The 60948-nt window shown below is 37.4% G+C and overlaps 1 protein-coding gene across 2 annotated transcripts; it reads right to left on the reverse strand.

Annotated features, from left to right (window-relative positions):
* Positions 1-8797: 8797 nt before the first annotated feature.
* Positions 8798-60528, reverse strand: HSD17B4 (hydroxysteroid 17-beta dehydrogenase 4). Of its 2 annotated transcripts, none has more exons than XM_015849994.2 (24): positions 58031-58052; positions 57780-57833; positions 54575-54682; positions 54006-54065; positions 53028-53049; positions 52880-52926; positions 52113-52197; positions 49921-50108; positions 48392-48483; positions 47772-47796; positions 46918-47046; positions 41706-41812; positions 40519-40752; positions 40074-40125; positions 39570-39641; positions 37994-38097; positions 35091-35156; positions 26221-26290; positions 23692-23798; positions 23284-23370; positions 20738-20815; positions 18687-18825; positions 10429-10556; positions 8798-9217 (listed from the first exon to the last, which is right to left on the reverse strand). In XM_015849994.2, the coding sequence occupies exons 1-24, from the start codon at positions 58050-58052 to the stop codon at positions 9128-9130; spliced, it is 2166 nt and encodes a 721-aa protein (XP_015705480.2). In that variant the 3' UTR covers positions 8798-9127. The 2 variants fall into 2 exon arrangements, with proteins under 2 accessions (XP_015705480.2, XP_015705479.1); XM_015849993.2 differs by lacking the exon at positions 58031-58052 and adding an exon at positions 60366-60528 and having other exon boundaries at positions 8851-9217.
* Between the last annotated feature and the right edge of the window lie 420 nt (positions 60529-60948).

The raw sequence follows: 60948 nt of genomic DNA on the forward strand, positions 1-60948 counted from the left end.
TTTGAGATCTAATCTATTTATGTTATTAATGATTTATGAGGCTTTCCCTCAGATTCCATTCATTCTGCTGTCGAAGATTTGTTTTAAAATTCATCCTTTTGTGATATATATCTATGCATGATTTTAAAGACGTATTTATGCTGAGACTGCAACCAGCGTATTGTGGAAATATTTGTTATTAATGCATCAAAGAAGATCACAACTCAGAAGAAACAATATGAAGACACTGAAACCTGTAACTGTATATGTATGTTTTATTATCAGAAAGTAAACAGTGTTCAAAAATCTCTGATGTTTGCAACTTTATAGAACTTATTATACAGCTTACAGTATATAAAAGACTGAAAAATGTATACAGTTCTGATTTGGGTATTTTTAGACTGCATCTCTCTCCATCAGGAACTAGAAAATGGAAATGGAAAAGAAGCTCAAAATTGTTTGCTCACTGTGTAAAGTGGAGACTATATAAGCAATACCAGCAGGAAAATATCACCTGGCTAAGTGCTATCAAATGAAATTGGACAGCAATGTCTAGCCATGTGTTTCAATTAAGATGAAATTTAGCATAATTACATATAGAAGTACTGCAGAAAGATGTAAGTATTTGAACATGACAACGAAAGCACTCCATGTTTCTGGTCATTCTGGCAGAATGGAATTAATAATCACCCACAAACCTGCAAGAAGCACTGCTACAGCACTGCTAATAATTTCAGTCTCCATTCTGGATGGATTTTTAATTACAGAAAATATTTCAAGGAACTCTCAGAGCCTACTCTTCTTTCTCTCTGAAATGATTGATTAGCATCATTCCACTTGTTTTAATATTGCTGATGATCAATAGAAGTAATTATGCTTATAATACACAGAGAAACAAAAGATTTGATGAAAGTTTAAAACTTCAGTTATTCCTCCAGCTAAACAGGTCCAAGACTAAGTCACTATCTATACCAACGATTTACCCCACTGACCAGTCCTACTGTTCTTAACCAGTTTCCATGCTAATTAAGCAGGCTACCTTGGGTTTCTGGCTTTTTGTTCTCCATCACAAAACACTGAGCACACACAGTACAGGTAGGCAAGAACACAGTTATATGCCTGTTATCATGACTTTGTTTTCATTACCTGGCCGTAAAGAACACCACAAAAGAAATACTGATCTTCATGTTGTAAGTTAAGTGGGAATTAATGTTTACACAAGCTTTTGTGTAGGTACCCTTAAGTATTGCAGATACATACTTTTGTCTAGGACGGGTTGAACATCCTTGAAACTGCTGAAAGTGTTTCAGTAAAAGAGCTCCTAATCATGATTAGGCTACTAATCTTGTCCTTAAAGATGAAAACTGCCTACAAACAAATAAGCTAGACATATATCTAATCAGTATAACTAGATTAATCAGAAGAAAGGAAGATTAGCCACATCTTTAACACAACTGTCCTCATTATGATACTAAAAATCACCCAGGCCCATCTGGAGATGAGTTTCAAGAAGTAGGGTGTGTACAAAATTAATATAGCGTGTAATTACTTACATTCTACATAACGATACTTGATAATAACTTAGAATTTCAAACTGTATGTACATCTGAGTATTTCTTAATGACCACAGAGATAGTAATAGGTTCAAAAGTACATTGTTTCTTAGACTTGGAGAGTGATGCTACAGATTCTGTGGGCAGATCTGGTCAATGTTAATAGCACTGAGTTTATTAAATACTGGTAGCATCCACAGGCAACTTTCTACGGTCAGGATTTTGCTGAATGCTACTTACTTTACAGAGCTGTTTGTCAGCCGAGAAGTTTTAAATTGGTAAGCACAGTTTGCATGACGGTGACTTCAGCTATGTGACACAGTATTTATCTTGCTTTGAGAAAAAAACTTGAAAGAAGGTGAAAACACACTGAGAAGTTGTGAATTTTAGATTTATTGCTAAAGAGCTTTGGAAGCTAACAGTGAAACCCCACAAACCACCTGTTTGTCCCAAACAGACCAGCAAGAGTTGAAGGAAGAAGACAGAGCTCCAGTGCAGAGAATGTGGCTGAAGAGAGCTCTATGGTTCTGTAGAACACATCTTAGAGGCAGCCATGAGGACATCAAATTATATTCCAGAGCTACAGGAAGGTAAAATTCCATTTGTCACAAAGTAGCTGGAAAAAATATACAAATATATTAATAAAAGTGGCAAGGATTTTAAGTAATGTGCATACTTGCTAGAAATACAAGCAAGCATTAGGAACTTCAGATGAGTTTTTCAGATTTTTAAAGACCCTCATCAGGAAGGCCAGTGGTGTCCTGGCTTGCAACAGAAATGGCCAGGAGGACCAGGGATGTGGCTATCTATCTATCTGCTAGTACTTGGCAATGGTGAGACTGAATCCTGAGTACTGTGTTCAGTTTTGAGCCCCTCTTAACAAGATGGGCATCGACTTGATCAAGTGTGTGCAGGCAAGAACAACAGACCTGATGATGGGATGAGAAAACATGAGTTACCTGGAGTGGCTGAGGGGCTATTTAGTCTGGAGAAAGGGAAGGAAGACCTCATCACTCTGTACAGTGGAAAGAAGGTCACAGTAAGTAGGGGGTCAGTCTATTTTGTCAGGTGGCAAGTGGTAGTGTGCAAAGGAAGGGCATCAGGTTGTGCCTTGGGAGGGAAAAAGAAAGTTTAACAGTGGCCAAGGCCAAAAAAACATAAATGCTAAGGTAATTTGCAGTACACCATTTGTTCTTAAAATCAAAGATAGCTTGTCTTTAACAACAAAATTTCCTCGGCTGTTCCATGTAAGACAGCTACTCCCTGTGAAAAAGACATCCCGCAGCAGAAGTATAGAATGCTATAATCCCATAAGTACATCTCTTCTGAAACTAATAAACTCTAAGAGGGGGAAAAAAAGGGGATGAAATTAACCAGCATGTAACAAGTAAATTTACTAGGAACATTGTATTAGCCAACATGCAAAAATAAAAGCCAGAAATGGATCTGTTTTCCTATTAACTTTAAGCAAAATGCAGAACAAGAACACGCTGAGCTAATCTAGCCCTAGTAATTACAGCACTTGAATCAGAAATGTGATTGGCATTACCAGAGCATAACAGGGTGATGGTAGGACACATGGTAAGTCTGTACCTCGGGTGGGAGGGGAGACACAAATATTCACTACCTACAGATCCCTGAGGATTTCACTGAGACTGACAGTGGGGGGAAACACAACTTACTGCAAATCCAGGATCTTCATTAAATCTGTGCGTCAGTGTTCAGAGTCATATTGAGGCAGTCTCCTGGTTCCCATATCAGTACAGGATTAAATCAAAGAGCAGAAGTGAGAAGCAAGAATCAGCACAGCTGCTTTTCGGAGTGATGTTTTAGCAGTCCATTATCAACTGTGTGCAAAGTCATCAGTGCCAACATAATGTTTTGTGGTCTGGTTTCACTTGTTCATCATAAAACAGCTGTAAGGCCTTTGTTGGATTGAAGCAGTGATGATGTTGTTAAGGTATGGCCTGGTTAGAATTGAAAAGATGATAATGCAAAGTGACTTTTGGCTGTTGTCTGTCAAACACCTTGCAACCCTGACAGAGTGCCACGTGAAATATACATGTTAAAACATTTGAAGATCAGAGAATAGAAAAGGGTGTTTACAGCCATATCCCAGAACACTACAAAGTCTGGCAGGAAAAGTCTTAGGTTTTGTAGACCTTTGTTAAAAGGCTTCTCCAAAGATGATGTGTTCTGTGCTGCACAAGCTTTCAAAGACTAGTTTAGTACAACTGGCAATTAGGTTTACACAGACGGTCATAAATTACAACAGGACACTGTCCTTTGATCTTACACTGTCAAACAGGTACTCAGGTACTTCTTTAAAAGAACTCTTGACTTCTCAGAAGTGGTTTCACCAGTTAAAAAAAAAAAAAAAAGAAATACAAGGATGCCATTCTGACTCTAACTCGGTATTTCTTTACAAAGCAGCCTATTATAACAATTAAAAACACTGGCCTCAAATTGAGGCTGACTATGAAAAGTGACTCCACCACCTCCCTGGGCAGCGTGCATCAAGCTGGAAGTTGCAGAAGTCTTGTAAATAAACACCTAAAAAAAACCCCAAGCCCACCAACTTTGGGTAAATGACCTGAAGTGATTTTACTTCAGATGTGAGCAAAATCATCTATCATCAGAATTCTAATCCAAACTGGAGTTTAGTCAGTGTTGAGCGCTATTGGCCTTACAGCTGCCTTATAGGTATTCGCTTAACTCAGTCTCTGGTGTGAGTCACAGAGCACAGCAAGAAAATATTCCCTACTATCCTTATTATTTAGATTATTTTTTTTTTTTTCCTCAGAAAATGAAAAATAGCAAGAAAAGTTTGCTTGTTTGTTTGGGTTTCTGTTTTTGTTTTTTGTTTTTTTTAAATTTATTTTCTAAATGTATATCTTTCCATACCGTGCTTAGTGACAAATGTGAAAAGCAACCCTGAAATACACTAGAAATACATTCTAAATATGCTTTGGGAGAGGAAGGGTATATTTTCTCTGATATAATACACAAGCAGCCTCATTTTATCTTTATTAAAAGAAGCATCTAAAAAAACCCACATTTATTACATTCAATCAAAGTCTGCTACCCTTTTATCATCTTTTTCTAACAGGATTATGATGCTCTCAGCATCACAGCTATTACAACCCCTGATAAGGTTACAGCAGATATACAGAACTGCATCGTCTGTTGTTCATAAAAATTAGGCTGAGTTTCACACGACAAGAATCAGAACAGGGCAGAACTCAGGCTGGTTTTGACCAGAAAAGAAAGAGACATATGGGAGCTAAAGCTAAGGGAATCAGGCAGCTTCTTGAAAAGGTCAGGCAGCTCCGTGAGTCACATGTGCTTCATCTTAAAGGACAGACCAGCACAACGGAAGAGCAACAACAACAAAAAAATCCCTGTAAGAAGAATGTGGTCAGATGTGCTCTGAGACTTAATCCAGCCATGTTGATTGACGCCAATAGCAATTCAGGTTCTATTTTCTATAGGGAACGTGCTGTGCTTATAACATTGGTACTAGACTGCAGCATCATTCTAATGCATTCTTTTTTTATCCCTCCCCTCTAATCCTGTATGTGCAGGCAATCATTTGAGTAAAATAAGACAGATATTAACTGACTGTCTCCTGAACTCTTACTGTAATTTGAGAGTTTTTTGAATGGGCCTTGGATAGGAACAAAATATTACAGACCTACTTCTTTTTTAACTCAGTGAACAGAAATACTGCCATCCCAACAGCAAGGCTTTTCTGGTAGAACCATGTCTGTCCGGACTCAAGACTCAGTGGGATTTAGGTGAAATCTGGGTGTAACAGAAGATCACTCCTTCACATTCCAAATTCTTGATTAACTACAGACATGCCTACGCACACCTATGCAAGAAGTCACTTACATACAACCACAGCTACATCCATAGTCTGCTACATTTCTCCTGACCTCAGATCATCTGATGTCTGATGCTTTCCATTTCACTCTTCTGGAGATACAGCTGAAAGCAGCCCTGTGGAGAAGGACTTGGCAATCCTGGTGGATGAGAAGCTGTACATAAGCCAGCAGTGTGCGGCTGCAGCCCGAAGGCCAGCTGTATTTTGAGCTGCATTAAGAAAGGGGTGGTCAGCAGGGAGAGGGAGGTGATTGTCCCCCTCTACTCAGCTCTTGTGAGGCCCCATCTGCAGTGCTGCATCCAGGCCTGGGGCCTCCAGTACAGGAAGCACCATAATATCTCATGGTTACTCTGGAACGATGGACAGCTATTTTTACAAGCAGTTCAGTCCGACTGATGAACACAGATTGCTCTTAAGAGCATAATGCTCAGGTGTAAGGAGGGAATAAACATCTGAAAGGGCTACAGGACATGGAATTCAAGTTTATATGAAATTCCTCAAGCTCACCTTTCCCATGCCTCATTTTACTTATCTTAATGTTCTCTGATTATGAATGTACTCATCAACATTTAAAGAGCTGTTGCCTGTAATTATAGATGACACCTGCAGAAGGTATTGAACTCCACTGCATTAAACAGGTTAAGAACAATTGTGGCGACTGGAAAGCATAAAATTCAGCACAAACTTATTTGAAGTAGATAACAGTCAGAAAGAATATAACTTTACTCATTTGTGCTCGCTGGTCTCTTGCTTCAATCAGTGGCCTCATAAACAAGTGAAGAGGACACACATCTGTCGATCTGCAATTTAAGGTTTGAATGATGAACATAATTGCAAGCCAGCTGGAAGACTGTAATGAACATGTGGAGAGGAAAAAGAGGAATAATAAAAAAATGGGCCATAATTAAAAAGCACAGCAATTCATGTAGCCAGATTTTGCTTTAACACAAGTATTCCTGGAAGACAAACAACTGAATTCTTACCTGGAATGCCTATAATCCAGATTTCACATGGATGCCCAGACAGACCGTTATTTACATGCACATAGAATGTATCAAAACATGGTAGAACATATGTTATGATGAACAGCCTTGCTCTTCTCTGTAATAAACAGAGTGTATGCACCATTAAATTTTTTACAGCTAAGGTGCATATAAAGGCCTCACTATCTTCTAGACAACATTGCTTTATCATAGTACCACAGAATGGCCTGAGTTGTAAAGGGACTGCAATGATTACTTGGTTTCAGCCCCGCTGCTATGTGCAGGGTCACCAACCACCAGACCAGGCTGCCCAGAGCCACATCCAGCCTGGCCTTGAATGCCTGCAGGGATGGAGCATCCACAGCCTCCTTGGGCAACCTGTTCCAGTGTGTCAGCATCCACTTAGAGAGTTGGGACATTTGGGAAACAAGAGGGGCTTTGCAATCCAAGGTAGCAGCATTTTTTAGTTGTGAAAAAAAGCATTTAAAACAACAGCTGCCCTGAGCACACGCACCAAGAAAGTGATGAAGTGACTAGCTCTCTCACATCTCTGTGCCTTGTGTGGAAATGGATACAACAGCATATGGTACTGCAGCCTGCAAATGATGAGGGAGACCCTAAGAACTGCTACAGATGAAAGATCTGGAAAGGTTTGAAACACAAGCTCGAAAATCAGAATGATGCCATCCCAAATGAAAGCAACTGAAAACCTTTGAAACAGCAGCCTATTGAACTGTCTGTCATTTCCCTGAATATATCCTTTTAAATGTATTTCTTTATTTGTTTCTGACTGTTTCTGTCACCTACAGAAAACATCTCATTACGAAATATAGCTGCTTTCCTGGACACGTAGCTATTTCCTCATTAATTCTTTAAACACATTTTTAGGACATGTATTTACACAGGAAAGGTATACATAGAAAATCACTTCTCATTTATGTGGCGTGCACAGATAACAGAGCTGCAACAAATTGGTTTTTCTAATACATTTTTCTTTAGAAAAATAAAAATGTTTGTCATAAGAGGCACCTTCCTGTACGTGTCACAAAGCTGCTTCATAAGGGGGAGCTCTGCAGTACAGACAATGATTAGAATCAACATAAATGTACTCATCGGCTTTGGATGGGCCCTTTGAGGCAGCAAATGTCACCTCACTTGTTGTGTTTCCCATCTACTGATGGTGCAGTTTATGAGAGAGACTCCAGCTGACGTGTGTCAGTTTAATACTTCTCTATCTGAAATAAAGCATAGGTCTTAACTTAGGCAAGAAGAAATAATTTTGTGGAGAACTGAATCCACTGTTAGAGTTGTAACATCTGTCCTCAAAACGTCCATTCATTTACAGTCTCAACAGGCTCTTTGACAGCTACAGCCCACTCAGACAGCTGGGCTGGTGTCACATCTCCTAGTTCAGGCTTGAAAATATTTATCTTCCATTTCCAGGTGTTCACATAACAAGTATACACAAGCATGCTTTCTTCAGGAAAACATGTGGACACAGATATCCCAGCTCTGCCCATACGAGTGAACATAATTGCTATCATCATGATACCAACCTTTATGAGCATACACTTACATTATTATATATTATTATATATTACATATTATTATAATATATTACGCCGTGTAATACCTCTCAGATTAAAATGTCCTTCAGCATCTCCACGGTCCATCTTTGTTGGACTCTCTTGAGTATGTCCATGCCTCTTCTGCACTGTGGAACTAAACATGGATTATACTGGTGGTAAATACAGACATGAAAGTGAGAAACACATGCCATGAGGAGTTCAGACACTTTAACAATAGCTGTGCCAGTTGCCTCTTGCCATTTCATATGCCTAAGTGCTATACTCACGTTTCCAACCAGTTACATACCTTTGCATCCCAGTGTTCCATATTAAGAGAAACTGTTAGCCAGTATGAAAGAATTAATGAACAGATAAAGCTTTTTTCTTCTAAACAGCCTTCTGTAACACTCAAGCAATTCCTTTTGATAAAATTGTGCATGTAGAGATTATCACGTTTTCCAAAAAACAGAAAGCCTTCAGTTTGAAAAGCCCTAACTGAAATAATGAGGGAGCTATGTGAAAAAGCCTCACTGAATGTCCATGTAATTTACAAAAGTTAGGAGTGATCTCACATATAGGAGTATATTGGAGTAATACATCAAATACAGGATTGTCTAAAAAAGGTGGGCACAGGTGAAGATTAAGTGCTTTCTCCTGTACAGAAAAAAAACCCACAACACCACAGTGCAAACACATACAACGGACTTCCATTGTTTAGTGGGACCATGAGAAATTAAGACAAAAAACTTTTAAATAACAAGCCAGCTAGATTCATGGGAATCAGGATGTCAAAAGTAATACTAATGAAGACAAGCAGACACACAGAAGTTATCAAAGAGGTATAGTCATTTAATTTTCTTTAGAATTAATACAGAAATATATGCATCTTTGTAAGAATTTTTTATTCAGATAAAGATGTATAATGAGAGAAGTATCATTCTTTACTGCTGTGGAGAAACAAAGGAGGAATATTAGTGGTTATGGTCATTTCATGATTTTGCGCCTACAGCAAGTAAAACAGCTTGTATATTAGCAATATAATGAACCGGATTAATGTTAAGTAATCTGCAAAATGTTTCAGTTGCTCCTTCTAAAGTTATTTATTTTTTTGCCTGCTGAAGTTATTCACTACTGAGGCAGGTGATCAAGGAGTTGAGTTCAGAGTTTGGCATAATCTTTCAGGATTGTTTCCAGTTTCTGGCTCAGCATGATGTTCCCCTTCACTTTCAGTTTACCAGAAAAGAATGCCTAGAAAGAGGCAAGAAAAGGAAAAAAAATGCATTCACCTTCCTATCCAATATCCAAAGAATTGCTGTTACCAAACAAAAATGCAATGAAAATTGGGGTTGTTCTGTGCCATTGTCCCTAGCTCACAGAGCTATACATGCTGTTTCAGTCTATTCCAGTATTTTTTTCCAAGTTTTGTTAAACTGTGGCTTCACGATTTGAAAAGCTCTTCAACTGTTCTCAAAGGAAATGCTTTTGCATAGCTCCATTAACTTGAAATAGATTCAAATCAGGAGGAGAGAGACGGCAGAACAGAATTTAAATAGATGCTTATAGCTCCTTTAGATGAGAAAACTCCGCATCAACTCAAAGGAAATAATAAAGTCCCAAGAAGAGATAATATGTCTGAATTGCAGTCACAGCTCTCTTGCATTCTGAAGATTACCTGTCAACATCTAGGGCTTGGTTTATGCCCTGTGCTTGCTATATACTGAGGGGCACAAAGGATTTTATTTCTGTGCTATCTGGACTTACAACAGACATTTGCCATCGCTGTTAGTCTCCAATTTTAAAACCAATTCTCTATCAACTTCTGTTTGGGATCAAAGAAAACAAACTGTTCATTATATGATGATGTAATTGAAGTTCTTGTTTGCTCAAGCGTTAATCTGTAAGCTGAAATTCTACTTTTGTGACAGTTTAATTTACTCTTACACAAGGCACCTTTATTGGTAAAACCAGAAATTTTAAGCAGTTCTTTATTCTACAAAACTGAAAGTACAAGCTCCATTTATGAAGCTTGCTTAAATCTTAAAACAATCCAATTTTGGTGAATTTATGCATTTATGCATCACTCATCATTTTTCCTCACAGCAGTTGTAGCAGAAAATCAGGGTAGTGTAACAAATACCATCTTCCTGTTCTATGACATATCGAAACTCCTTACAGATGACTCCTTACAAATCCTATTGTGAAATGTCAGAGGGGGAAAAAGAAAAGAAATAAAAAAAACAAAAAAAAACTTTGTTATGTTAGGCTTCATATCATTTGAGGTACTGTTGTTCTCCTTAGAAGTAAAGATGGCATAAATTCCTTTCCATGCCTTCTGACTAATTCAGTACAAGGTGTGCTTACACCCAGCATTGCAGGTTTTGGAATGCAAACAGTCATGAAGCCAGAACTTGATTTCAGGCAAACTTCCCAGGCAAGTAAGTCTGTCAAAAGCATTTTACCTTCTGGGGATTGGTCTTTTGTTGCACCACATCCATAAAATCCTGGTCAGAGAGTGTGAAGGTGGTATCAGCAGAAGTTCTCGCAGGTCCCTGGTACACAGTTCCAGAACCATTTTTCAAGTCAATTGCTGAGAAAAAAACAGCAAAACATAGTTTTAGTTCAAAATAAAGACGAAATTTTTGGTTTATAGAACACTCCACACCCATTATTACAAAGCATCCAGCATAAAACATAAATGTCAAGCTAATCATTATTTAGAAAATGAAGGTTTTTCTAATTCTTCTTCTTTAATGAAAGAAAATAACAGAGGTCAGGAAAAAAAAAAAACACCCATTCCTGTGCTGCCTGAGCAGATATGTTCAGATAGTGCAAGTGTATGCATCCTGCATGCCTGCAGTTAAAAGTAACTGAATTGTGGTAAGTCCAAAATTTGAACATTTTTCTCAAGTGGAGATTAAGAACGTTTTATCCTTTGGGTTTTGTTTTGTTTTTAGAGTGCAGACCAGAAGAGACACAATAAAATGTAACTGCTGCTCAATTCGCGCCGCACCTAGTTTTAAAGTAATCAAAGGGAGAAAATACCTACATTACCTTAAAAAACCATGCCCTTTTATTTTTATGGACGCAAAATTTATGCATCAGCATTGCACGACTCTACCTTGTCATTCAGACTTTTCAAGCGTCTGCTTAAATAACCATGCTAGATTGAACTTTTGATATTCAAATTAGACTGGTCCTTGTCCTTAAAACATGCTCCTTTTAGCATAGGGAATGATTAAGGAGCACGTGCACTTAAATCTTATTAATTTATCATGGTTCCACACACAGCTTTCAATAATTTCACTGTCATCAGCATGGTTTAACACAGGTATCACAGCAATTTGGATTGGAACTTTAGGGGATAAAAGGAAAGTAAATCTACTGATAACAACGGGCAGGAAAATGCCTGTTTAAACCAAAACAGACAATTGTTTGGTATTGAAACAGTTCTTAAAGGAAAAAAACATAATAGGAAAGTTCTCAATGAACTTTCAGCCCTTGGGTTAACTCCAGAAAGCAGGCTATCCACCTGAGGAGGAGGGGAGCTCACAGGAAGGACTGCCATTTTAAAACTGCTGCACAAACATAAGAAAACATTTTTAAACATCTAAGAGTCCCAAGTTATTAATGACTGCAAATATTCCAAAATTGTAATGTCAACAGTAAAGCTGTGAGGTTTTTAGATGGTATCCTTTAGCCAGAGAAACCAAACGTGATGGTTGTTCAACACATGTTTGCACTTTCCTTATTTTGCCTGACAGGCAAACACAGCCTGTTCTGTTTGGTGGAGAGAGCATTTCAAGCCTTGCCAAACATCTGTCCTTCTTTTCTGGAAAGCCAAAAATTTCCTAAGGTGCCTGGAGATTTGGAGTGTTGTTTTCCCAAATGAAAAGCCCTGCCAAAATAATCTATTACAGGTCTAACACTATCAGGTATAGTGTCACTTGTTTAAAATATTTTGACAGGTTATGCTCTGCCAATTCTTTCTCAGATTTTGCAGATTCTCAGCCTTTCTCTTTATGTATTTTCCTTCTGACACCCCTCTTTCTTAAGTACAAAACATAATCACTACTGAAGGATATAACACCGCTAATCAGGTACAGGGATTGTCAGACAGCTTCTTTTAGTTGCCAAATTTTAAGGCAACTGCCTAACAGCAGAGACTAAAAACCAGCTCACCTTTTGTTTTTCTTCTTCTGAATAGTATTTCTGAAAGGTTAACTACACCAACTCTGTTTGTCTGAAGCAGTTAAATCTTTCATTTCCTGAAATTTGTTCTAAATATATATATATATATATATTTTTTTCCAGTTAAAATGAAACTAGAAAGAGAATTAAGTGTGTGGTAATGTTCTGTGAGGGAAATTACATACTACACAATTATTACTCACTTGATTATTTACTACTAAAACATGTTGTAGTTTCAGAAACAGGTTTAATGTACATCACTAACTTGACACAGTAAGAATAGAAGGGAAATTACTCGAAAGCAGATAAACAACCTTGTAAAAGAACAAAAGCATACCAGCAGTTAAGATATAGCTATTCGAGATACAAGTAAAACTAAGAAATACTCTAGACTTCCTTGTTTCTCTCCAAAACCATTCACAGCTAGTGAAACAAAACATCAAGTTCTGCTTCTTGCCAGATCAAAGATCATTTGCTTGGCATTAGGGCCACATCAGGTTTTCCATACCTCCTTTGTTTGTGAGCTGTATAATGTCCTTTTAAGCCATAAACCATAACACTGTCACTTAACTGAGCTCAGTTTGAGCCATATAAACTGTGCTGACCAGCAAATCCTTCTGTCTTGGCTCAACCTCAGATGGCTGCCAGGAGCCACAAAGCCACTCTTCACTCCTGCTCCTCACCAGGATGGAAGAGAAAGTACTCTGGAAAATCTTGTGGGTTTAGACAGTGACAGAGCACTCAACAGATGCTATGTTTGGGAAAACAGACTTGACTTTGGGAAGATGTACTTCATTTGTTTTCAGGTTAGTGAGAAATGGAGACTCAACTAAAAATATCTTCCCATCTTCAATACAGAAATGGGGACTGTGTTCAGCCCACTGCCATTCTTCTCTGCTATTCCTCTCACCTCACTCTTCTCTATAGGTCCCTCAGGACAACCTACTCCTGTATGGGCTCTGCTCCATGGGCCATCACCTCCTTCAGGCCACATCCACTACTGCACCTCCAGGGCTATGTGTTGAGATCTGCCAGACTGCTACATGTGGAGCCCAAGGGCTGTAGGAGACAGCCTGCTTCAGCATGGACCTCTTCTGGGCTGAAGGGAACTTCTGTTCCCTGCCTGGAGCACCTCCTGGCCTCTTTTTGCATTGACCTTGGTGCCTGCAAGGGATGCTTCTCAGAGTTTTGTCACTTCTCACTCTTAGCTGCTGTGTGGTGTTTTTCACACTTTCTCAAATGTGCTGTGACAGAGAAACTACCAGCACTGCTGATTGACTGAGCTCTGTCCTGAGGTGGATCAGTTTTGGAGTTGTGATGGCTGTATCCAACATGTGGCTAGCCCTGGGTCTCCTTTCACAGCGGCCAACCCCTGAGGGCCACCTACTTAAGAAAACCTTGCCACATGCAACCCAAAGGTATAAATTCACAAAATGCACATGTGCTCTTACTAGATGCTTAGAGTTTCTAATCAACTATTTTTAATTACTTTTTCACCTTAGAAATAAATAAACATACAAATAAATATAAATAAATAAGCATAATTCCCTTTTTTTAATGCTTCATTTTATACTTATTATTTTTTTTCTTGGTTGTTCTTAATCCCAGCCTGTTCTAAAAGTGAACCTAGATGGTGAAAACGTGATTTAACACCTCCTAAGACACAAAAGACACACTTTACTCTATTGAGCACCAGCTAGAAAGGCAGCTTTGATATATCCCAATTATATTTGTTGATTAGTCTTAGTATTGTAAAGTTTAGAAGACACATTTTGAATTAAACGTTTTAACCACTGTGACAAATTCTAAGATATCTGAACAATAAAATACATAATACATTGTGTTGCCAGGGCTGTTCTCTCTACTAATTCACATCTGAATCACATCAGCATTCCTTATCAAATCACTCCTGTAAATAACTGCAAGCTCCAAAGGCACAAGAGCATCTTAAAATACTGCATGACCATGGAACACATTCATATGAAATCCTTAAAATCATTGTTAATTAAAAGTTATTAGAAAACTTTAAAATTGATAGCCTACTGCTATGTTCTATTCCAGCTATACGAAAACTATAATTTCCATTTCCATTTTATTCTCTTAAATAGTGTTACTCAATAAAGAAGAAAAAATATACATAGAAATAAGTAAATACCAGCAGTCACAAATGAAGAGCACTGTAACAAAAAATCTTGCCAGTTTCATGAAAACATGAAGGATCTTCTCCTGAGACTACAGTGCCAGCACACAGAAAAGTGGATATAAATAAGCAATGAAAGAAATGAGCTGAATACCAGAACAGATTCCAACCTTCAGAGCAGAAGAATTCTTTCCAAAGTGATTTAAGACCAAAGACGATGCCTTCCTGTAAAGTATACCTTTATGAGACTAAGGCAAATAATACAGCTGTCTGCTGCAGGAAATGGTCTTGAAACAAGCCTCCTACATAGGTCTCCTACACAAATCTCCTGGATACATGTCTCTGAGATTAAAGCTTCTATGTTGCATAGCCATTACAGTGGTCACCTTAATAATGATGGGATACTGGTGTGTCTGTGACCCAAGTATTTCCTCAGCTGTGTGGTAGCCTGCCAGCACACCTCCACAGCTTCCAAAAACAGCTGAGTAGCTTCAGGATGTCCCAGCTTTACCCCTACCCACAGCTGACTTGCTCCATATAAAAAAAAGAAGTTTGAAACAGAGGCATGCTACTACTTCAATACTCTGTGAAGGAACTTAATTTAAATGAAACTTAAAGCTGAAATCCCATTTCAAAATCAACTAGCTTCTCAAATACGTAGAATTTCAGCATTGCTCACCCAGTAAACAACAAAATTAAGCAGCTCCAGCACATGAAGCAGTAGCCAACCTACGATTTTTTTTTTTTTGTTTCTAATTACATATGGAAATGCCACATGACAGTAAATACACAAAATTATTATTCTCCTTAAGATATGCTCGTCAGAGAAGTAATTCAAAGCTCAAAAATGATATTTATCCAGATTAAAACCCTATACAATGGCTTTCAACAGCAAGTAGCCCAAGAATTGAAAAATATAACATTTATTACATGGCTTTCGCCTTTTTTTTCCCCCTCACCCGAATTCTCCCTTGCAGAAGATAAGCAGCTGCAATATAAACCTCAGCCTGAGAGCAAACAGAACAAAGTGTCATTCACTGTTCATTGCCCAGAGTTACTTTGCATCTTAAATTATTAAGCAGCTTCATGGTAATTTTAGAGACAATGAAATGCACATAAACTTTCCTATAAAAGTTTTATTTTTTCAAGAACTGGAAAAGAAGAGAAATATTTTATGCCCTCAGCATGATGCAAAGCAACAGAAGAGGAAACTTCTAAACTTCTGAGCAATGTTCTAGAGATTCATTAGCTATCAGCTAATAAATCTCGATGGCAATGTCTGAAAACTACTGAAGCAATTGTACAGCATTAAAAATGCAGAAGAGTAGAGAGTATGCTTTAGGTATTGAATGTAATGGGAGAAGCTGCAGTTAAAGCTAGTGGGTGTCTAACAAGAATTCTGTTTTAAAAAATGACCCTTCACTTCTTAGCTTATTCCTTGCAGTTTCAATACTGACAGAATGGATATTGATTTATTTTTTTTTTCCATTTTCAGCATCCATGTAAATTAGAACAATTTGTTTCCATAAGAAGGAACTTCTACTTAAAATCAGTTGTCAACAGCTACATTTTAACACGTTTCTGACAGTGAATGAGCTGTCAAAACTTTCAGATCTTGAGTGCAAAACCAGAATTTCTATAACCATGGTTTCATACCATATATAGAAATTTAGATAAAAATAAAGATAATTGCAAATTAAAAATGCCATTACTAAAATTAATAGTATCATCAGGAGTTGCCTCTGTAAAAAGTGTTCATGTATTCTATTCAAGATAATAAGATATTTGGCTTACTGTGCAAAACAGAGATCAAAAGGTAAATAATTTTAAAAAGAAAGTGAAAAGCACTGAAGCCTTGAAAGTTTGGAAAACACTGGAATGACTGCCTGTACGAGAGAAAAAAATCACAGCAGACCATGATACTGTTTGCTTTCTCTTATCTGCTTCCCCTCTCACCTTCCTCCAAGATCTCAAAAAGCTCAAGGACATTAGCAGGAGATGCTACAATCATCAATGAGACGGCAATGAGCTACAGTGTCCAGATCGTTTCTAGCACTGTCAGTTGCTGCAGTTTTCACAACAGCACAAAGCTGTGAAAAGTGACAAATCCAAAGACCAGAAGACAAGCCAGCACAACTAGGTAATGAATTTAATAAAGGAAAGAAGCCCAGCAGGTAGCACAGGAGAGCCGTAAGCACTATTTGTACAGTCCTGGGAGGCTCTCATAAGTAGTCATAGAAAGATGATGTATAATACAACAGTTAGTACAAACTCAGAACTCAGAGAAAAACAAAAGCCTCTCCTAAATTAATCTCCTGACATTCCAGTTGTTTCAGTGATAAGAATTCTGAACATATGTTGAAGGAATATGCAATATTTACTCACATCAAACAAATTCTAAATTAATTTTAATTCTCAGTTAATTTGATGTGTTTCTCTCCAATACCATACCTATTTATTTTCCAGGATTTCACTCAAGCAAAAGAAAAGATGATACAGAAAAGTTACATCCATTTAATTATTTTTAGGCAGTGAAACATTCATTGGAAGAATGCATAGCTTCCCTCCTACTGCTTCAGTAGCAAACAAAAGAGAGAACAAGGATGGATCCTCCCTCTCTATATAGAGAGGCAAAAATATCCAACCATTTCCACCATAATAAAACATGATCTCATGAATCAGATAAGGCCACTGCCCAAGCTTCAGTCTTTCAAGCATGTCTATTCTTCATTCAGTAATTTGTAGCTTACAGTCTTCCTTAACCAGAGATTTTGCACGTTATTCTTTGCCAGATTCTTCTTCCATTAATTTATCCATTCTCTGTACATAATATTAAGCCACTTAATAAAGCCATTGCAAATTTAGAAACAACAGTAAACTATGTTAATGACAATGTTATTTCCTATTTATTACTGTAAACACAATTGGCACGTATTACTTTTACTTACAGATGAAACAACAGATGAGAACGATGCAATTAACAAACTACAAGTAACCACTGTAAGTAACCACTAGGGTTTTGGAATCTAATCTGTATATTGGTAATGTATTTTCTAAAAATTCAGTCAGAAACATAGAAAAGACTTCATAAACCAGTTCTAAATATCATTTGAATTAACAGAAGTGTTAAGAGTAGAAGTCCTGAGGAATGGTAGGAATGATTAAGAATAGTACTAAGTTTCAAGACATCTTAGTTAAATTATGCAGCATCCTTTCTCTCATTTTGATTTATAGGTACTCAGCATTAACAATCTAAACAAGTATATTCAGTAAATTGAGTAATTGCTATCCAAGAGTGCATGCCTCCCCATTCCTTAAAAACTGCAGAAAATGTAATACAAAACTATGTTGATCATTCTACAGGTGACACTTTCCAGAATTTCCAGATCCTTAGAATTAAGAGAAAGTGAAATTGTAAGGTCCTAAACTGCTCTGTAAACACTGTAAACATTTCATGAGGACATGACATTAAACAGACTCAACACTTCTTAAAAAGCAAACAAAAATTTAAAATAAATAAATAAATAAAATTAAAAATAATAATAATAACAAAGAAAATTCAGCAACAATTTATAGGACAAAGTGAAAAAAAGATCAGATTTGACCTTAAGAATCACTATCTCCTGACAAGGAGAAAAGCCCACCTCATGAGTACCTCCTAAAACTGTTCTGACTGGATTCAACCTTTGAAGCCAACAGAAATCAAGCTGTGCAAGGGACAGGCTTGACCCCAAGATTTGCATTTCTCCACAAAGAAGACAGTAAGGTCTGCGAATTACAAACTGAGTGCAAATTACACCCTTCCCTCCCACCCACTGCCATTACAAGCTTTAGGTTGTTCATCAATCCTGTCCTTCCCTGAGGGATGGGCAAACAATGTTTACATTCATTACACTTTCACATCAGAAATTTCACATGGAAATAAGTTGGATGATATTTTTACTGAAGGCACAAGAACAATGCTGAAGAAATAAATACTTGCTCAATACAGATTAGTCAGTTTGTACATTATCAGCAGACTAGTTATTTCAGCACAGGATGCCTAGAAGAAGGTTAAATTAGCCTAAGTGCAGTGAGGACCTATTCTGGAAAATGTAAGTACAAATGCCCTGAAGTTCTACAGTGTGCCTATGTCTTCATCTAAGTAGGCAAGTTACAGAAGCATATTCTTAGAAATTGAAAAGAAACTGCCAGTATGGAACTTTATCTGATCTCTTCATCACTTGTGTGTTCAGTTTGCAGTCAGATTTTTAGGTCCTGCAAGCATTCATCTAATAGTTTATCCTTGTTTTAAAAATATCAGTTTAATTAAAATGAGTATAATTCTTCTCACTTCATTTAAAAAAAAAAAAAAATGCACTGAGACATTATGTAAGAGCTACTACTTACTCCACTGCACTGCTGTTTTTCCATCTTTAGTGATGTTCCACTGGAACACAGCATTTACTTTCCTTACCAATTCATGTCCAATCTCTTTGATGCGACGGGCAATTTCTTCAAACACCAGGTCACTCTGCAGCCCTGTAGTCTTAAAAAGAAAAAGAGAGCAGGAAGGATTTAAAAAGGAAAGCTCTTTAAAAAAAAAATAAAAAAAAAATATGACTATTACTTTAAGCATTGTGTCCAGGAGTCTCTATTGTAGAATTATCCAATGCAATCAAAATGTTTTCCACCACAAATAATTACTTCTAGCAATCGCCAGCATAAAAGAGTATACTCGAGCAAAACACACTCATGGACTCTTACTGGAGAATTAGTTCATATCTCGCTTTTACAGGTTTTGTCATTTATCACTACAATTTAAGATATGTTTTACACTTAGGAATTTTTAAACAGCTTGCAAATTGCCCTTTACTCCATTCAGAGGATAACCATTGCCACTTCTTCCACAGTGAATGGAATATTCATTTTCAAAACACAACAAATGTTTTCACCAGTATGTTACCTTAGTACAGCACGATAGATTATCAGAGACTGCAATATGAACACAGTCAGAACCCAGTGCAGTCACAATACGTTGACCATTTCAGAGTGGGATCAGCTACATTCACATTTTTAACTTTTCCAAACATGTGATGTTGTGCAAGCCTTTCATTGTTTTACCTCAACTAATATTTGTACTTGATAAAAAGCTCTACTTTAAGAAGCTCCCCTGAGAAATATTTTTATCCAAAGAGAAGTGAAGAAAAAAGTTATCCTAGCTTTATTTTTTTCTGCTGTACCTACCCATATACTGCATATAAGGATGCAGTACTGCTTATGCTGCCTCTCTCTTCATCACCACAATTATGACTAAGAAACATTTTACATCATCCAATATGATTTCTGATGACATTTCAATTTGACAATCACTCAGGTGAGTTTCCCCTGCATGACTCAATCAGAAAACTCCTGCCCAAGTAACTTAATTTCTCAAAGTTAGCTTGAAGAAAAAAAAACCTGTGCTGTCCATGTTTCACTGACATGTTCTAATCCTTCAATGTTTGAACCTCAAATGTAGATTTGACAACAGTTCAGAATATCAAAGGACTGCACACAACCAGTGTAAAGACACAGGTTACAAGAATGTATCACAAGCTTTAGATGAATGTTTCTATCTCGATATTTCATAAACGTCAATGCACTGAAGACTCATTCTTGGCACACAAAAATCAATGGAACAAAAATCAGGGTTTATTAAGGCAAGGTATTGTCTACCCAGTTCTCCAAAGACCACACTAACTACCCAGAAAGACATCAGTACACGCAATTTTGTCTTTTGTGGCAAGTTCAGTATCCTGGGTATATAACAATACCCATTCAAGTCTGAGCTATCTCTCTCTCTATCCCTCTCTTTCCTTTTCAGAGAGAAAACATGCTGTGAATTACATAGTGTGTGTTAGGTCATATTCACAAACAGCATTCAGAGCCTACTTTCAAAAAGATAATTCAATGATAAAATTGTTCTTTCTGTGAGGACGCTATTTCATTTTCACTTGCTCTTTTCTTTTAGTGCTTTCCTGTCACTCTCCCCATAACTCTACAAACATAGGGAAAGAAAAGTCACTAATTTTTAAAGCTTATAATGAGTTCAGTATCTATCATCTGCAAAAGAAAATCAACATGCTCGTTTTACAGGTACTTCCCTAACGTGTGACCCTGCATGCTGCATCTCTCTCTTTTTCTGTAACACGCAGAGGAATGCTTCTACTAACAGCTCAAATGGTATAAAGAACTTCAAACTCCACCAGGTATTCTGTGGATTCTCTCAGCATGTTTCCTTCAAAATAGATCCACAAGCCCTACACAATAACCACAGCATGTGCTCACTTCTCTGAAGTCTTATTCACATGAAATCTTTGTGGATAAGACTAGCAAGTGATTCTATTATTGTTCTCCTGCTCCTCCCAACAATACAGCCCCATTATGCTCCTTTATAAGTCAACACTTCTTTTGCTTACAGGCTTCAGGGAAGAAGGCTTATCCAAGGTTATATCCACATAGCCCCCTGCAATAGCAATGTCTCCAGTCTCTTTGACCTGTGAAAGTGAAAGAAATTACATTGAAGACATAGTGCATGAGAAATAAATAAATAAATAAATAAATAAATAAATAAATAGATAAATAAACAAAAACAGCATAAGCTTTCATTTACATTTTAAGCCCAGAGGTTAAGAAAACAGAAAAATAAATAAATAAATAAATAAAGGTTTCAGTGAGAAGAAAAACAAAAAGTCTAGCTTTAAAGCCAATTAGTTTTATACCATTTGCAAACAGTTCTGCAAATGAAACAATTAACTGATTCCTGACAACTTAAATCAAAAGCTAATGATGGTTTTCTATTTACAAAGTGATCAAAAAAACCATTATGTAACTGAAAAATTATCATCTCTGACACAAATAACTGTTAATATTACTTCCTAAATAGCTCTGAGAAAAATACATTGCTCCAGGATGATTTTAGTGAGGTAGCTCCCAGTATCTTTAGGCATCTTACACTAGAAACAATTTTTTAAACACCTTTAGATCAGAAAGATTGCAAGAAGAAAGAGGGCGGAAAAAATACCTGAATTCTTTTCTGTTTTATTTTTTGAAATAGTTATGCATCAGATATGAAACTGAGTTTCATTTCGGCATTGTTTCTTTAATGAGGACTGACACACAAACCGTACTGACTTCCTGACAGTGAAAAAAAGGCAGCAGCAAAATGATTCACTGACAGTACATACAGAGTTATACGATAAATTGAAAAGTCCAGGCAAAACCATAGTCTAGATGATTTCACAGGTGAATTTAAGATAGAAAGAATGCACACTAAAGATTATTCAAGTCATTCCTAACATCTTGCCACCACCATCACTGCAACTGCAGGCAGTGCTGAAAATGAATTTAAAGTACTGCATCACAATTAAATGTGTGTTTTCAGTTTGATTTATCTTGAGTGTACTTACATGTACACAGATGATACGACTTGATTTTAGACTACTCTGAATTACAAAAAGTAATAATTGCTTTGAACAAGCAACTGTTGAAGCAACATGTTTTCTGTAATCATGGTAAACACTAATACTCTGCCTTTAAACTATGTTATGTTATTCCACACTGCAGCTTACTAAAAAAATAATTGGTATCAACATCCCCCAGAACTCTGTATATAACGCTAACGCTAAACCAAGCACAACAGAAAATCCAGCCTTTGAACACAATGAAGGATCACATTCTATATACAAGCTTTCAAAGGGCTGGAAAGTATACCATGAACAATGTTAGTTTAGACTGTACACACAAACCTCAAAAAGATCTAGAAGTCCTCACAGGGCTGAGCAACACTAACTTTTAAAGATTGGTACACATCTCCATGTCTGTAGTACTGTAGCTGTGAAGTAGCTCCAGAGCTCATTTGAGGCATTAAACTGTCTTGTTGATTGACTACTAGCAGCCTGACATAGTTTGTTTCTAGCATCCTTAACACTGTCCATATCAAGAGATTACACAGCTACCAACACTTACCAGGTCTGCAAACAAAATTTACCTTCACTAGTCAACATGTATTCTGCAAATCTGTGTTCTGCAGGACACATTATCTATCCCGTGTCCTTATAATGATCCTCTTCCTTTGATTTTTTCCTGCCCAATCCTTACCTGCTTCTATCACTGCTGCTGTACACACTGATTAACAGTTTGGCTGCAGATTTATAGAGACATGGGTAGCAAAACTTTGGCCACACAAAACAATGTACACTATATCTGTGCAAGCTAATGCATGCTGACAAATAACAGCAGCAATTCATGATTTAACAGAAATACCAGTGGCACAGGACTCTACAACAGAAACAATGAGAATTTACTTTTCACCTCCACACACAGTATTTTTGCTGACACTGAAATTTTCCACCACTACAGGGTACTCACATAAAATGCTAACACCAAATCCAAAGAAATCTGAGTAATACAAAAAGTCAATTTATAGAAGAGTAAGATCTGTTTCATTGCAGTTATTATGTCTGACTGCTATGAAACTTCAATTGCCAAGTAAGCTCTTCTGCACAGATGCAGATAAAGTTTAACTCAATTTAATTGCACTTTTTGGAAGTTCACCTTCATTTGCTGACTGCCAGGAGTTCATTTCAGCAAGCTAAACAAACGTTCAAGAAAAAGACACATGAACATGGTTAAGATTTTCTGCAAAATGCAAAGGATACTGACTTAAGAATGAGCGTGTTTTTTGCTTTTTCCATAGTGGACAAAGCAGAAAACAATGAAATAAGTCCTAGTACTAGTTAAAACAGGGAGCATATAAGTTCTTCTAACAATGTTTTTGTTATCTTACTGTAATGTTTGTGAAACACTAAGACAGAATATTTAATTCCTTTCACTTCATTTCTTCCCTGAATCTTCTTCAATGGTGCATTCAGTGAGCTACATCAACCACTTACTGTCATAACAACAAACTTTTACACAAGCCACACTTTTTCATTCAAGTCAGCAACAGTGGTTGCATTCTCACCTTGGTCTGAAAATGAATTCTATTTCCTTCCTTCCACATTTCTGTTTGTAAAGTCTGCCCTGGGAAGACTGGTTTTGCAAAGCGAACCTGAAAATAAATAAACAAATAAAAGATCAGAGAAAATGAAGTAAATTTTTGTCAAATCTGTCCCTTAGAGGTTAAAAGAAAAATAGGTTCTACTAAACTGAAAAAAAGAAAAAAGAAAAAAGAAAAAAAAAAGTCAAAAGGCTATGCAAAGCATATAAATATTTAAGGAAACATAGTAGACAGAGGCATAAAAATGCATACAACAGTAAGAGCAATTGCTGCAGTCATGACGATGAAAATCCTATTTGCACCCTAAAGAATTCTCTTGGCACTGAAATCAGAATGTTAAGAAAATTCATGTCTAAGAAGAAACTTACAGACCTTGATTGCCTTGAATCTGGTTACATCATTGTTTGCAAACTCCTTTAAGACGTTTCTAGCAGCAAACCCAAAGGTGCACAGTCCGTGAAGTATCGGCTTCTGAAATCCTATTTCAAAAATTAACGTTTTAGTGATTGTAATATTAGGAGTATGCATGTCTTTACTAAAAGTATTTCTGTTTTAGCTGGAGTATTTTATTCCAGTAATAATTATTATCTTACTGAAAAAACATCTGTACCTACTGATATTAGTACCTCAAGGCAAAGGAATGTGTTCACTGAGAACTGAAACTTCAACACTGAATATGCCATGTAAAACTCATAAACAGAATGAGCTGCTGTCTGAACTGGTGATAAAATGAAAATAAGATTATTTGTGTTATTATGTGCAAAAGGCACACCTGAAACATCATTACAAGGACGTCTGCACATTAACAGTAAGGGGTACAGTAATAACTGAAAGGTGGTGACACACACACACAAAATGCTTCATATTTTGAATTCCTTTTAATAGTTGCCAAACATCTTCATATTTAGAACACAATTCAGTAACAGCTTTAGCTTGTTAAGAATGGAAAAAAAAACAACACTCAAAAGGATTCAGGCATTCAGAACAAAATGAACAAATCAAAAGTTACAATGTTTTGTTCACATTCACATTTTGCTCAGGCTTCCTTGAAGCACTGACCTTTACAGCAAAAGCTGGGCCATGGAAGAGGATAAACTTTATTTAGTAATTAATCTTTTTCCAGTCCTACCAAGTCTGACAAAATAAGCCTTTAAAAATCAGTCTGACATGTGCTAAAGCACAATGATTGAGTTTTAAAAATACAGCTTGCACTGAGTACAGTCTGATCCCTTAGTAGGTTGCTCTGACCTCACTGGGCATATGAACAATAATTGATCATGCTTGTAACAGCACATGGATCTGGATCTGAGTCAGGTCTGTCCAGCCTTGGCTCTGAAAATAGATGCTTTGCCTGGAACTCATCTGCCACTCTCAACTGTCAGAATCTGTTTTTCCTGAGCTCTATGAACAACTCCTCACAGCATCTACACATCATGAAAAGTTGTCTCAAGGGACAACAACTAGGAGAAAAACAAAGAAAAAAAGAGATAATAAATAATAATGTGTGTGTGTGCGTATAAATGGAGATGGGAGGGGGGGGGGGGGGGGGGGGGGGGGGGGTGGGGAGGCTGTCGGGTAAGGGTTGGGGACGGGAGAAAGACTGGCCTGGGGAGAATCAGAAGGGATAAAAGACACCACTTTCAAGACTGAGACAAAAAGGCCACTAGCACTTGATGCAGTGAGAGACAGGAAGTCTAAGACAGAGCCTAAAGGAAGAATAAGTCTACCAGGAGTCAGAATGACAAATAGAGATTAAGACTGGTTAGGTTAGTAAGAGACATGACAGAAGTAAAAAAAATACACACTCAAAGAAAAACCCCTAAGGTGACTAAGTAGACTTTCTACCTAGACTAAGATGAAAGGAACATAAAGGCTGTTTTCACATTTTAATATCTTAGAAGTATTTACATGCTATAAGAATAAAACCACAAAGATATCAACATGTTTTCTTCCAATATCTTCTCTGAAACATTATCTATCTGCAAGAAGGCTTAACAGTAATCTTGGAAACACCTCAATGCATTAAGCTTTATGCTTCCTTCTAGTGCGCACAGATAAGAGGTAGTCAATTTAAAAGACAGGAGTTTAAATGCATCTTAAGAAAAAAGTTTCATTATAACTAGAATAGAACTGAAAGATCTCCTCAGTAATTTTCTTTTTCTTTTAAACATCAATATAGTATAGATATTTGAGTAGGAAACTGACACAGTTGTAAAATCCAGCACTGTTTGTAAGTATTCAGACAGATTCACATACAGATTAAATTTTGTTTTTCACTGTAAGTACCAGTGCTCTCAGTATGTTGAAGAATTTTACTCCTTCTGGAAGGACTTCTTTAATGCAGCATTTTATCAATGGCCAGCCTACCTAATTACCGAGAGGTCTAGGTATACAACCTTACAAGGAAAACCTGCTATCCATTCTATCCTGCCCTTATGTCAATTACTGGAGTTGAGAAGACTACTCAAAAGCAGAAAATGCTACACCAACGCTAACACAATCTCAAAATCACTTAGATGGAAAGAATGATCTATCAAACAGTTTACATAATTTCCTCCAAAGCTTTTGATAGTTAATTGAATTATTTCTGCTTGTAAAAACAGAGATTGAACAGATGGGAAGGTGGAAACGCACAAACTCCAGCAGGAAAATAGGACAAAAGATGGGCTCCCACTGTAGATAAGAATCTGAGCATTATTCTAAGCATTCCCAGCTACATGAAGCAATGCTTCTAAGTGAGGCATCACACAAAACTTTGAAGACATCTAAAGGTGACTTTAAGGACAACTATGAAAAAGCACTGCTTTTCCTAGCCTCTTAGATACTTTATTGATAAAATGAAGAAAATAGAACATTTGCATCATCCTTTATCCACATACAAATACAAATCCCTCAACTCACCTCCCAGTGCAGCAAAAGTTGGGTCTAGATGCAAAGGATTCCAATCCCCACTAAGTCGATACAAGGCAGCCTTCAGAAGCAAAGAAAAATGGGAGGTTAGCTGGGCTTGTAGAAACCAGCAAAATTACTTAAAACCATAGATTATCAAACTACTCTAAATTTAGTTTACTAGCTCTTAGATAATAAACTCTACAATCAACCAAATAAAAGTTATGTTTTTGTATAGACAGGCAGCCAATGTCCAGAATAAACTAACAAAATGTGAGGTGCCTTGGTACATGATAAAATAATGAACTGTGGTAGAAACATATGCTGGTAACAAGCAGATCCAGATTAAATAAAACTTTACAGCAAGGAAGTAATAAATTTCATAGAATTTATCAATAGGTTCATTTGTTTGAAGTGAAATTTTAAAGAGTCTTCTTGCATGACAGACTCATTTGCTTAAAAAAAACAACATACAAAAACTTTCAAAGTAAACAAGAAAAAATTCTACCATGCTCCTTCAATATGTGTTGCATCTTACAGAGGTCAGAAACATCCCTTGCTTTTTAAGAGTAACAAGAGTAACTGTGACAATGTCCTCTCAGCAAATTCCAGCAGGGCTGATCTCAATATTAAACAAACAAAAGCCCCCAAAGTGACAGGCCAGGTTTTCTAGATGACTTTTACTTCACGTTAAATATTTTCCTTCACTAGATAAGAAATACAAATATATTGTATGTACTGTGAATGTGAATAAACCCTGAGAAATGATAAGTACCTTTCGGTGCGGTGACACTACAGCTAGCAACCTACAAACCCAATCCAATCAAGCTGAAAGAAGGAATTTACTGTCAATGGATCTGATGTCACAGATGACATTCCAGAGGGGGTCTCCAGGGAGTGTGCTGTGAAATACACAGTGCTGGTTGAGGGGCCAACAGGGAAGCACAGGATAAAATGGAGATTAATGTAAATGTTTTCATTGCCACAGAGAAGGCAGATGGAATGAACAGTGAGAAGACACAATTGGGAAGGGGCTAATTAACACTATCTGTGGAAAGCATCTCCTCCCTTCACGCAGCACTACAATTATAAAATTGTGTTGAAAGGGATCTGAAAGACATCTAGTTACAAACCCCCTACAATGGGCAGGAACACCTTCCACTAGGTTAGGCTGCCCAAAGTAACATCCAGCCTGGCCTTGAATGGCTCCAGGAATGGAGCATCCAGTTTCCCTGGGCAAATTTTTTCTGGCGTCTCACCCCTCTCTGAGTTAAGAATTTATTCCTAATGTCTAATCTAAATTTAATCTCTCTCCCACACCAACACTGGTGGTTCACACAGCCCCATCTCTAAAGGTCCCTCTGCCAAGGTCCCTCTGGATGACATCCCTTCTCTCCAGCATGTTAACTGCATCACAGAGCTTACCAGCATTCTGTCTTATCCCAGTTCTCACAGAAAATGAAGGAAAACAAAGGGAACTAAGTGTGGCACTGTACTCCCCACTCGTGCTCACAGAAACAGCATTGGTTTAGAGAACACATCCTGCTCCTCTGATTTGATGCATCTTCACTTGTCCTCACTCTTCTGCTGAGAAGCAGTTCAATTTTGTTTTCACTGTCAAAAACTAGAGTGAATAGCAGCTCTGAGGTACCATTAACTTCTTTGCTAAGACCTATCTATGGTCTTTGTGACACACAAATATTGAAGTTAGTTTTGGTGGGAAGCAGAACCTTGGTTTCATTAAAAAAAAAACATACAGGATATCAATTTTAATGCTGTCAACACAATTAAACAAAGTAGACTATCATCCTTCATGAAGTTCTTTCAAGGGAATAAAAAATGTAAAAATCACCACTCTTTAGGAGCACAAAATTAAAGATGCCAAACGTGAATTGCACAAAATTATTACATTAAAGTAAATAAAATGTTGTCAAAAGACTTTTTTAAAAACGTTTTCCACAAAAGGAGCCATTGCAATTAATACTAATTGATACTAAATAACAGTTATAGTAGCGGAGAATTCTATTTACATAAGAGACCAAATTTCAAGTTAAATCTATATGCAGCTGCTTCTTACTGAACTTGTAAAATACACCACTCATTTACTTAGGGTGATGATAAGCAGTGCTTGGGAGACAATACTTATACAAAATGCCTTTCAAAATAACTATGGTGAAAAATATCACTTCACTAACAAAATAAATGTAATGTCTAGGAAATAATTTGGTTCAGAGAATTAAATGCAATCAGTGTATTTTACTAAAAACCTGGCACACTAATATAGAAAATACTTGGGCTTTTCTATCTTTGACAGCTGGAAGTGGCCCTGGTCACTGTCAGGAAACACCTTGCTTGGAACAAGTAACACAGTTACAGAGCAGACTATTCAAATACAGCGCAGTCACCTTAGGTCTGCCAACAAACTTTTTTCATTTACTGCATTCTTCAGCATTACTTAATTATATAAAATTATATGAAGTACACATCACACTGGAACAGAATTGTTGTAAAGCCTTGTTGGCCCTATTTTCTATACTCCTACAGCAACATTTCCTGAAATCTTAAGCGATAGAACAAAAGAAAACAGAGCAATGCATTCTTGAAGGATGACAAGAGCCAATTGATGCGAGGCATTAGATTGAAGTCAGTCATAATATGGTTAGATTGTTCTCCAATTAATAACACAAACTGTCAAGTCTAATTTCCTAACAATTTAGGAGTTCTGCCAGACCACAAAAGAAAAGGCGATATTCAAAGTGTCTGTGCCAACATTTCAGTCTTGCCTGTGGACTGCAATAAAGGTCAGTGGTAAAGCTAACAAAAAATGAAGCCAACTCTCCATATATTTTGCCTTCTAACTTGTCAGAAAGAGCTCTGCCTGACAGCTTACGCTTTCAAGTACTTTTGTTTATATGTATGTTTGTTTATGTGCACGTGTGTAAACTTTACTGAACAACTTTTTAAAGCAACTATCTCAGCCAACTTATTAAAGCTAAGCTATCTCAGAAAGAAGAATAACAGCCACAAATCTCATCTACATTTCAACAAGCTCTAACTTACATGGATAACAATGAATGCTTCCAGGTAGATTGTCAGTGCTGATGCTCAAAGGGATCAAAATAACTCACTATACAAGCAACTACACTTCAACTTCTTGAGATCTCTACTTGCTGTAATTTCTTTTTAACTATCTCTTTAAGCCTAAGCACAGATATTGAGAAGGAGCAACGAGTAAAGAACAACACACAGAAAAGTTAAAGTGTTTTTTCCTTCCAGTAACCATTTTTCTCGCCAAAGTAGGTCTGTGCATAAAATGTAACAGAAACTATTAGTTGTTCATAATGGCTTCCAATGCTTGAATATGTTTTGCAGAAACCTGGTTCATATACAGTTCTATTTAATAACAAAACTAACTAAGAAAAACAATTGAAGTTTCCTAGACTGTTTTCAGCTTGCAATTAAGTTTTCTTTGGACAACATAAGCTCAGCAATTCTCTAGCACAGGCTTCGAAGAATGCAGCAGGCACCATAATATGTAATAAACTCCAAATACAACCATTCACTATCTACACAATCATGAAACCTCTAGACCGATTAAGATAACATTTACTTTGCTATGGCTTCACATTCCTCTGTTCTGCATGTATCATCCTTAGTTGATGAGCACATTTCGTCAGACATGCTCTCAGTATCTGTGAACCTACTGCAGAACTTTGTTCTTTTCATTATGAAACAAATTATTTATGCTACAAATAGCAAAAAATTACCTGAGGCTCTCAGGAGGCTCTCTGGCACTATATTCTGAAGTTAATTTAAATTTACATGTTTTCAGGCAGTGCTGTGCCACAATCTTTACAGAGCAGGACATAAAGAAACATTTGTCCTGTAACCACATTTTCCCCATCTGCATGAACATGTTTTCATCATAATCTCTCTCAAAGGAGTGTGCTGCATTCATTCAAAAAACAACCTTAATTCAGAACAGTCCCATCCCTCTGTTTTTCTTTTCTCTCTCTCTCTCTCTCTTTTTTTTTTTATTCTAAGCTGTTAAAAATAAGAATAAAATCTCTCCAGAGAAATAGGTAAAAGCTGGAAATAACTAATGTCTGTGCACGCTGTCACAATGAGAAAATTACATATTCTGCCTACATCTGTGTTTTCTAATACTAGGCTTAAAACGAAAACAGATATGAAATGTGTTGTATAAATGATTATTTTCCAGGTGAGTATTTTGGTAGGTGAGTACCAACCAAAAAAAAAACCAAAGTAAAACTCTTATACTGAAAGAAATATAAGTAAATATGTTTATATACATATATATATATATACACACACATGGAAAAATTAATATACATGTATACACACAGCCTTATAAACATTTGCCAAACAATGCATAATGCAATTTCTTACCACCTACTGAGTGATGCCTAGCCTGTCCTTGTGCATTGCTTCCTCCCCTTGCCAACTCTCTGCAGTTTTACAGTTTTATCACCTGTCATAAAGTAAGGAACATCTCCTCAGCCTGTTTAGGTCAGCTGTCCTCATTCTGTCCCCTCTCAGCATCTTGTGCCCACCCTACTGGCAGGACAGCATGAGAAGCAAAGAAACAGAAACACCCCTGGCTCTGTGCAGTACTGCTCAGCAGCAACCGAAACATCAGAGCATTATCAACCCTGTTCTTCACCTAAAGCCAAATTGCAGCATCATATCAGACAACATGAAGAAAATCAGCTCTGTCTCAGCTGAAACCAGGACAGAGGGGAGACACCTGAAGTCATATTCACAGGTGATGACAACACTACCCGAAATACCACAGGTACCAATTCTATTTCTTTGAGAAGAAAAGCTTCTGCATTTCAGAAAAAGACTAACGGGAACAATTTATTCACATCCTGTTAGTCAATATTTGATCCATAGGTGGCTTTATGCAGTTTGTGTGCTTTAAATACAATCAGATTAGTTCAAGTGTGGATTTACTGAATCTTTCTGAAAATTCCTGAATAAATACAAAATCATTACATTTCCTAAAGCTGGTTTTTCTATGCTGCTTTGTATCACTGTCTTGAAGAGCACCACACACCGTACATCACTTCTTTAAACACACTCTGTAGAATTAAAGTGCCTTGTGCATTTATAAACATCTTCAACTTACAGAAAGAAAACGGAAAGACAGCAGAAAAAGTCAGAACTGTCAGCAGCACAAACCAATTCTGGATCTCCAGTGTAACATTTGATTAAAAACTGCATCATGAAACACAAAATTCACAGGCAAGGAATTTCAAAAAGTCTTGAAAGCAGATCTACCCAAAAGGATGGCTAATTTTTTTTAGCCCCATACCAGAAGTGTCGCATGCCTGACACAGCTACGTTGCATGGAGCAGTAGTACCAGGAGTATAATTTGTGTGACAAGCCACATGATGCTGTTTTTTGCAGAGGCATGTTGGGGGCGCAGTTGCCTCTACATACAGTTTGTTCCAAAATAACAGGAGATCGAAGACACTTCAGAATCCATCTGAACAGTTTTGTCTGCCTCTTTGCCTTGCCTGTTTCTCATCAGTTTAAGTAGCAACAAATACTCAAGATTCAAAATTGAAAATGGGAGAATGTTCCAGTGAAATACAGGGTACTGACACAAGAGAAGGTAATTTTTCAATTGACAAGCATTCCTTAAATACTAGACATTTTACCAAACTAACTTGACATTAACAAAAATCCGTAAGTTCTCCAAGCTTCTTACAGCTTCCATTTTTCTTATCAACAAAGTGCAAAGGAACACAGAATAGTATAACCAAAACTGCTTCTTGGAAAACCTAACTTTATGGTATACTGAGTACTTACTGTAGCAATACTGCATATGCTGAATATTCATTTTGATATCAGAAGTTAGATAACAGTTCTAACTAGCAGTTAAATAACAGAAGAAACTGATTGCACTGAACAATATTAGAATACTGTAGATTTTTTTCCCAAACAAGCAAACAAAAGAAAAACTGAAAGCTCCAAACTCAAGACCTTATACCTTTTTCTTTCCTCAAAAGTGGCCTGCATCACTTGGACACCAGGAACTTCAAATACACTACAGCTTATTTTGTGTTTGTCATCACAAAATGAATTCACAGGATCATGGCCTGAGTTGAAAGGACCACAATGATCATTTAGTTTCAACCCCCCTGCTATGTGCCGGGTCACCAACCACTAAAGAATTCCAAAGAAACCAACGCATTTGGAAAGTTGACGATAACTCTCTGGAGATGCAAGTGTCTAAGATTTAAGTGCATCTAAACTGCATGAGGAATCATTTACCAAAATTTATTTGGGTTAGAAGCATAAGTCTCTGGTTTGGAAGCTGGCAAAAAAAGAGTAGTTTGGTGATACTGAAGATCTGGAACTGTGTTATACTTTCCCTAATTGGTTGAAACTGTATGAATCATTTCTTGTTAAATGGCTAATAGTTAAGCATTCTATAGACTTTGTGTTCTTCTGTCAAAAGCTCTATTTTTACTCAAAAGATTTATGGAAGTATGCCCAGTAAAGCATGGCTCTGGTTACAGAAAACAAGTTAGAAAATTCCACAGCACAAACGTATCTCTGCAACATGGGACAAACGTCACTCGTTTTTTACAGAGAAAACATTTTATGTACTTCAGCAGGATAAAATTTTTAATCCTTAAACAGCTTTAGAAGCCCAGATACTTAACTACTTTTCATCTTCCAGGAGCTTACAATGTGGTACTACAGGTCACACATTCAAAAGCACCAGGTGATCTTTAAATAACTTCTGCAGATCAGGCTCAAATTTTTTGCAGGGTAAAGACTTATTATAGTACCTTACTATACTATCAAATTAGTGTTTGCTACCACTAACCAAAGGGATCAGTTTGCTCTGATCAGTACTTATGTCAGTAACCACTGACAAAAGAAACAATCATATTTCAAGGAACTGTATGTGGCTGTACCCTCCATTGTGCAACATACACAGCAAAGGGCTAAAAACAGCTGTTGTGCCTATGTTCCCAGTATGTTCTTCCCTACAAAGCACTTTTCCTGTCTATAAACATTAAAAAGTACCCTTCCTCTCACACTCCAACTTTACGCAGGGTTTTCAGCAGCCTTCTTGTATCCACAGAGCGCACATACAGCTGTAACGTGCAGTGCACAATGAAGCTAGGGAAATGCCAACACACAGGTAACAGCAAGCAGTTAATTTAAAATTAAATGTAGTTTCTACAACAACCAGAGTCATTGAATTCAATGAAAGAAAGGAGTCACTGTAAATGTTTTTAAAAGATGTTTGATGATCCAGGTATCTGGAAGTTTACTATATGATGGGACTGTGAGAAGTGAAAGGGGACAAAACTCTATTTTTCTTAAGTTAAATGTGGTGACACAAAAACAGCCTGCTGAATGTCATAACAATCTTTGGAAACTAATACAGCTCATGTTAACAAACAGACTCTGTCTCCTCAATCTCTTAAACTGTTTTGATGACTGAAAGGCAATGGTAATTTTTGCCAACACCTTAGGCATTTAGACACAAAGAAGAAATAAATTCCATTTATACCATAACAGAAATGTTAATGTAATTTGCATGCCAGTTTCTATTTAGAAGAAGGATTTTAGGCAGTTACATATCATTCCACAGACACAGGAATGTAAAATTTTGATAATGTTTCCTCAAGTTGTCCAACACTTAAAATCCAGTACTTTTCCCCCATATAGTTCCTGCAATCTGCATATTCTCCATCCTACACGCTGGTATCATGACTTGAACATAGGTACTACTGAATAATTTGACAGATAAGCCTTCTATAATGTTGAAAATCCAGTGCCTTTGGCCCTGCAAGATCTAATATGAGATGAATTATCACTGTATACTTACCTGTCAGAGCAGATAATGAAAAAAACAGTGTGTTGGCTATTCTGAGCTACCTCCTTTATTGCTGACAACCTATTTTGCAGTAGCAAAGTTTCAAAATTCCTACATCATAGAATGCACAGTGCAACAATTCTAAACAGATTCTAGCTTGAAATTAAGGCTCAGAAACTAAACTAGGAATGAGGGGTCACAAACGCCTTCTGAAAGTTGATGAATCTGGAATTAATCCTGAAACTATCACAAAGAGAAGAATCTGAACCTGGTTTTCAGCATTGGAACAAAATGCCTTAACAACTCGGCCATTAAAATTGCTGTGTCTTACTTTATCTCTAATAAAGTGTCAGTTGCTAGACAGCATCATTTCTCCACCTCTCCAGAGTAAAATATTTTCTCATTTTCCCCTTTCTCTTGATGTGCTTACGTGCTTTTGATAAAGTCTAATCAGAACTGGATGTCTGTGTCCTTTAGAGTGACACTGTGTCTTTTGCGATGCAGCAAGTAAATATGTGACAGAAACAGGAATGCTGACCTAGTGTCTGTCTTGTTTAAGTGACAGGAGTAACTAGGACTTCAAGAACATAAATCAGCTGAATGAGACTTCAGTTGAATTACTGTGTACATAACTAGAGCCGAGCAGGCATCATGGTTACCACAGCTCAGCTGATGACCAAAAGGTATAGCCTCCTGTCAGGACTGAATAGCTTTTAAAACACAAACATCCTTTTTTTTTTTCCCCTACAACACGGGTTCACTATGTTAATTTACTCTATGTAGAATTTTGTAATAAAAAGCATAATAAAAGTGTCACCATCTTGTGAAAAAAACGTTTTACAACACTGAATACACTATTCTTTCTTAATGTAGCAAAAAGTTTACCTTCAAATTATACATGGAGTACAAGGATATACAAATACCGGAGGTATAACAGAAAACTGGAGCTATTAGTATTGTGCAAGACTAGTTTCTCCAAGTAAAATAAACATTTTGAAGCATGTACCACTCTACCTGATCAGCTGTTGTGACATCAGAAAGTACAGCATCTGGAGGTCTCTTGGGTGGATTGACTGTTACCTAAAGCAAAAGTTGTCAGATCAATATTTCATCACAAGAAGTCTTTTAGCAGAATTACAGTTAAAAATGTGGAGACAAAATAGCATTTACAAAGCTGTTAGGGTTTCTCCCAACCTTTCTTCAAGGACAACAAGGAGGAAAATATTAACATTAGAAAAATAAGTTTAAAAACCAGCCTTTGCAATGACAGTGAACATAAGGCACCAGATTTGCCTAATTAACGCTAAGCCAATCAATTATTACAATCAGTATTACATTGTCTCCAAACTATTCAAAAAGATCAAACAAAAATTACATTAAAAATGAGCTGTCTCATGCAACAGGAGTATTTTGCAATGTAGATATGAAAGCGAAGCTTTTAAAATTATATCCAATACAAAAAATTGACTCCCTCGCTTACAAACTACGTTGCTTTCAGTCTTTCAGTAGCTATTTCCTTCTGTCTTTACAAATACATGCTGGACATGAAACCACACAGCATTCTAAGCAATAGAATACTGCATACTGGTATAGAGTTACAAAAATTCTCTATGACTGATACAGGTTTATGTAAAAAATATTTAAAAAAAAAAAACAAAAAAAACCAAAAAAACCAAACAAACAAAAAAACCCAAAAATTAAAAAAAGAAAAACAAACAAACAAACAAACAAAGAACATTTGCTACTGTACTACAAATGTACAAAAAAGGTGTGAATCAGTGAAAATGCTGAGCTTACAATAGCCCATGTTGAACTGACTTATTACTGTAGCGCCTCAAGGCTCTAATTCACAGTAACAACATGCTGTCAGAGCTGGCACTACCCTTCCACATAGCAATAAAGGAAAGAGAAGTTATACATCAGAAATCCGAGCAGTTACTGCATGCATTTGGACATGCACACTGTGTGTTCATGTGACATTCATCACTTGCTAACTCTCCCCCAGAATGCAGGAGGACCACAACAGCAGAAGTGAGAAATAAAAATGTTTCTGTGCTCTTAGGTTTTCCAAAACTCTCTCATATGGACACAGATTTATGAAGAGCTACACCTAGAGTTTTCTTGAAGATACTGCAAGTTGAGACCCAATACTCAGCATTTTAGCAAGCTTTTTTCCAAAGCCATGTATTGAAGCATTAAAATGTGATCAACTACTAGCACAAACTTAACATATGAAAAAAATATATACTAAACGAAACATAAGCACCCTCTGTATATATAAACATAATATTGCCACTAGAGATCAGTTATTTTCAAATGTAAACAGCCCCCTCAACTACCTTGCCCCTCCCAAATAAAATAAAAAGAATTTCTGAAGTGGAGGAAAATAATACACTGCAGTGGTAAACTGATGAAACATGGCACTATGGATTCCAAATCGATGTTATAAACTTGAGACAGAAATTGAAGTGGGGTCAGTACAGCAAAATTGGTACAGGGTTAAAATCACACACAGAAAAAAGATTGTTATGTATCTAGATGGCATAATCCCTACAGCTCAGCAGCAGGCCTCCAGGCAAAGTCTCAACTTCCTTCTTGTCACTGACATCGCTGCTCATGCTAAAACAAGAACAGCCAAAAAATTATGATCTTAAGTTATGCGTGAGAGGTAAAACTCCGAAATTCTACTTTTACAAATAAAAGACACTTTACTGCTCTTGTTCAGATCTCAGAGGTTTTAAAAAGTTGCTGAGATCAAAAGTAAATTGAGAAGACTATCGAGGCTAACTTTTGTGACGAAACATACATTTTTTTCTCAGTCTGTTTACTGAGTGTCATTGACAGTAATTAAATATGAGGGCTGCTCTGATTGTAATGTCTCCTATTTTATTATGTCAGCCCTCAACATTAGAGGTGGATGTTGATGGTACTGCAGTAGAGGTTGAATCAATATTCTGTGCTGTTATTCCTGTGTGCCAGATGGCAGCAGAAGGGCAGTTGGATAGAATGGATAGTTGGATCAAATCTAGATACTTCAGGTTACAGCCTGCTAGACTGCCAACTTCAATAGATCCTCTTCTAAAAGACCTAATATGAATCCATTTGAGGAGCCTCCTGTCCATGTTATAAATTTCATATTAATTTCAGTTTCATTGAAAGACATTATTTTCTAATGCCAAGCCCATAAGTGACTGCAAGTTATTATAAATACTGTCAACATGAAATGGTATCCTTATTAATTACACAACAAAATGTTCGTGTAATACTTGCTATTAACATACCATAGAATTAGTTAGACACAGAGAAGCAAACAGCCCCTCACAAATTTAGAGCAGCACAGAATATGGAAATACCAGTTCCCAAAACTTCTATTTTTGCTTTTTCATTTACTTACTACTACAGCAATGCAACTTACTTCTGATTCTAAAAAATTTACATTTTAAATTTAAAAAAAAGAGAATTGCCGTCCTGTACTCACTTAATACATTTTGTATTTGTAATTTCAAATATTTTATTGTAGGAATATCTAACCAGTACCATGCTGAGGTTCACTTTGCTCTCTAATTGTAAGAACATATGCATTGACTGTCCAGGTTCTGAACAGTACCTTTTTCACAGGTTCTTACTGCCTTCGTTTCACTGTGAGGGTGGTTTAACACTAGGACAGGCTTCCCAGAGGGGCAGCTGGTGCCTCATGCCTGCCAGTGTTCAAGAGGTATTTGAATAATGTGTTGAATAATACACTTCAACTTAGTTAGGCCTGCAGAGCTCAAGCAGCGGGATGTGATCTCTAAGGTATCTTCCAATTGAGCTATTCTATTCTGTACTATCCCTTCCTAGTTGAAATAGCAAGTATTTTCTTGAGAATGACAGAATTATTAATTTTTTTTTCTTAATATGAATCTGCTTTAACTTACCTTGGCCTTTTCTGATGTTCGTTTTCCACCAAATCCTCCAGCTCCAACAAAAAACACAGTGAACTGGTTGTAGCACACTAGTTCCTTTCCACAATAGGTATTCACTGAAAAAACAAGAAAAGAGAATGGCTGTATAATGTACATTTTTTTCATATAACTAACGTGTTGGTACAAGAGAATAGTTTAGCTTTACATATGCCATAGCTCTGTTAAACAAGTTAAGGAAATAAAATACAGTGGTTACACTCTCATATTGCATTATTGTGAATCACTTCTTGGCTAGTGAAAACTGATCAGCTGTTTTGATATTATCTTGAATTTTATCTATATGGAAGCACTAAAATTTAAAAATGAACTATCAAAATGCTGATGACATTTAAGGTGTTAAAAACGCCTCACTGCAATTAGTATTTATTTCAGCATCTCACACTGCATTAGCAATTTACTTAATAGGATAGTCTTAAGGTATAAAATATGAGTTATTAAAAGCTATTAAGAATCCCTAGCGTGAAAAGTATGCTAGCAACTCACACAATAATGTAATACCAATCTACATTAAATGGTGCATTAAAAGAGTTTGCATGCAAGTTTTACTTTAAGGTCACTCATTCCTGAACCTAAACATCTCCCACTGAATCATTAAAACTCAGGTTCCTATTTCCAGTTCATGCATGCTCTGCTTCCTCACACTTCAGACTGAAATTTACCATATTGACAGTAATGCCCAATTTCATTTCTAGAAGGAATTTAAATGCACGTTTATAAAGAAATAACCATTACAAAATAACCATCATAAATAATCCAAAAGAAGTCAAGGCCAGGGTGGATGGGGCCCTGGGCTGTTTGATCTGGTGAATGGCAAGTAGGGTGTTGGAACTGGACAGGCTTTAAGGTCCCTTCTACCCTAAGCCATTCTATGATTCCAAGTTAGTCTAATAAGGAAGCAAAACACAACAAGAAGGACCAGAAGGACAGAAACACCTTTATAAAATTTTATCAGTAGACCAGGAAAATAAAAACTTAAGAGTGATTAGAGATTCACGGACTACTAATCTATTCCTGTAGTCTAATTCCCCAAGGGATCATGGTATATCACGCCTAAAGATTTCAAAATTCAGGAAATATCCACTTAGCAACTCCCAGCAATGTTCAGATCCCTTGACCCAAGGGATCTGGGTCAAGGGATACAAGAGGAAGGAAAGTTTTGGAGACACGTGTTCTGTTGTTGAAAAGCAGCAGAATCTAAAACGGCTGCCTTCAGACAGGACTAACTTCTCTTATTAAATAACTTTTTTCAGTTTGCACAATGCATTATTTCCCTTGCACAGACAGAAAGCAAACCTCTGAAATCTTCTTCCAAAACACAGTGTTCTTAAATTCAATACCTTGACTGCCTAACAGTGACATTATCTACATAGCTATCAGTAATTAGCTCATTTCTCAGCTCTCATTAACATATAAGAAGGTTAAAGTAAGATTTTATTGTGGAAAGTCTGGCAGTTACTGTTACAGCTAATTAAACACTGAGCCTGTGAAATTTTAGTACACCTCCCTAGAAAATTATGAACCTTCTCACCATCTATAAGCAAGACTGCTCCAGAACCTTTGTCAAGTAGATCAGCAATAGTTGAAACAGATGTTAGTTCTCCTGTAAGAGAATAAGAACGTACACATATTTTAGAATCATAAGGTTTTGCTTCAAGAATGCGTACAGATCACTAGTTAATATCTAATTACAGTCATAGAAATTTGAAGAGAATCATATGATTCCATATGAGTAATAGATCAGCATGCGCTGCATTTTCAAACAGATTTTACTATTTCAAACATTAGGCATGACTTTCCTGTGTATACATCGGGAACATAATATCAGAGCTCCAAAACATTAAGTTTCTTATTTCCTTCAACAGTACAATAGTTTGCCTTTCTTCTCCCCCAGTTCTTGTAATAAGTATAGATATATTAAAAACAAAAAAATAAATTAAAAAATTGAAACACAGCTTCCCTCTTCCTAATTTTAACACGACTATAAGAAAAGTTGACATGATCACAAGCAAATCAGCAACACAAAAGGACTGACCTGAGGTTGGTAATGGTTTATACAGTTCCAGGTACTGCTCACCATGAAGCATCTATGAAGAGAGAGGCAATGTTACAATAAAAATATGCTCCATACTCTGTTGCTCCTCATTCCCCCAAATCCTTAATGGCAAGGAAATCAATATTTTAGAATGTGATGAATTATGTGGTGTTTTTTGTTGTTTTAACTCAAGATTCATGTCCAACAGCAAGTATTTTCAAAATGATATTTAAGCTTTTTTTTTTTTTTTTTTTTCTCCATACCATTTCAGGAAGATTCAGTTCACGTAAGTGAAGTAAATTAGTTATTTCTTATGAAGAGCAAATACAAACCACTGAATTTTCCTCTTCTAAAACAGACTTGCTAGTATTACAAATGTGCTCATTAAATTCAATTTATAGTTACAAAAAGCACAAACAAAATTAGATACTTAGCTCTTCCATACCTTTGCAAGATCCATATCTAGTCCTGGAATAGAAGGAATACCATCAAACATTGAAGTCTGAGCTGGAATGACTCCAAAGGTAGGCAAACAGCAGAAATCCTCACTTCCTTCAAATAGAAATTTCATGTGATCTGGATCCTTAGTTGACATTCCCACACCAAGAGCATACAGAATAGGCTCCAAGTGAGTGTATTTATACACATGAGTAGTCAACTTCCGGCCAATAAGGCTTGTCTGAAAATCAGAAATCAGTGTAAAATAAAACTTCCTAACACTTAGTAATGCACTTGCACTCTTTCTATAATTCTCTTTTCAAGAAAAAATCCACATTTGAGAGTTTTTTTATAAAAGTATAGTTCCACGTAAAGGTGGAGATACTGTATCACATTAGTATTTTTGTTCCACTACAAGCAGCCCTACCATAACTGCCTTACTGCAAGCAGTTTACATTGTAATTTCAAATGGCTCTGTGCCCAGCAATGTCCAAGAGCTTTTTTTAAAGACAAACTGTCAATGAAGTAGTATTAATAAAATTGAAAAGAGGAAAAATTAGCTGTATTTTAAAAAGGAGAAGTAAAAATGTACTGCTTAGTTTATGTCCTCTCCCTCCAGCTTCCTCACAGGGAGCAGAGTAGCAGGCACCAATCTCTGCTCCCTGGTGACAGTGCAGGGATATGAGAGAACACCACAGAGTCGCACCACAGGACTGTCCAGTTGGGTGTTAGGAAAAGCTCCTTCACCAGAGGGTGGTGAGCATGGAAAAGGCTTCCCAGAGCAGTCAGTGGTCACTGCCCCACACTGCCAGAGGTTAAGTGTGAAGATAATACTCACAGACATAGTGTTTTAATGATGGGTGGTCCCATATGGGACAGCAGTTCTACTCAATGACCCTTGCAGGTCTCTTCCATCTTGGAATATTTGGTGGTTCTTATTTGAATCTAACTGTCAAACAAAATTTACAAGTACTTGCATTGTACATTATTCAGTCAATTTAGCCTCAAGTTTTCCTATCAGTGATAAGAAAAATAAAGAGTGGAGTTCACTACAGTTTCTTACTCTGCTCCTTCACATCTTTTGTTCTGTGGACAGTAAGCTAGAATAGAAACTAATGACTAGCAAAACAAGTGTTTATGCCTGAGGTTTTCACAGCTAGGTTTAAGCTGTGGTTTAAGTACAGAGCTACTCACCGTGTCAACTGCTGAAGAGACCATTGATCTCGAATTTGTGGAATTCATAGATATACTTCCTTGTGACTCTATCTGACTTAACGCATCATTCAGCACACTTATAGATTCTAGAGAATTAAAAAAAACAACACACATTTTAAATCAGACATAAATGCGATATTCTGATTACACACACAACACACCAGCAAATAAGATATAGCTTCTCAATTCATTTTTAAACACAAGTATACACCTGCAAATTGACCGCAGTGCTGTTTTCTACAGACATTTACACAATGACTGATGGCAAATGGTGTCTACACACATGTAGTGGTTTTAGTCTCAAACAGCAAATGAGCAACATGTAGCTACTTTGTTCACTCCCTTTCTCAGAAGGAAAGGAGAGCTGGTGGTGAGATAAGGACAGGTTACAATGTAGAGCAAAGGCTGCTTATGCAAGCAAAGTGAAACAAGAAATTTATTCACTACCTCTCATCAGCAAGCAGATATTCAACCATTTTGAGAAAATCAGAGTTCACTGAGTGAACAAAAATACTATCTAATACTGAGTGGCAAATACTATCACTTCAGACATCACCCCTGCTCTTCCCACCTACATTGCTCCCTTTCTCCACCTTCAATTTATGACATCCCTGTAGCCAGTTCAGGTCAGCAGTCCTGGTTCTGTCCCTCCCTGCTTTTCATGCACCTGCAGCCCCTCACTTGAGAAGTCTCTGTGCCAAGACAGAACTAAAAACTAAAATATTGGTGTGTCATCATCACTGTTTTCACTGCAAACCCAAAATACAGCGCAATATGAGCCTCTGCAAAAAACAAACAAACAAAAAAAACCCTCTATTTCAGATAAGAACAAGACAACCTGCTCCATCAGGTCTGCTCTGTGTAATCAGCTACAAGACTTGGTGTCTGAAATACCACCAACAATAAATACTGAACAACAGTACTCAAAAGATATTAGGAATTATTTTTCAGCTGTCTCAAAAGTAAGCATCTGAAAGTTAGTACTGTTTGTATTTGCCATAAAGGTAAGAGATCACATCTCCTGACGGCTAATTTCTTTCCTAAATGATCATACAAACAAACAAGAACAAAACAAAACCACAAAAAAAAACCAAAAAAAACCCTTTAAACTAATGGCAAGGTTACAAAAAAGATGATGCATGGAATTCGGCTCTGGTAAAGGCAAAGCATCAAAAAGCTTGCCTCTCTTTGTTCATCATAACTTAGTATGGCTAAATGATATTTTTCCTGCGATTACTACAATATGAAGCATATCATTCTGAATGCAATCACACAGCATGTGTGGGACAACCAGGGGATCAGGCCTTGCCATCAAACCAGTTTCCTTCTATGATCAAGTAATCTGGCTGGTGGATGAGAGAAAGGTGTGGATATACTTTACCTAGTCTGTAGGGTCTGCCTTTGACCCCGTCTCCCTGTGTATGTTCTGGGAGAAGTCCATGGCTTGGACAAGCATAGCCTTTGCTGGGTAAAAAAAAACTGACTGGAGGTCCGGGCCCAGAGAGTGGTGGTGAATGGAGGTAAATCCAGATGGCAACCAGACACAAGTGATCTGCATCAGGAGTCAGTATTGGAGCCAGCTGTGTTTAGTACCTTTATTGATGATCTGGATGAGGGTATTGAGTGAACCCTCACTAAGCTCACAGATAACATCATGCAGGGTGGAAGTGTTGATTTGTCTGAGGGTAAGAAGGCCCAACAGAGGAATCTGTACAGGCTGGACTGACAGCCTGGGGTCAATGGATGAAGTTCAAGAGGACCACGTATCAGATCCTGCACTTTGGTCACAGTAACCCCATGTCTGCAGAGTAGCTGGAAAGGTGTGTGGAATAAATAGATATGGGAGTGTTAGCCAACAGCCAGTTGAACATGTGCCAATTGCTTGTTCAGATGGCCAAGAAGACCTATGAGATCTTGGTTTGTATCAGAAGCAGTGCAGTAAGCAAGAACAAGGACATAAAAATCCTGGTAAGTGCACCTTTAGTACTGTGTTCAGTTTTGGGCCCCTTCTTTAAGAAAGATATCCAGGCCCTGAAGCATGTTTGAGGGTAATGTAATTGGTGAAGGGCTGGGAGCAAAAGCCTTACGAAAAGTGGCTGAGGCAGCTGGGTTTGTTTTGTCTGAGGAAGAGGAGGCTCAGAGAAGCCTTCCTGGCTCTCTGCAACTACCTAAAAGGAGTCTGTAGTGAAGTGGAGGTTGGCCGTGTTTTCCAGGTAGTTAGTGATATAATGAGAGGTAAAGGCCTTAAGTTGCATCCAGAGAGGTTTGGGTTGGACATTAAGAAAAAAGAGTCTTCTCAGAAAATTCTCAGAAAAATTCCTACAGCATCAGAACAGGCTGCCCACTGAAATAGTGGAGTCACTGTCCCTGGAGGAGTTCAATAAATGTGTAGATGTGGCATTCAGGGGCATGGTTTAGTGGGTGGTGGTAATGAGTTGACAGTTGCACTAGATGATCTTAGTGATTTTATCCAACCTTATACAATTTTATAACATAGAAGTTTCCCAGTCAAAAACCCATCTATATTACTTTTGTCTTCCAGAGACTGCTAGAGTAGCATGAAACTGAAGTGGCTCAACATATTATTTCATTTCAGTCTCCACTGAAATTCCATTGCTTGGCATAACAAGCTGGACTAGTACCTACAGCATTAGATTTACAGTGAAATTCTAGCAGTTGATCAGATATCAGTCCTTTGTGTGAGGCAGGGTTACGCCTTAATAGCTACAGTGAATTAGACTTTTGCAATAACAAGTACAAAGGTTATGATTAGGTACATTGTTATGAGCTAACAGCTGGCCAGAAATGGAAGATAACAAATGAACTGATAAGTCAGGTTTTCACACAAGTACAAACTTGACTTTTCAGTAATCTTCAAACTGTCCTGATGAACATTCATTTTGAGCACTGAAGTAAAATAGGGAAAAAGGAACTGCAGAGTGTTATGCCTTCTATGTGTTTTAGATTCATTTGCTCTAGAGAACAGCCCTTTAAATGTATCAGCTGGTGAGAATACTCAAGCACCTAGACAGCCTATAAGAAAATCAAAAAACTCATGTAAATATAAGAGCATTCTAAAGACGTCCAAAATGCGAGATTTAGCTAAAATGGCTCTTCTCTTCACAACAGTGGTAAAACAGTGAGAAGAAAAAAACTGCCTCATAAGAGTGGCAGAGAATTCAACACACATAATCTGTTGTTTTTCTAAAAAACAACTAAAACTACTAATTTGTGCAACACATGCTGCACTATTTTGTACGTAGCATACAATCTGCAACACAAATTGTCTTTCACCTGACTCACAGCAGAGTTTAATCTTTGCCACTACATAACAGAAAGAAAATGACCAGCAGTAGCAGAAAGAGCCAACACGCCAACGTGCAATCTTGTGTGCACTGTTACCTGCTACAGGTGACCACACATTCAGAAGCTTCTGTACCATATCTAAGACAGTTTTCTACTTACACATAGGAGTCCCCGACCTCTATGAGCCAGGTGAAAATGAGTCTGATCAATAATTTTCTAGCACAAGCTAAGCCATGTCACACTATTTTGCAGCTGTTGCTGCCTGAGAGCATTGCACAGAGCTGCTTACAGTGGCTTGCCTGACATACAGGAAAGTGGAAAGTCACTGTAACTTAGTTCTATGTCCCAACTCCAGGAACCTAAGTACGCTCTGCTTACTTACTTGAATGACTTCTGAGCTTGCTCTGAATTGGTAAAATAAGCTATAAATACGACTTTAGTTTATCTGTTAGTAAGATAACATCATCATCCAAATCAGGAAAAAGCTCTGACACAAGACACTGCAGATTCACTGCTGCCTTAGAGGCAGTGACACCTTCACTGTATATAGTCATGTTTCAACATCAGTAAAGAGAACGTGGGAAAATCAGCAAAACTAATTCTTCCATTTCTTTGTCTTCCTAATGGCTTTATTTTCATACTGCTTGAAGTATAGAACTATAAGCATGATCTAGCTAAACAACAAATGACTGCTGGATAGACTGAGTTCTAAGATGCATAATATATTACATATGGAGTTCTTAAATTTATCTAAGAGAAAGGCCTTCCCTTATGCTTAAAAAAAATTAGAAAATTAATCCCAATATTTTGTTATTATGGTCTTTACAGATGCGAGAGAAATTATCTTTCAAAACAAACAACAAGCAAACACAAAACTCTGCTAGTTTTTATAATCCACAAGGAATTAAGATTCAAACCGATATGGGTAACATGCCCAAATTTGAACTAAGATTAGCATCTCTTACTATTAGACTTTTCCTAGTACGTTACAGGCAAATATTTTCTCTACTTAGTATTTTTTCTTTATAATTATACATAATGGTTAGTATGATTGCTCTTCCCAGCATCAAATTACTTAACTCTTCTGAGAGAGCTTTTAATGTGCATATAATAGGTATTGTAACTTCATTATTAAAGCACATACCCATATCTAACAGTTGAATGCCTTCAAAGAAAAAAAAGGTGAAATACTGACAGTATGAAGAACTTTTAATATAGAACTGAACATTAAAGTCTATTCAGACAAATTTTTTTTACAGAGACAGATAGACAATGAAGACACAGTTTGGAATTTGAAAGCAAAGTAAGGATGGTAACAAAAAAGATCAGAGTCATTTTGGCATAATACAGATGCAAGAGCAGGAAGGAAGATAAGGAAAATAGCAGAAAAAAAAAAAAAAAGAAGCAGCAGCATTGGAAGACACTGGTAAGGGGGCTGATGCTGTTCATCAGCTGAAATCAATATGAAAAACTTCTTCACTGTATATACCACTGATTATACCAACCAGAGAGCTTTTTCGTATGGAAAAGCCTACCATAAACAAAGATTCCAGAACTGAAAAGAATGTATGAGCTCTCCACTATACTGCTTACTACCTGTATTAGTGTCCAATCAAATAATACATTAACTCAAATCTGTTTGTGATATATATAATGTCAGTAACATCACATACTTAGAAAACTGTCTCAATAAGACAAGCAAGAACACAAAAGCTTACTTCAAAAGATCTTACGACACTGAAACAGTAAATGATTAATATTACATTTTCACAAGAGAATTAATCAGTTTTATAGAGAATGTGAAGCGTCAGTAGATGCACGTAAAGAAGTATTCACTTCAAAGCTTGCTTGCTCTAACCATAGAGACTATTACAATTTCCTTTACCTTGGATACTTCTTGGTTTGCTGGCATTATTGAAGTCACAGACCTTCTCCCATTTATCTCTCACTGCCTCAGGAGTCATTGGCTGATCCTTTCCTCTGACAATAGCACCCAAGGATCGCTCCCAGCGCACTAATTAGGAGAGTAGAAACAGAAGACAGTGATGAGAGAGCTAAAGCTGGTTGTCATGGTATAAAGCAAAAACTCATTTAGTCTAACTTTACAGTATAATTTAAGCCTGGAATAAGAAGACTCACTGTTTTTTGTTAATATTTAGAACGTAACAGCAGTGATCTTAAATTTTATTAAAGCCAACAACGGGCTGCTTGTTCGAAATATTAGTTTTAGAATTTTGTCTAGTGAAACATGGCTAGTGTGCATCTACACTCTTTTCTGACATGATCTTTTTTAAATGTTTGGCTTGTTAGAGATTTTCTGAAAGCCTTGTAAAACTGTATAGAAAATGCAAAAGTTATATATGAAAAATGTTAATGCCAATAGCTAATAACAGTCCCTGCAGCCTTATTTTAATACTGCAATTAGAGATAAATTGTTAAGGCTAATGTGAAATCATTTCTGGGAATATATAGATTCATTGGATCACAACAAACCAAGAGTTAAAAGTTATTTAAGTAGATTTCTAATTACCACTAATCAGCTCAAAGTATTTCAGAACATTTTCTTAAATTACCAGTTTCCCCCATGTACTGTGTAATTTTTAGCTTCCACTTGAAATAAACAATTCCTTCAGATTGCTAATAAAAAATGGTTTAAAGCAGAAACTTACTGCAAAAGTTTGTACACATTTCTTGTCAAATAAAAAAAACAAAACCAATCTTGCAACAAAAAGTACTCACATTTTCCAATCCATCCTGCTCCCACCTGCCAAAAGAAAAAAGAAAAAATAATCATCAGCTTATCATATCACTACGCGATTTTTCATAATGTAGAAAAACAGAAGTATTCCTCAAAACAAACTGAACATAATAAAAATTTCTAAACTACCCCTAATAGCATTTAGCAGTTTAAACAATGGAATATAAGCAATTTAAAGAACAAGATAACAGTTTCCATTCAATTTAAGAGCTAGCAGTTTGATGATAATACTTATAATGTAATCCATAACTAATTCATCCTTCCTGCCAATCGATTTGTATGTTTGAATGATTTTTAAAAATACAAACTTTGTTGCGAAGTGGCTGCTTTACAATCTTTTCAAACACACGAGGTTACAATAAGAATTTTAGCAATTGATCAGCAATAAAGTGGGCACTCTCCAGAATTTGACAATGTTGCTATTGACACATATATCAGCAGCAGCACCTCTTGTTCTGTGTTTAGTATGGATCATCTTACTGGACAATTTAGTTTTAGTAAAAAAGTTATCACTACACAAGCAAATGACTTATTTTCAGCTGGCAAGGTGGTAGGAAGGAGGAGCTAATAAATAAATAAATAAATAAAAATGAAAAATTACCTCAAAAAGACTGCCATTCTCCATACAGCTCTCATGGCAAAGCCAAAGAACTAAAGGAGCAACATACTCTGGTTTGAATGCATCAACGAGATCTAGAACAAATTAGAGAAAGGGAAATCGTAAAACAGAAATACTGTATGATTTCACCAAGACTGTCTTTACTTAACACCTTCTGATGAATGGAAGAGACAAAGAAAATTTAGTCAACAGTATTCTGCTAAACAAAACTAAACACTCGAAGATTCACTGCAACATTCATCCTGCAACACAGAGTGTTTGCCTCTACACCACACCATAGTGGTTCAGAGCTGGACAGATAAAAAGCCATCTAAATGCTGTGAGCACTAACCCCCAGTCTGCAAAGCCAGAAACCTTCCTAAATTTCCAGTTGACCAGCAATCTGAAACAAGGACTGGTCATCCAGATGTAAACCTGACAGAAATGTACCTGAGCAATTGCAATTTCTTCTTGATTTATAACTTACAGATAGTGAGAATGCTTGCAACTGCTATTGGAGAAAAAATTCATTTCAAAATGCCAAAATCTCTCAGTGAGATATTGGGAAATACCACTCCTACTAATTTTACATATCTTTTTCTATTATTATTATTATTACTATTTTTTACATGGCCATCTAGCACAAGAGAAAACAATCTGAAAACTGAGAAATTGTCAAAGACCAAAACTGGTTATCCAGGCAGCTATAACCACATATTTGATCCACTTTATGAAAATGAGGAGTTGGAAAAGTCTGGTATTACCTACACTTCTTTAAGAACACAATGAAGTAACACAAGTTCATTTTTATAAGTTTATACACAACATACAATATAATATATGCTTATGTACAAACTCTTTGCTATCTTATTTTGAAAACTTAATAATTTTGCTGGCTTTGAACTGTCTACAACTAGGTAAAGGAACCAGGGGGGTGAAATAAGCTGATATGAAGACGTTCTGGGAACAATTTCTTTTTCAGAGAGGTTTTTTTTCCGTCAAATTCTTTTTGCTTCTCCAGTCATTTCCAAAGTGTTTATATTAAATTTACACTTTACACACAGCTGTCTTCCACAACATACTCTACTAGTGACTTCTCAGATGCAGTGTTTTGTTAAAACCTGTTCAAGCATTCAAAGTTGTGCAATACAGAAAAATGTTATTAGGTAACTCAGTTCGTTATCACTAATGTTGATCATGAAACAAAGGGGTACACACGTGACACGTTGTGCAAAAACATGGCATCTGTAAATCACACAATTGGAAGTACACACAGCCTATGTGTACATGTGATTCCACAACAATTTAAATAAACAAGTATTCCTACTATTTAAGAAAGTCTTGGAAAAGAATATAACTACAAAGCCTTAAAACATGGAATTGCTTTTGTAAATTAGTAGGCTGACCATTCAAAGACAACAATAAGAACTGAATTAGCAATTTCTTAAGAGCAAGCAATTTGCTTTTTCTAGTAAGAAAGTTAGACATGCTTCAATCCACTGAAAAATGTTTAAACACCTTAAATAATTCACCTTGTGGCATGACAGTCTGGGTCAGTCTGGATCCAGCAGTAGGTGCAATGGTGTTGCAGTGGATGTTATACTTTCGGCCTTCAATTGCAATCGTGTTTGACAGACCCAAAAGACCAAGTTTTGCAGCACTGTAGTTGGCCTGACCAAAGTTTCCATATATTCCAGCAGCTGAAGAAGTCATAATTATTCTTAGGGGAATGAGAAAAAGTAATTACATTATTTCATCTTATTCAATTCTTGACAGCAAAATGAAAGTGTGGAAATAAGAATCAAAATATATATATATTTTTTTAACAGGAAACAAGGCACCTTTTTAATGTTTGACTGATGGGGAACACTGGACATCTTGAGTTATCAAAGCAGCAAACAACTAATAAAGTTGAGTTATATTACTAAACTAGAATATATGGACTCATACAATAGATGATGATGTAGAAAGAGGTAGATTCTTCTCGCCTCGCCGTCCCTTAACTTTACTTCAGAGATGACCAAACTGCTCAGAAAACACTTTTAAAACAGCTGCAGTTTATGCAAGGATTGCCCCAATAGTAGTGGCTTATTTTATTACATTGGCCCATGATGTCAGAGGTGGATGCTGGTGACATGGAAGTAGAGGCTGAAATTTCCCACTAATATTCCATTACATGCTGTTGCCATGCAACAGATTGCAGCAGAGGGGCACACTGACACAATGGCATCTGACATGGAAGTGCACATGAAGCAGAAGTGTGTCACTGAATTCCTCCATGTGGAAAAAAACGGCACCCGCTGACATTCACTGACGCTCTCTGAATGTTTATGCACACCAACCAGTGGCTGTCAGTGAAGTGAGGTGGTGGGTGGTTCATTTCAGCAGTGGTGACAGCAGGTCTTCTGCTGATGCAGGCTTTCATGAGCACTACACGCAGACTCTCATTCACTGCTGGCAAAAATGCTAAATCTGGTGACTATATTGAAAAACAGCGTTCTGTAGCTAAGAATATGCCCTATCGAGTTACTGTTTCTGCACTCCTCATTTCCGTTGTCATTTCCACTTTCCATTACTTTCTATTATTAGAATCACTTCTACATTACTGTAAACATGCTGAATATCTGAGATCAAGTCATTTGCCTCACTGGCAGCAACCTACTGTTTTTAATCTAAATAGAGATTACAAGTATTAACTTTACAAGTATTAGCTCAGTACTATCCAGATGAATAAAAGCTACAAAATCTATACAACACAGGCGTTTTGCAGATGGCACAAGGAAGGCTAAGACTTGCTTGGAATTAATCTGGCAAGGGAGGTCAAGGGCAACAACTGGACAGTTGGACTGGATGATCACATATGATTCTAAGAAAGCCTTCTTTAAGTATATTAACAGCAAAAGGAAGACTTTTAGGAAAGAGAAAAGGGAAAATGCAGGACCTCTGCTGAATGAAGTGGGTGCTCTAGTAACTGAGCCCACCAAGAAGGTGAAGTAACTGAACACCTTCTTTGCTTCATCCTTCACTGCTGAGACTGGCCCTCAGGAATTGCAGACCATGGGGGAGAGAGAGGGAGTCTGGAAAAGGGGAGACATTCCCTTCATCAAAAAAGATCTGGTCAGAGACTGTCTAGGCAAATTTGATGCACACAAATCCATGGGTCCCCAACAGGTGCACCTTTAAGTGCTGACAGAGCTGGGAGAAGTGATTTCCAAGACATTCTCTGTCATCTTTGAAAAATCACGGAGAATGGGAGAAGTGCCTGAAAGCTGGAGGAGAGCCTGTGACACTGCAGTCTTCAGAAAGGGCAAGGAGGAGGAATTAGGAAACTACAGGCCAGTCAGCCTTATCTCCATCCTTGGGAATCTGAAAGAACTGATTATTCTGAACATCACCTCCAAGCAAGTGGAAGAAAAGAGTAGAAGGACCTCCCTGAATTGCAGTAACGTGCACCTAATGTACAATTCTAATGAGTCCTAATGAAATAAAATCATATTTGTACGCTCCTATAGCTCTTGTCTGGGATATCTTCATCTATGTGGAAAGAAACTGTAAAGACAGCAGAGAGGGAAGCAGAAAGGAAAGAATTTTCCTATTGGGACAGACTTTATTTCATTTCGGTGACAGTGAAAGAAAAGGATGCAAAAAATCCTTCACTTTCATGACATGCATCGCTCCTCTACTTCTTAGTGGGGGTAAAAAAAAAAGACACATAAAGTCTTACCTGCCAAATTTCTGATTTTTCATATGATTCCATGCAGCTCGAGTGACCAGGAATGATCCCCTCAAATGAATTCTATGAATTATATCTAGGAACAAATTAATGACAATGTAATAAATCCATAATTTAATCTATATATTAGAAATACAAAATTTGTTTTTTTCCTCATTACAAAACAGCACCCTCATCTCAAATTGTGTGTAGTATAATTGAGCATTTGCTGACCATGCTTTGCTTTCCTCCTCTTGGATGGAATCTCTTGTACAGAATTCACAAGCGTTCAGAATGCCTGCACTTGAAATAGCTCTAAAGAAGCTAGGACATTTTTAAAGAACACTGCTTGACATTCTGTCACTACCTACTGCCTCACTAGAAGTTTCTCATGACCTTCTGTCCTTTGGAACATCAGTTTTCTTACTTCCGTCATTAGTTTTGGGTTTCCTAAGCCTGTTCAGCATGCAGTCAGCACTGACGCTAGGAATGATNTACACATCTCCTTTTCACTTTTCATTCAGAAAATAGGAGTGGCAGCTAGAGCCCTTCTTCTCTTTCCAAAATTCATCCATCTATCATGCCTCCCAGATCTGGTTTACAAGCCAAACACAAGGCAACAGAACACAATTAACTGACCACTAAACTTTCAAGGCAAACATAATTGTTTGATCTGGCAAAGACAGACTTTTCCCTCCTCCCTTCCTCCATATCTAAGTAGGGAGGATGTACCTTCCATCTTCAACACATTAAGTACATTTCAAAGTTTATTAACTCACCCCAGTCTTCATCGCTTATCCGAACAAATGAACGGTCTCTTAGAATTCTAGAAAACATCATTAAGAGAACGAAAATGTAAAAATGAAATAGTGTTTGTAAAAAGTGACATGACACAGTCATACAGGCAGTATCTTCAGGTTCACTTACCCAGCATTGTTTATAACAATATCTGCAAAAAAGAAAATATAACTGAGTGCACTGACAAAATATAACCTTACTTTCATCATTCTCCAATTCAAAAATAAAACAACAACAAACAACCAACCACATACAGAAAAGTTAAAAACTGTACACATGTCACATTCTATTCCATAGCACCGCTTCTAGTTAGAAAACAATAATTAAGAAAAGACAAAATACTTGAGTATCAGCAAGTCTCAGCATAACAACAAAATAGCTTTACAGAGGAAAAGCTGCGAAGACTTGGCTAATTGAGCGACACAGCCATCCAGCTCAGTTTTACAGCTTCCTTGATATTCTACAGTGCTCCAAACATCACAGTTTGTACCACCATCTTTGTCATAGTAATCTCAAATGAAAGTTAGAAGCACCACAAAGCTGCACAGCCACAATTTGGATCAAAAGCAACTTTTGATCAAGTATTTAATTTTGCTCTGGGCTTTGATCATATAAATGTTAGCCATTTAAGAATGGGCTAAAATTACATAAACATCACAAGTAAACAGTGGCAACCACATGCAAAACAGGATCTTTACTTGCTAAAAAAAATACTTCAATACTTTTAATTTCTCTTGAAGCACTGTGATCTTCACATAGGCAAAGGAGCTTCCAATAGATGACAGAGCCCCTCTGATTCTTAAGCTCAGGTATTTATTCAGTGTTATGCAGCTATAACTGATAGGCGACGTACTTCGAGACAGAAACTATTGATCGTTACTTAAGTACAGAAATTCTGCAGGACAGGGAAACATGAATCCTACACCGAGCTTTAAAATTGTGCTAAAAAGCACAACAGAGAAAAGATATCCATTCAATTTCAAAGCAGCAAGTCTGTACAGACTAAGGAGACCAAGAGCTTTTGAGTTCTTCTGATACCAAGCTGCACTTCATACACTTGTTAACTGCACTCATGAACAAGTTAAGACAAGACTTATGCAACTGTACCTATCCTCCCAAAAGCATCAAGTGCCGACTTTACAAGCTTTTCACCATCTTCCACTGAATCTGTAAGGAAAAAAAATAAAGTGAATTTAAGTAAATGAGCTAGATGCACTGCACTTCCAGAATATTAATTCCATAGATCTCAGAAGATAAACGGCATAAAACTCCAGTATAAAATAAATCAAGCCATCTCTTGCGCATGGCCTAAAGCAGCCTCTCTGCTCAGTAAGTCTTAATGATGCAAGCTTTGGCACTGTAAGCCAGACAAGTAAAAACTGTCCATTCCCACCCTCTCTCTGACAACTGCAGGTAAATAGGTTTTCAGAGACCCAATGCTGGGACAGCATATAAGAAAAAAAGGTATTGCTAAAAGAATATTCATTAGAAAAATGTTTATGCACTTGCTTTTACCAAATCTGCCACCTTTCTCCAGCTTACAGTCCACCTGTTTCATTCATATGGTACTGGCAAGCTTGAAGCAGACCTTTATTAAGCACTGTGTGAATCTTTCTTTTAGGATGTCCACTGTGCCTACTGATAGACCACTGGACTAGTCTGGAAAAACAACATACCATAATTGGGTACTGCTTTCCCTCCTTTTGCTCTGATTTCACTGACAACTTTGTCAGCAGCTGAAGAGCTCTTGCCATATCCCTTGAAGTCACCTCCAAGATCATTCACTGTACAAAAAGAAAATATTGATTTTTCATTTATAATACTCAGTATTTCTGGTCTCTGCTTATCTCATTAACTCAAGTGAAGTTATAAGCGGTGTTAATAAAATCTGCTGCTTTGGATCCTACAGAGAATTTCAGATTTTTAGTGAAAAAGAGAAGGTCACATGTGAAACAACTTTTCTTTTTTCTTTCCACCACACACACATCTTACTTGCTTTGTCCAGGCTACACCTCTGTGTTGCTGTATTTCAAAAACGAAGACTGAGATAGCAAACCAATTACAGGCAGTTAGTTCAGGTCTGTCGTCAAACTGCCACAGCTACTGAATGAACTGTAAACAAGACTGGGAAGACTGTGTGCCTGTTTAACACAGTAGGTGAAGCATTACTAGCAATCTTCATTATAGAACAAGTGAAGGAATCTGAACAAAAGGAGACGAGCCTGTCCTGGGACTTCAGATCCTGGTTCTGCAGGGACAAGAGGGACACCTGACATAGCCAGCTGCTCTGTACAAAAGGCTGCATGTCATTAAAGGTAGCCATACTGTACCAGTTTGCCGCAATTACATGTTCCAGAGCTTCACAGAATTCATGCACTAGATTTAATAAGTTAAAAAAAAAAAAAAAGTAATAAAAAAACTACTCTTTCAACAAGTCTGATAAGAAATTCTAAGACAAACAACTGACTATAGATTAATATGTAACATCAGTCTTTGGCTGTGGTGAACTTCAGCTTTGTACCTTCCACTTTCTCAAAGCCCTCAAGCAGCCAGCTATAGTGAAATTCGCTTTTCGCTGGTCTTGATGCTCAACAACTGTAAATCTGCTGTATATTCACAAAATAACATATGTTTCCACTGTTTCTCTTTCCCCTCATTTTTATCTTCTACATTTAAAGAGGAACATAGCCTGCAGGGCATGTAACAACATCATTCTCCATTTCTCAAACCAAAAAGCCCTCATCTAGAATCCTGTATTAAATTTTGTGTGTAACACTTCAGAGAGAGATGGAAACACTAGAGAAAATCTGAATGTGTTAAGAAGAATGCCAAACCCTAGAAGAAATGAGTTACAGAAAGGGTCAAAGAAATTAAAACGCACAGCCTGGAGAAGGAAGAATGAATACAGAATGTGCTGATATGCTCAAGTACATAACAAAACTGATAAAAAAGAGGAAGGAAGCAAAACCTCCAAACTGAATAGATCAATATCTAATATTCTGAACATGCAGCCAGAAGAACTCAGATGAGGCATTAAGGAAGTTAGTTCTAAGGGTAGCACGAGAATAGGCAAGGTAGGCAGACCATTTAGACCTCAGTATCAAATCTGACATTAAAGAGAAAACAGTGAGGATCAGGAGTGGAAATTCTACTGTGTCTTGTGTAAAGAGTGGATAATTTTGTGCCAAATGTTTATACACAGATGTTTAGCTTGTCTTTCAAAGGCACTACAACTCTCCTTCACTTCAAAAGTAAATTTCTGAGAACAGCTTAATTAATCACTTCAGGAAATTTGCCAAGCCAGGAAAGTACCCAAGGCTGTGTGCAGGTACTAACACAACTGAAGTTGTATTGTATACCATGAGTACACAAAAAAGAAGAAAGCTATTCTGGGCTTAGAAAATGATAAAACAACTGAAAGTGTAACAGAGGAAAATAAAACAACACATAAACAACTTCATCTAAACTCAAGCTTAACATCTTGTAATTTTCGATTACAAAAATCCATTACAAAAGCCAGACAGTGCAGAAGTTGTGACAGAGTATGGTCATAACCTGAGCATAACTCAGCACGTGAGACAAAAAGCATTCCCCTCTTCAGGCTAGCAAGTCTTTCTGATAGGAAACATGGAAAATACCAAGCACGACAAAAAAAGAAGTGACAATAAGTAACTTTAATAGTAAAGGAAAAGGGAGAAAGTTTACAGAAGTAACTTCTCAACTCACTGGAGTCAGAATCATAAGAAAAATAAGTTGAGGTATGGTGATAGGAGAGCACTCCTCTACAAGTTGAAGTGAGGTTCAGTTTACAGAGACAAACAAGAGCTGTTCTTTACAGTTGATTCATATCATAATGATTTAGCTATTGTGCAATAAGGCCATGAGCTAAAGCAGTATTTGCTATCAGGCAATACAATACATTCTCTTCCAGATCATTCTGGAAAGTCAGAACAGTACTAACTAGACAGAACCAACATTACTAAACATTTTGACTATTTAGTGATCTAATTCACGTTAAATGAGAACTTGTGATGAAGTATTCAAGTTTCCAGTAAAAAAGGTATATATCAGAAGTTTTTGTGTTTTTTTTTTTGTTTTTTTTTTTTTTTTAAATTAATCATGAAAGTAAGTGTAGTTAATTTTTATTAAAGTGTGTAGACTGAGATTGGAATGTTCACTTGAAAGCTGCAAAAATCCACGGGCAAACTCTTGCCCACAATCAACAAGCTGTTTAAACATTTAATCTTGAACTCATCAACAATATCTGTACAAATTCACTCAAAGGCAGCGAAATGGCAGAGGCCAACTACCCAAGAATGTAACAGCCTCTAGAATTAGCTTCTAACATGGTAGAGCTAAAGAAGGTGGAAGCCATAAGCACAAAACGCCTCACAGAGAGATATTTGTTACTGTTATTTTATTGATGGCTCCTGTGTAATGCTCTGCAGAAGGAAACAACATCGCCACTTCCAGCATATATCTTACTTTCTGGAGCTACCAGTACTGCATTTCATCCCAATGTATTTACCCTCCTAGGAGAAGGTAGCAGAAGATATATATTCACATTTCTAAGTGGTCATATTAAAAGTTACAGAAGCCTGAGATACTATGCTTCTTGGCTACAAGGTAGCATGAAGAATGGTTGAAATCCAAGCCAGGATGATTATCTGATTCATACTGGCTCTACAGCAAAGATAAGCCCCTGGACAAATTTAGGCATCTTGTTTTATTAAAAAATAAACCTTAGAATCTAAACAGCAAAAGATAAGTAACTACTCTATAAGAAAGCCCACTGTCATAAAGGGCACAGGTTGCTGAACACCAGCTATGGGAAAAGGTACGGGTTAGTGTTTTGATCAAGTTAGTTACAGCAGAACTTACCAACCACTGAAGCTCCTCTTTCAGCAAAAGCGAGAGCATAAGCTCTGCCCAAACCTGGATTAAAAAAAACAGAAGTTAGAAAAGCATCAGTTTGTCTCCTGAAGCATAATTCTAATGAAAGCTAAACAAAAGCACAATGTAAATTTTATCTCCCAATGGAATTGAACTTTCACATAATTTCAAATCATAAAAGTTAATTCGCAGATAAATTCTTGACAGACAAGAGGGAAAATAAAATTGCCCGTGATTACTCTTTGTTAATGCACTCAGCATAACCATGAGGGAACGCTGCCTGCTGCTATCTCTTTCTTTGTGACTGAAAAATACACTGTTAAGGCAGAAAGTTTAATGTCTTGACACAGGCTCACAGGAGGGGATGTTTCAAGTTAATTAATTACAATCTAAAAGAATTCCAGAGCTAAAGTTAGCCTTTAAGATTTGAAGAACTTTACAAACCAAACTGTGACTGAAGAAGTACTGACAAAACCCCTCCAGTATCTGGGTACAAAGCAAGATCTCAGTACCTGGTACACACAGCCCACCTAGCCTAACATATAGTAGAACATATTTTTTGCCTCATATACCAAAGCAAGCCTATTGTACTTTCACTCTGATTTGATGTTGGGTGGGTTAAACATTAGTTATTTGTAGTGAGAGATGATTTACTCAGAGGGACATTATACCCTTCTCTCAGTCAAAAGTTATTGAAATCCATGATGCAGGCTCTATTTTCATGGAAAAAGAAAGTAATAATCAAAAGATTGTAAAACAGAATAGCATGAGCCAGGGCACTCAACTGGTAAGAAAGAGCAGAGCATTTAAAAATAGAAAATAATCTCAATGTAAAATTAATTAATTACAGAGACAATGACAGTGCTGCACGATAGGCAAGTACAATGTCATCTACGCAGGGATTTGCCCAAAATGAAAGCAAAATGAAGTATTTTCAGATGCCTGTCTGTGTGAATACAGGTCCCACTTTGAAACAAACTACTGATGAAGATGACTTTGATAAATTTCCAGCTCTCATCTGTTCATTGCCATTCAAAACAACCAATGTCAACAAACAAGGCAATTAGCAGACTACCATGGAATCACAGGATATTCTGATTTCTTAATGACCATCTATTCCAACTCCCCTGCAATTAAAAAGGTCACCTACAGCTAGCTCACAGTGCCCTGTCCAGCCTGACCTTCAGTGTCTCCAGGGATGGGGCATCCACCACATCTCTGGTCAGTATGCTAACCTACAGTGCTTTAAACTAGACAGAAACAAACCAAGAACTAACCTGATGTTAATAGAGCTTCTGTTTACCTTTGCTTGGATTTAATCATCCACTTATCAAAAAAACCTCTTGTGAAATAAACATCCAAGGACAGTTTTCTCTGTGTACAAACCATTTACAAGCAGCTGAAAACCAGAAGTACAAAGGTCACTGTACTCATACTTACAACAAGCAATTTTTGCTCCACATGCTGCTTTCTAGAAGTTTTGCTACTGAGAAAGGTGTTTCTTTGTTTTGTTTTTCCATTAGCTAAGAGCTTAACCTCTGCTTCAGTGACTTTTGTACACAGAGAGAGGCACATCAGTGTAGGTCTGGCAAAAGCTGACAGGCACCACACAGAAAGGTTGCCTCCCTTAGTTTCTGTCAGGGTCAGCCCCTACAAGCAACATAAATCAGTCACTTACTGCTTTTCACAATATTTCTTATTCACAGTCCTTACCCAGAAGTCAAAAGAACAACAGGAAAACAACACTATACACTATACACAATGACAATCTTCTTCAAGGATAACGGAAAACTAAGAACAACTACAGATTTTGTCACTAACTCCTCAAAACTCATAAAGTTCAATGAGAAGTGTTGGGTCCTGCACCTGAGGAGGATTAACTGCATGCACCACCAGCGCAGGTCAGCAGCTGATGTGCTGTAGACAGGAGCTCTGTGAAGAAGGTCCTAGGTGCCCTGATAGACAGCTATCTTTAGGTGATTCTTAGGTGATTCTTTAGGTGATTCTTTAGGTGATTCTTTAGGTGATTCTTTAGGTGATTTTTTCCCACTGCTCTGCCCCACTGAGGCCACATCTGGAATAATGGGTCCAACTCTGGGCTTCCCAGCTCAAGAAAGTCAGGGATATTCCAGAGAGTCCAGCAGAGGGCCATGAAGTTAATGAAGGGTTCTGGTGAGGAAAGGCTGAGGGATCTGTACAGCCTACAGTACATTCAGAGTGGATCTTACCACTGCTTATAAATATCTAAAGTGCAGAAACAGATGGGGCCAAGCTCTTCTCAGCTGAAAAGCTACAGGGCAACAGGCACAAACTGGAACACAGATAGATCCATCTGAACGTGAAGAACAACCCCTTTAAGTGTGACAGGCTGCCCAGAGCTGTGGAGTGGCTTATTCAGCACCGCGGTCACCTCAGTGCAGCCTTGGCACGGCGCTAAGGCCCCGACGGATGGCGGACAGCACCGACCCGGCCTCGCCTCGCCCGCACCCCGCTCCACAGCCAGGCCTCGGGCAGCGACGGCCCTGCGGGCCAACAAAGCTTCTCTGTGTCACCGCACACCGTAGCGTCTCTCACCTCCTCCGGCTCCAGTCACCAGCACCACCCTCCCGTCAAACCGCAGCCCCGCAGCCATCGCTGTCCGCTCGGATCTCGGCTCCGATCGCAGGACGCGGTGCCCGGGACGGCCCAGCGGTCAGCGACTGGAGTAACACAGCGCAGGCGTAACCACCGCCCCCGAGAGGTAGGCCCGGCCGTGTGGGAGGAGCAGCTCCGCCTGCTGTAAGTACGGAACGGATTGGGAAATAAATAAATAATGGGGCTTAGCTCGACCGACGGGATCTCCCACAGGCACAGGGTGTGTTTCGAGATGTGTTTCTTTCCAGATGGGTCCTCTCTCTCCTGGGAGAGAATTGAGACAAGCCAACAAAACTAACAAACAAAACAAAGCTGAACTCGTGGGCTGTGATCAAACTCTTTACTAAGAGGAAAGGAAAATAGTTAGGGATGTTAGTCCTTCTTCACTAGGAGTGGTTAGGCCCTGGAACAGGCTGCCCAGGGAGGTTGTGGATGCCCCGTCCTTGGAGGTGTTCAAGACCAGGTTGGACGGGGCCCTGGGCAACCTGATCTAGTAAAGGTGTATGTTTGGTGGCCCTGCCAG

Source organism: Coturnix japonica, chromosome Z, assembly GCF_001577835.2.
Source record: "Coturnix japonica isolate 7356 chromosome Z, Coturnix japonica 2.1, whole genome shotgun sequence".
NCBI classification, from domain to species: Eukaryota; Metazoa; Chordata; class Aves; order Galliformes; family Phasianidae; genus Coturnix; species Coturnix japonica.

What these genes read in the sequence shown, in the direction of transcription:
- HSD17B4 (XM_015849993.2), bottom strand. Translation starts at nt 60,423, where the DNA reads ATGGCTGCGGGGCTGCGGTTTGACGGGAGGGTGGTGCTGGTGACTGGA. An exon ending in AAGAGGAGCTTCAGTGGTTG is followed by an intron (nt 54,683 to 57,779) that starts GTAAGTTCTGCT and finishes CTTTTTGTACAG; the next exon opens with TGAATGATCTTGGAGGTGAC. An exon ending in CCAGATTCAAGGCAATCAAG is followed by an intron (nt 23,371 to 23,691) that starts GTCTGTAAGTTT and finishes ATTTATTTTCAG; the next exon opens with GTTCGCTTTGCAAAACCAGT.